General features: G+C 32.9%; 2 protein-coding genes across 3 annotated transcripts; one reads left to right on the top strand and one right to left on the bottom strand.

Annotated features, from left to right (window-relative positions):
* Positions 1 to 26,978: 26,978 nt before the first annotated feature.
* LOC139489153 (peptidoglycan-recognition protein SC2-like) lies at positions 26,979 to 33,667 on the top strand. 2 transcript variants are annotated; one of them, XM_071275316.1, is made up of 4 exons: positions 26,979 to 27,270; positions 27,903 to 28,028; positions 31,743 to 31,943; positions 33,025 to 33,667. In XM_071275316.1, exons 1-4 carry the CDS (start codon positions 27,066 to 27,068, stop codon positions 33,348 to 33,350), a joined length of 858 nt encoding a protein of 285 aa, XP_071131417.1. In that variant the 5' UTR covers positions 26,979 to 27,065; the 3' UTR covers positions 33,351 to 33,667. The 2 variants fall into 2 exon arrangements, with proteins under 2 accessions (XP_071131417.1, XP_071131416.1); XM_071275315.1 differs by having other exon boundaries at positions 26,980 to 27,270; positions 27,900 to 28,028.
* Positions 33,668 to 48,584: 14,917 nt separating this feature from the next.
* Positions 48,585 to 56,036, bottom strand: LOC139489152 (FMRFamide receptor-like). Its single transcript, XM_071275314.1, has 2 exons — positions 55,924 to 56,036; positions 48,585 to 50,622 (listed from the first exon to the last, which is right to left on the bottom strand). The coding sequence occupies exon 2, from the start codon at positions 50,616 to 50,618 to the stop codon at positions 49,554 to 49,556; it is 1,065 nt and encodes a 354-aa protein (XP_071131415.1). The 5' UTR covers positions 50,619 to 50,622; positions 55,924 to 56,036; the 3' UTR covers positions 48,585 to 49,553.
* Positions 56,037 to 72,089: the final 16,053 nt, after the last annotated feature.

Below are 72,089 nucleotides of genomic sequence, written 5' to 3'. Positions count from 1 at the left end.
CATTTATGTCCCCTGTAACCTCTATATTGGTCATTGCGGCACATATCAATTATACTGAGTTTATTTCTCCATCCATAAGCTTCAATTTGGTGTATATATTTTTTCGTTTAAAAGGAGCTGACGGGTTGAAACAGTCCATTCCTTTATTCAAAATAAGTTATTTCTCAATGTTCACGCGTATTTCGATATTTAAGTCCTTCGTTACCCCTGTAATATCCGTTGCGGAACATATTGACTATATATCTTTTGTTCCTCTCGTAATAAGCTTTCGATCGAGGTAAATCATAGATCTTTAATTAGGGGCTAAAGGCTCCTGCCAGTCCATTCCATTATTCAAAACATCCATTACATTATTCAAAATTGGCTATTTCTCAATGTTCACGCGTAATTCGATATTTAAGTCCTTCGTTACTCCTGTAATATGCGTTGTGGAACATACTGGCTATATATCTTTTGTTCCTCTCTTAATAAGCTTTCGATCGAGGTATAATATAATATATCTGTAATTAGGGGCTGAAGGGTCCTGCCAGTCCATTCCATTATTCAAAATATCCATTTCATTATTCAAAATTGGCTATTTCTGATCAATGTTCACGCGTAATTCGATATTCAAGTACTTTGTTACTCATCAATATCCGTTGCGGAACATATTGACTATATACCTTTTGTTCCTCTCTTGATCAGCTTTCGATTGAAGTAAATATAAATCTGTTATTAGGGACTGAAGGGTCCAGCCAGTCTATTCCATTATTCAAAATATCCATTTCATCATTCAAAATAAGTTATTTCTCAAAGTTCACGCTTATTTCAATATTTATGTCCTTCGTTTCTACTGTAATATCCGTTGCGGAGCATATTGACTATATACCTTTTGTTCCTCTCTTGATAAGCTTTCGATCGAGGTATAATATATATCTGTAATTAGGGGCTGAAGGGTTCTGCTAGTCCATTCCATTATTCAAAATATCCATTTCATTATTCAAAATTGACTATTTCTCAATGTTCAGGCGTATTTTTGATATTTAAGTCATTTTTTACTCCTCTAATATGCGTTGCGGAACATATTGACTATACACTTTGTGTTCCTCTCTTGATAAGCTTTCGATTGACGTATAATATATATCTATAGTTAGGGGCTGAAGGGTCATAACAGTCCATTCCATTATTCAAAATATCCATTTCAGTATTCAATATTGGCTATTTCTCAATGTTCATGCGTATTTCGATATTTAAGTTCTTCTTTACCCCTGTAATATGCGTTGCGGAACATATTGACTATATACCTGTTGTTTCTGTTATAGATAATGCATATTTAAAGGTTTTTCTTGTCGTAGAACACACCGAGGGGTGTCAGGATTGATCAAATGAAAGACCGACCGGAGGGAGGTCTTTCTTTGAACAATCCTGACACCCTGAGGTGTGTTCTACGACAAGAAAAACCTTGAAATATGCATTATCTGACTTATATACCGTAAAAAAATATTAATTTTATACAGATTTGTAATTTAGTATCCTATTTTACCGACAACACTACGGTGGGATATTCCTTTATAATGCGTTCAGGTTTTAATACGCCCTGCGGCTCATTTAGAATGTGAAATAAAACTCACTAAATGATTTAGATATAAACCTTTTTAAAATTATTATTCATACACAATAAAAATATTACTTTAACTGCATGAAGTAAGACACAAATGTATTGTTACCATCCGATAACGGTGTATGACAAATACAAGACACATTTTAAGTACTTTATTGTACCACTTAGCTTATGGAAAAGGGGGAGGGGTATATATATTTTTTTTCTATTTGTTATATTATTTCTATCGCGGAAAAGTGTTTTTTTTTAACAATTTTACTTGAATCGAATGAAAAATTCCGAAAGATTGTCTTTTGAATAGCAATACATTTTATTAAAAGATAATCAGGATATAATTATATACCCTCCGCGTCCGACCCTTTTGTGAGTTACAAAAATGTACGTTAATGTTATTCAATAGAATATAAGATTATCTTATTAGTTGATCATTTGATAGAGTAAAAGGTATACATAAATTTTAAAAAAGTTAAGAACTGACACGAAGACGATTATAAATACATGTAGGTCACAGTATGATTTTCTATTCAGTGTGTATCGTTCTGAACATGCATGAAATATTTGCCACTGGACGTTAAGCAAGCAATCAAAAATCAAACAACCTATTCAGTTTGACTCAGTAAGATTTTCAAAATCTTACACACGAATATGTTAAATCTGGATTTATTTTATGAAAGTCTACATTAAAATCAATCTGATATATATGATAATGTTTCTTTATTGTAGCGATAAATTAGCAAAACTTCACGTTATTTGTCTCTAAAAATAAAATGCGGGACTACAATGACGGTTTCTTTTACACCTATCATAGATTGAACTTTAAAAAATAAATTTCCAAATCGGCAACAAAAGCTATTAAATAAATTTCCAAATCGGCAACAAAAAACTATTAGACGAATAAAGTTTTGAAGTAAATCATAGATTGCAGTTTTATCAAAGAAAATAATGACCTCACACAGGTCATTATTTTATGCCTTGGAGCATATATCATTGAAACATGGTATCGTCCGGGTTGATTCTGAAAAAGAATGACCTGTCGTTCTGAAAGAAAATAACTTCATATAGGTATATAACTCTTGATAAGCTTTCGATTGAGGTATAATATATATTTGTAATGAGGGGCTGAAGGGTCATAGCAGTGCATTCTATTATTCAAAATATCCATTTTATTATTCAAAATTGGCTATTTTTCAATGTTCAGGCGTATTTCGATATTTAAGTCATTCTTTACTCCTCTAATATGCGTTGCGGAACATATTGACTATATACCTTTTGTTCCTCTCTTAATAAGCTTTCGATCGAGGTATAAAATATATCTGTAATTAGGGGCTGAAGGGTCCTACCAGTCCATTCCATTATTCAAAATATCGATTTCATTATTCAAAATTGGCTATTTCCTCATTTTTTCGCATATTGTGGCGTTTAGGTGCCTCGTAAACCGTCTTATGGTCATTGCGAATCAGAATGAATTAGAAGAAGTGGAATGAATGGCTATGGCTCTATCCAAGTCACAATTTGTAAAAGTTAAACATAAGAGGTCAAAGTACGGTCTTCAACACGAAGCCGGGACTCACACTAACAGTAAGGTATAAAGGGCCGCAAAAATGGCTATTCTAAAACCATTTAAACGGGGAAAATCAACATTCTAATCTATATATATGTAATTTTGGGCCCTTTATAACTTGCAATTCGGTGTGAGCCAAGGCTCTATGTTGAAAGTCGTACATTAACCTATATTGGTTTACTTTAATTTATAATAACACTTATGACCTTCATCAACAAACGACTTCTATTAAACATCAGATTCCTGACGTAGGACAGGTGCAAACAAAAGCAACGGGTTTGAACGTTTTAATAGGTACCAACTCTTACTTTTATTTGAACCAATAGTGTAACATCACACCATAGAACGACGCAGTATACAATATCAATTGAAACGACTTAACTCAATCAAAAGACTTATTAACACAAGTGAACATACATTGAACGAATCAATTTGATCTATGATACAATATGAATACAACAACAATAAAAAAGGATGAAACCACAAAGGTAAGAGTAGTAAACCTCATTCATATATTAAAGAGTTTCAATGAAAATAAATAAACATGAGCAAAAAAGCCGCCAAATATAAAATATACACAGCTAAATGAAAATAATAGTGTTGTAAGGTTTACCGTTAAAATAGAGAAAGGACATTTTATAGCCGTCAGATTTACGAACATATGAAGAAATACTTCAAAGTTCAAGATCATTAAATAAAGCCAACAGCAATATATACTGTTAATCTCTGTTCAAAATTCATAAATCGATTGAGAGAAAACAAATCCTAGTAACAAACTAAAACCAAGGGAAAAGTTTAAGATGAAAACAACGGAAAAACAGAAACACTGACGCGCAAAAAAACATGCCTATTATAGCTGTTTGATAACAAATGAGTTGATCAAACACGCATCAACAATCTGCACAGAACACAATCTTCTATTATTATAAATATAGAAATTTCACTTGTCATTTTATATACCCTCCCTGAAACTATTGCTGCCAAAATGTGCCATCCATAAGAAAGTTTTGAAGGTGTTTATCCTAAGAAATGTTTATTACAGACAGGGCCGTAACTAGCCTCGTTTAATAGTGAGGCAAAATAAATTCGCAGAGCGTAGCAAGTCGAAATTTTTTTGACGAGGGGTCTTGGGGCCTTGAGCAAAAGGCTCTGATGAAAATAACGAAAAATCGTGCATTCTGAGCGTTTCCCGGACTTCTTACATAGAAACATAATTAATTTTTAGCTATTTTTTTCGACAATATTCTGGTCTCAAAGCAAGAACATATTTCATTGTAATTTAAGACTTTTAGGTTTTAGGGACAACATTAAAAGACATATATGTTGGATGAAGCAAAAATCATAATCATTAATACCGGATCTGTCTGTCTGTCGGTTCTTGTCTTGTATTGTCCTTAGACTTTGCTGCTTTTTTAATGACAAGATTAAAATATAGCGTCAGTGCAGTATTATACTTTCAATACTAGTTCTGCTTAAGTCGACACTAGGGACCATCTTAACCGTGTTTTACGGTATTACTGGTTATTTTATTGTTAAAGACCCTCCAACAACTATCAAGATGAAGAACAGGAATAAAAACTTTGACAATTGATCATTTGTATTTTTTCTATGCATTGACTTTATATGTGATTAGGCCCCGTGTGCGTTTACTCAATTTTCCTTTATTTTCTGTTAAAGGGTTTGAACACGACTTAATGCAAGTGTAACCCTTCAATGTAAAAGCTCATATGGCAATACATTGTTTTTTTTTCAAATTATTTGATACTGGGAAATTGGTCATCTTATTTTAAACCATGTCAGCTATCTAGTTTTATCCACAAAAAAAGCCAGTTTTATATACCTGGAAATCAAGTTCTATTCTCCATGCAGAAACGACAATTTTGTTCTGTGTCTAGTCGTCCAGTCCAGTGTCCAGTATCATCGTATAGTCTTTAAATATTTTCTCGCACAATTTCTGAGGGCGGGGTTGGAGGCCCGGGTCCTGATCCCCGACATCCCAGAAATTGTGCGAGAAAATATTTTAAAACTATACTTCATGATTATAGTCTAAATGTTGATTTTCATTTGTAAACGTCAGGGTTTGCAATGTTTCATGTCCACCGATGTCCAGAAATGAGAAGGGGCAGGACATTTAGACTATAGTCATAACGTATTGGACAATAAATGAACAAAAGACAAACCTGGGACACAGAAGTACAAAGAATAGACCATCATCTCTGCAAACTAGAAACATGGATCACAAAAAACATGTAGGTGCGACACCAGAAAGTGAAAAGAACTTGCTTCTTGTATGACAATTTGATATGAAGACAATCTTTTGTTTCATTTTCTTTTTTTTTAATTTCTAACATGAGATATTTGCCTCATTTTCCTCAATGTAGTTACGGCCCTGACAAACCTTTACTTTGCTTGTATGTATCGTTCCAAACGCTGGTCATCGTAAACTAGAGATCCTGGCATCGTTAAAATACACATCTAAGAGAGTGGTTACCCAAAAACCAGAACTTTTGAACTTTTCAGGTTACTGTAAGACTCAGGTGAGAGCATAAGATGCGTAAAGAATCAGTTAAGTAAATCAAAACTGAAAATTTTATTATACATGGAGTAAATCTGTTCTTTTATGTATCCAATAGCGTATTAATAAATGTAGAATGAGCTCACGGGTTTTTAGTATGGAACACCAAAACCGTCTTGTTATGACCATTTTAATTAGATGATGTGAATTTACTTTTAGATGATGTGCATTTTTTTTAGATGATGTGCATTTACTTTTATATGATGTACATTTACTTTTATATGATTTGCATTTACTTTTATATGATTTGCATTTACTTTTATATGATGTGCACTTGTCATATGATGTGCACACACCTTTATATAATGTGCAATTATCCTTATATGATTAACACATATCCTTTTATGATGTGCAATTACCATTATATAATGTGCAAACCTCACTGTATTATGTACAAATATCATTATATGATGAGCAAGCATACTTATATAATGTGCATATATCTCTTTAAGATGTAAAAATATACTTATATATGATATGCAAACATTCTTATATGATGTGCAGATATACTTATTTGATGTGCAAATGTACTTTTATCTTACCTCTTATACATTTCTAGGAATTCGATTGGTTAAAAGCGTCCGCGTGGAGACCGTGTATATTCCATATTAGGTTAGTATGAGGCGGGGCTTAACTCAATACACGGTTAGTAGTGGAGTTACGACTTCTGCACTATTTGAATATTTAAATATATTGAAAGTTCTTTTGAATATAGTTATATCAAGGTTGTTGATATGAAATTGTTATTATTGACATTAGTTTTAGTGCAGACTAATGGAAGTAGCCGAGTGAACACTTGAACACTTTGAAATAAAATAAGAAGATGTGATATGATTCCAAATGAGACTACTGTGGTCCTAATTCAACTGATAAAAATATATAGTCGGTAAGATAAATTTGTTACAGTGTGCTAGTGACCTAATACGATATATACGGGGTCGCTCTTATCCCATATGGAATTTATTGACCCTTTATATATCACTATGCCCTAACTTTATGCATTTGATTCCTAGCCAAAAACTGATATGGCTTCTTAATGTAGAGAATCTTGATATCATAATATCTGTCTGTGAATTAGTTGATGAAGACAAAATATAACTTGAAAGATAAATATTTAAATCAGGCTTTCTGCACTAGGCACGAGGTTGGCAATGTGGGGTATAGGACACATCGTATAAGTTCGATTACCTTTCTGTTTGTGATATTTTTTTTATTAAACTGGTAATATTTTATCCTTTTCGTAATATGTGCACTTTGGCATGTCAATTAGCATTGTCCCTTGGTGCCTCTTGCAGTTGTGTCACTTTAATTGTACTGACTCCTCTGCACCAGGCACGAGGATGACATACCAGTTATGTGCAACTTCTTACAATATCTTACCATATCATTAGTGTCCCGATACACATTTCAATATGCATCCCCCCATGCCATATAGCACCGTCCCTTGGTGCCTACTGCAGTTCAGCTAGGTATAGTCAGCCTACTCACAGTATTCTTTTTTGTTACTTTCTAGAGGTGTGCCTGAGACGAAGGTTTTATGTATACTTCTATACATGGCGAGGGAAGAACCAAAAAATTTGCGAAAGCAAATTTACAGATCTAACATTGTTGGGTTGATGTTTAGACGAGTTGTATATATATATATATATAATTTCATATCAACAACCTTAAGGGAAGAACCAAAAATTTGCGAAAGCAAATTTACAGATCTAACATTGTTGGTCTAACGAGTTGTATATATATATATATATATACAACTCGTCTAAACATCAACCCAACAATGTTAGATGGGTTGATGTTTAGACGAGTTGTATATATATATATATACAACTCGTCTAAACATCAACCCAACAATGTTAGATCTGTAAATTTGCTTTCGCAAATTTTTGGTTCTTCCCTCGCCGGGATTCGAACCCATGCTACTGTGATATCGTGACACCAAATCGCCTGCACTCCAGCCGTCCCGCTAGACCACACGACCACCTGGGCTCTCAAAAAAAGAGCTTTCACTGGCCGTGTGTTACCTTTCCTCGTCAGTTTTAATCTAGCGGCGTACTACAGTGCATGATATATAAGGCATGAAGATGTTATGGTTACAGATCAGTTAAATTACCTGTAGTAAAGGATCCTACAAATTCATGTTATATACAGTCAAAGAAAATAATTATATTTATAAGTACGTCTGAGTCAGTGACAACTCTACAACAGATGTATCCATCGGATCGCCATCAATGGTGGTGATACATGGCTGTGTACATAATTTATATACAACTCGTCTTAACATCAACCCAACAATGTTAGATCTGTAAATTTGCTTTCGCAAATTTTTGGTTCTTCCTTTGCCGGGATTCGAACCCATGCTACTGTGATATCGTGACACCAAATCGCCTGCACTGCAGCCGTCCCGCTAGACCACACGACCACCTGGGCTCTCAAAAAAAAAAGCTTTCGCTGGCCGTGTGTTACCTTTCCTCGTCAGTTTTAATCTAGCAGCGTACTACAGTACATGATATATAAGGCATGAAGATGTTATATATATATATATATCAAGGTAATTAAAAACCGATCTCTCATCGCTCCCGTTTTGCTGATATGTCGCGTGGGAGATCTAACGAAACCGGCATTGAGGTCACATGTGAGTGAACTAAAAGTTATTAATTTACAATGATATGCAAATGAGTTGACGACCTATTAATAAGCCAATCAAAAAAGTTTATGAATTATTTTGACTGACGATTTCGTCGTAAATAAAATGAGTTACATCCCTTTACCTTACGTTAAACTTTCAAGATCATGGAAGACTCAATTTCATGGGTCGAAAAATATTATAATGATTTCTTCTTCTTCTTCTTCTTCTTCTTCTTCTTCTTCTTCTTCTTCTTCTTCTTCTTCTTCTTCTTCTTCTTCTTCTTCTTCTTCTTCTTCTTCTTCTTCTTCTTCTTCTTCTTCTTCTTCTTCTTCTTCTTCTTCTTCTTCTTCCTCTTCCATATCGGATTAGGTCACTAACACACTATGCAACTAATAGTAAACCATGATGAGCAAATGTACTGTTAGTCCTGTATGATTTTTAATTTTAGTTTAGATTTTCAATTTTTAAACTAGGCTAAAAAGGAAACGTTACATACTTGTCAGATCATTTATATTTTGTAACAAAAAAATGATAATAAGTAATTAATTGAATTGTTGGCTGACATCATGTTAAAGGGGAACAAAAACAAGTTTTCTTTATTTAAATCAATATTGCACTTTGTAGGGCAATTTTAATAGGACAGTACAGAATTCAGGTTAACATCTCAATACATTATAGCACCTGACATCTCCGTCACATAGAATCAATAAGACGTTAAAAAAAGTCTTGGTGATGTTAATCCAACTCCCTGAAAATTGCTGTTCGGTGCTGGGCAAGCGTTTCCGGATGATTTTAGCTATTTTTTCTACGTCGTCCAAGTTGGTCTCAAAGATGTTCAATTGGCGACATATCTTGAGACATTGCTGGTCATAGCAACACGCAATTTTATTTATTCTCAAGAAAGGTCATCGAAATGTGTGCCTCGTGTTGTCTGGCTGGAAAACGTGGTTAAAACGATGTCTTATGAGGAACGGGAGAACAACTTGAGCCAGAATTTCGTCCCTATACCTTGTTATATGAAGTTTACCAACGATGATTTTGAGCTCTATACGCTTATGGTAGGACATTCCGCCCAATACCATAATTCGGCCAACACCTAACCGATCTGTTTCCTATATGCACGCATCAGTAAATCGTTAATTGCGCCTCCGGTAGACCCTAGGTCTGCTTTCGCTAAATTTCAAGTTGAATTTAGATTCATCGGTTAAAAGAATCTGTCTCTATATTTGCCTCTTCAATCAAATCCGTATCTGAGTCCATTGAAGTCGCGCCGTCCTGTGACGTTGCGTAAGGATAGGTCCCATCAACGGACGACGAGCTCTTAGACATACTTGATCCAATCGGCTACGAACAATTTGAGCAGATAGTGTTTTGTTATGACTTCTCTGGGTTTGTCGTGCAGTTTGCATTTGACGCGTTTACAAATCGATTCTGAAGATGAATGATGCGGATGTGTCTGTCGTGGCGTAACATCGTTTAACGTGGCCAGCCACTACTGGGACGATTATTTGTCGTTCCAGTATCTCTTAGACTTAGTCGTTATAGTGACATTAAAATGATTTGCAACCTGCATTTGAGTCTTTCCTACGGGCAACATTCAAATAGCTCGTTCCCTCTTATATTGGCGTAAACGAGACTTTGACTTACGTGTTACTTTTTCATTTTTTGATGCGGTCTTTTGTTAACAATCGTGTTCGACACAATAACTGACCCAAAGAACAACCCGATTAAATCTCTATACAGGTAATTAAAAAAAAATGGTCACTTCATTTCCAATATTTTCACAATTAAGTTTTGATACATAAATCATTCAGGCTATAAGTTTTAATCTTGAAAATATTTGAAATTAATATACTGTGAAAGTACTTTAATTCGTGGGTATCAATTTTCGTGGTTTGAGCAATATTTACATGTTCGTGGGTTTTTAAATTCGTGGATTTTAGTTTTCTAAAAAAAAAAATTAAAAAAATTGAAGCCTTTAGACAAGAAGGTTACAAATAGTCTGGATTGAAGGAAATTGACCCGTGTAAATCCTAGTGACAACACTTATTAACCCAAGTTAAAGTGATCAACAGATTAAAGACCATCAAAGGTGTTAATTAGGCCATACACATGTCACCTAAAGAAAAAAGCAACATAAACAAATACTTTAAACGTATCTTAAATTGTCAAAAGATTTTTATCATAATCAAGCCCAGCATGAAATAATTATTTCCCATATGTACGAAAACTATGAGGATATAAAATGAACACTTTATCATACTAGCATACCAATACCGGAAATCTGACTTTCATCGTCAAAAATATTTTTTTATGAGAATTAAAAGATCAAAAGTTGTACAGTTTAGATTATTAAAGATTAAATGAGTATTATCTTGCATGCAGGTATAGTTCTGTGACTGCTATTAAAGTATTCTCCGATAAGGCGTCATTCAATACATTCTTTCAATCATATCAGTAGTCAAACCTAAATGGGGATCTTTCTTGTCTTGATTTGGACAATGGTTGTTTCACTTAAATTCGTGGATAGAGTCATCCACGAAAACCACGAAAATTGGTACCCCACGAATAAAAGTACTTTTACAGTATGATTTTTTTTCAAATTAAAAACCACTGTAACAATTCTTTTTATGCTTAGTATATATTATTGACGTAAAACAGGTAAAAACTAATAATGAACTACACAGATATAGATTTGCAAAAGAGTAAAGTTTCAAAAGAATTCGATAACAAAGTATATTTTCTAGGTCGAATAATTTCTTTTGTATTTGTAATGTCTTTTTGAAGATTACAAATACAAATGTTTTAATTGCATACATACATTTGAAAAGCTTTTTGTCTACTTTTTTTTTGGTGAATACCGTTCCGGTTTTTAAAAGTCTTTGTAAACATATAATTATTCGATTTATAAAATAGAAACAAGCACCCTTCAAAACGTTGGCCGCATTTCTTTCTAACCAAAAGTTTGAAAACTTTGTGTCGCGTTTGTTGTTTTTTTCAAAACGCTTCAAAAGTAGAAACAAATACATCGTTTATTAAGTCTTTACTGATCTTGTTTGAACTTTCAAAAATGCACGCACATGTTGTTGGTAAACAGACTGTTTATCGTTTAATCAGGTTGAAGTAAGAAACAAATGTAGCGTTTGTAATAACAAACGACAAACGACAAACTGCAGACGCATTTTTATCGTTTGCATAGGCTGCATTTCTTTCTAACTAAATTTTGTAAACGTTGTGTGGCGTTTGTTGTTGTTTTCCAACCAGGCAGAAGCTAGCGAACAATAAGCCAGCGAACAATAAGGCGTTATTTCGAGAAACCAAAAAAAATGAATAAGACAGCAACGGCCGTTAAATAAAAAAATATTCAAAAAGGCAGAAAATCAGTCCAAATATTGCAATTTCAACTCAATCTTGTAATTGTTTTTATACCAGTTATTGATTAAAGCCTCGGTCACACCTTACCGGATAGCTCGAACGGACGCCTAACGGATAACTTTTTTCAATCCGTTCATGTCCGTTAGACGTCCGTTCTTATCCGTTAGACGTCCGGCCATATCCGTTGCATGTCCGTTAAGCGTACGTTTTATCCGTCGGAGTCTGTTCTGTCCGGTGGAAAATTTTGAGCATGTTCAAAACTTTGAACGGACGTCCAGCGGATAAAATGTCCGTTGAACGTCCGTTAGGCGTCCGTTTTTTACGGTACTCGTCCGTTTCGTTTCCGTTTTGTATCCGTTACGTGTCCATTATACATCCGTTGGAGGTCTGGAAGATAAATTCACCAACGGACTTCTACCGGACGTTTAACGGATAAAACGAATGTTGAACGGATGAGAAACGGACTTCTACCGGACGTATAACGGATAAAACGGATAATGAACGGATAAATGCAAATTGAAAATTTCGCGTCAGAAATGCCAATTATTGGCATGTCAGATTTCTTAAGGTTTATGAATTCTTATTATTCATAATCGATCTTAGAGTATAGGCACGTCTAGACTGGTTCCTAATCGCAATATTCAGTATGTTACACATATACCAATATAAGAGAGTATTGCCAATAGCTAATACCTGGAACGTAGTACCGGGAACCAGGATAATGCACGTCTTCACAATCAAGCAGTTCTTATTCAGGCCAGACACTGCCCTTTGGCGGAATTTTGATGAATGAAAAAAACCAGTTACACAGAAACATTTTTAATATATATGCAATTTACATGTATTATTATTGTCGCCTTTGGTTTTTCCGTGTATCTTGTTCATCCGTTTTATCCGGTACGTTCCCGTTAGGTGTCCGTTTTATGTGGTACTCGTTCTTTGGATGTACGTTCGACATCCGTTCTGTCCGGTACGTGTCCGTTTCTCGTACGTTGCATATCCGGTGTGTGTCCTTATGCATCCGTTACACGTCCGTTTTATTGGTCAGTACATCAACGGACTCCCAACGGATAACAATTTTGCCAACGGACATCTTTTATTTTCATCCGTTAGGCGTCCGTTCGTGCTATCCGGTTAGGTGTGACCGAGGCTTAAACAAGTCACATCTCTTTTAAGGCTAATATTCAGTACTACAGTAAATCTGCATCTTTCAACGGATAATTTGTAGGGGGTCGGCCTATTCCAGGGCTCCTATAGAAAAATAATGAGGGGTGTCACGGGGTATGACTATATAGGTCTTGTAAAGGAGAAACAGGCGCTTCTTTGCGCAAGGTATCAAAGGGCACTATGTTCAAAAATCTTAAACTAGAGCTCAAAATGTGAAAACAATTGGTAAAAAACAGGGGGGTCGGCCTATTCCAGGGCTTCGAGAGAAAAGTAATGAGGGGTGTCACGGGGTATATGACTATATAGGTCTTGTAGAAAAGAAACAGGCTCTTCTTTTGCGCAAGGTATCGAAGGGCGCTATGTTCAATAATCTGAAACTAGAGCTCAATATTTGAAAAAAAATGGTAAAAATTAGGTGGGGTTGGCCTATTCCAGGTCTTCTAGAGAAAAATAATGAGGAGTGTCACGGAGTAAGACTATATAAGTCTTGTAGAGGAGAAACAGGCGCTTCTTTTGCGCACGGTATTGAAGGGTGCTATGTTCAAAAATTTGAAACTAGACCTCAAAATTTGAAAACAATTTGTGAAAAACAGGGGAGTCGGCCTATTGCAGGGCTTCTAAAGAAAAGTAACGAGGGGTGTCACGGGGTATGATTAGGTATCGAAGGGCGCTATCGAAGGGCGCTATGTTCAATAATCTGAAACTAGAGCTCAATATTTGAAAAAAAATGGTAAAAATTAGGTGGGGTTGGCCTATTCCAGGTCTTCTAGAGAAAAATAATGAGGGGTGTCACGTTGTATGACTATATAAGTCTTGTAGAGAAGAAACAGGCACTTCTTTTGCGCAAGGTATCGAAGGGCGCTATGTTCAAAAATCTGAAACTAGATCCCAAAATTTGAAAAAATGATAAAAAATAGAGGGGTCGGCCTATTCCCGGGCTCATAGAGAAAAATAATGAGGGATGTCACGGGGTATGATTATATAGGTCTTGTAGAGGAGAAACGAAACAGGCGCTTTTTTTTTGCGGAAGGCAAAACTAGAGCTCAAAACTTGAAAAAAATGGTAAAAAAAGGGGGAAAGGCATACCAGGGATTCTAGAGAAAAATAATGAGGGGTGTCACGGTTATGACTATATAGGTCTTGTAGAGGAGAAACAGGCGCTTCTTTTTCGCAAAGTGTCAAAGGGCGCTATGTTAAAAAATCTGAAACTAGAGCCCAAAATTATAAAAAATTTATAAAAAGATAGGGAAGTCGACCTATTTCAGGGCTCCTAGAGACAAATAGGGAGGGGTGTCACGGGGTTATATACGGCGCTATATTTAAACTAGCATTTTAAAATTTTTACATGATTTACATTCTCAGAATGATATGAAAAATAATCCATTGAAGCCTAGGGACACATGCCCTTGGCAAAATAATTAACAACGTTATAGGTAAAATAGCGATAAATTAACAACTCTGAATGATTCTGTTCTGTCAGTTCCACCCCACACTCTTGCGCAAGTCGATCCAACTTTGTGTGTCAATAAAGCTTTTAAGAAGACAACACGAATATCCAACACATTCACCATGATCATTGTTCGGACATAGCCTTCAAAGAGTTCAAAACCTTATGCAATAGCTGCTTTTGTTAGCCTTGTGGATTGCCACCTTCAATATTTAATTTATCAGCACCAATGAGATTTAGATATACAAAAAAAGTCGAACCAGATGTTATCTTTTATAAAGAAGGTATCTATACAAATACTTCTTTGTAGAAAACCAGTAATGGTTGAACAATAGGTGGTCCTCCAAATGTATGTTCGTGCGTGAGTAGGATCCCTTCATGGGGTTGTCCCAGGTTTTAAATTTGTAGCATAAACTACAATGCTGGAAAGATCACACGGGAAGTCTTTAATAGCCAAATTATGTGTAAAAATGAAAAGCATTGGGGGCCCGAAATTCAGAAAGATTTACCAAATACAGATAGGGTAATTCATTTCTAAGGTATTAATTTCTTAGTAATTTGAAAACTTCGTAAGTTAATCGAAAGTTAAGCAACCATTCTGTAGCGATACAAGGACATCAATGCAATCATCGGTGTGAACCGGGTAAAAACAAATGCCCAAGACACATGAAACCTGTAAATTTCTTCGATAAATCATATAAACTATAGATGATAGTTAAGGTAATGTGTTCTGCAACAACTGTTCAGCCATTATATTTAATATACAAGTACGTATTTCAGGCGAAGGCGGCGTAACTGACAATACGACATCGACCAAGGACAAGTACAATAGTTTGAAAGTTATTTTTCCAATGATAATCTCAACACACTGGGGCCGCGGAAAGTTAAAAATTATCACATTTTTAGAAATAATATCAATCGTCCTTCAATAAATAATAATATTTTGAAAGTGTCCCTCGCGTTGTGTTTCTCGTTGAAATACTGGGCACATGAAATCATTAGAAAACGGAAATTTCGTTTAGCAATCAAATTCAATAAAAGTCACTCATGAAATAAAAATAACATTCAACTTTGCAAAAAATGAGTACGTCTCTTACATCACTGGTGTATCCATTTCTGTGTGGTCTCACGGGCCATCGTTTGTGTAACTTCCAACAGATATATATACGTAAAGACGAAAGGTATTCGGATTTCAATCTTTTCTAGAAATGTTGAATCAATTGCGTTTGTCTGTGTACACTTTTATTAAGATAGTAAGACGGGTCTGGGATATTATAAATTTCTGATTGCGGGTACGGTAATGTTTAAATGCGCCTTCATATAATAGATGCAACGGTTTTAAAGTTTCACAGTCTTTGATATCGGATGATAGTTTAAACATATTTTATTTGCATAAGTAGCAAAAGGGATTGGACACAAGTTATAACAACATTAGAGACGTCCTCTCCCAATATAAATATAAACACAAAGTACATTAGATAATGGCGCAAAAAAGGAAAAAAAAACATAGTAGTAATGCATGTAATACATACTTCAAACAAAAATTAGAAATAAAAAGAAGAAAAAAATACAATATAATAAGGAATAATAATGAAACAACTGGACTGGAGTGAAAGGTTGTAAAGTAGAAATTTAGAACGTTAATTGATTGTTTTAAATCTTTGTGTTATTCTGATATAAGATTGTACGGACTCAAAAATGTCTTTGTTTTGCTGAAAAGAAAGGTCACCGTCACCAGCTAACAGAAGCTCAATGGATATAGCATAACGTTCTAATTTAGAAAACAGTATTTCTCTTGCTTCGTTGTGAAAAGCGCACTCTAAAAAATAGTGTATACTATCCTCAACAGGGTGGCCACAGCTGCATGCCGGATTTGCTTTAATATTAACACGATGTAAATCTGAATTTAAAGAACTGCACATATTTCTCAAACGTGTATGAATGATATTAAGTTTTCTATCCCCACAACTAAAATAGGAAGGTGGCTGTATCAATTTGGACTTCATCTTTCGTTTAAAAATATTTATATTTTTGGACGTACGTATGTCGGGGGTAAGTCTATTCCATTCAATAGTAGTGGATGGGAAAAAGGATTTTCTAGTTATGTCTAGTCTATAACCGGGTACTACATAATTATTACTGTTTCGCAAATCGTAGTTAGATACTTTTGATCTTAGGGCTTCATTTTCTAGCTGTGCTTTCAAGTACATTTTTTGTACATTTGCAAGTGACATGCATATATGTTAAGATGTACAGCCGACTCATATGAGTCCAAGAAGGTTGCCATTCTAAAATGTTACCTGAGAATGTTGGAAGCGAAAGTTTTGGTAGGCGGTGACTCTTATTACTAGCTGACGAAAACGTACTTTGCTGCATGTTAAATGTGTAGCTGGCTTGTGCAGATGGGTTTTTAAACGACTATGCGGTGTTTTTGTTGGCTATGTTGTGCGTTGGAACAAAGATTACAGTTTCTGGATTAAATGTGTTAATTGTTGTATGTGATTCAATATGACGGGACTGCTAGGTTTGGACATTTTTTTTATGAACACGTATGTGTCAAATTTTCGTTTCCATAGTCACTGAATATTCATCTGTCAGAATCTATTACCTCATTTTCCACATTTTCCGGTTCTGATAACTTTAGAATTTGTTCTGAAACAATGTTTGTTTTTGCATCAGTTTTGTGAGCGTTGCAATGATTTCTTTTTAATTGAAATTCGAATTCTCCTTTGCTTCATCTAATTTACTGAATAATCTGGTAACAACACTTCTGTTCCCCGATATGAATGATTTCTATTTTTCGTGATTCATCGTCACGGCACGATAAATATTGATGATAGTTAAGTCAATGTGTACTACACCAACTGTTTAGTCATTACATTAAATCTACAAGTACTTATTTCCGCCAAAAGCGACGTCACTGATAAAACGACGTCGATCATAGGCAAGTACAATAGTTTAGACGGTATGTTCCCGCGATAATTTCAACATTAACATTGTATACATATCATCATGTAGGCCGATCTGTAGAGTACAAGAAATCCACAGACTACCACAGCAACCGAAATAGTGAAAATGGAACTTTGAATTACCTTCACTTATATTCAACTACACTGGGGCATGCGTTGAAAAGCTATCAAATTATAAAGATGAAACAGTTTTAGCATTTGACATGAAACAGAGACAGTCAGTTGCATCGAATGTTTTTTTCAAACACTATCAAACACTAAGGGATGTTTTTTAAAACATTTTCAAAGGGAGTTTTTACAAACGATTTAAAATGATGTTTGTAATACTAGTAATTGCCGATCCCAAATACCATGAAGCTCTTTAATTGCAAGAGGTCCCGTATAAATGCACACCATCAAATCTAGTAACTTACAAAAAATACTTAGCCAGCAAGGTTGAGTAAAGAACTCAACTAGTCTTCCAACAATTCGTAGCTTGTCCAGAGAAAAAACTGCTTTTCAAACCACCAATACGAATGACGACTTACTTGCGATTTAACCGCTACAAGCATTGCCTTCTCCAGCTACTGATTTGCAAATGCAGAACCTATCGAATCAATTGAACGTGCTATCCTCAGAAATCGTGAACAGGAGTATCTACATTTAAATATAACTAATGATGTAGACTTCACCTTCGGACAACGATCTGAAAACAATGATAAATACATCGGATATGCACCCTTTAACTGTAAACACAACATAGAGAACTAATTACTAACCAACATGAATACCACCAAAATATCGGGGTGATCTTAGGTGATTCGGAAGGGTAAGCAGATATGCTCCTCATGCGACACCCGTCGTGTTGATAGTGTTATTACAAACCACGTAAATAGTCTAATTCGGTAGGTGACATTCGTGGTTAATTGTGGAATGGTTGTAGTTACGACATAAGGAACATATCCGATTGCATCTGTGAAACGGTTATTTCATAACTGTCAACCAGTAACTGGCATCCGATAACTTTACGATAGGATGATTTCAACTTTACGTTTTCGAACTCTTGATTTAATAGCTTCCTTGTGAGCAGCAACACTCTTTCAAGGAAATCATGATAGGAAATACAAGCCTGCGAAAATAGTATCGATTTGGAGATGTGTACTCAATATGTAGGCGCTTCTGGAATGTTGCTACATAGAAATGGAAAGTTCTACATTGGGCAGCTGAAATCATCTCTTTTGTCGGAAAGTTTTTCAGCCGACCCTCATTGTCGAATTCTAGACGAAAGTCAAGATATGAGGCAGACTTAACTATCTAATGTATCTTTTATCATGTCTATATATAGTTTTCGAATTTTGAGCAATTAAAATTTAGATTTTCGAATATAGTGCCACTAGAATACTTGGGCAAAAGATGCGCCTGTTCTATTCTACATGACTTATATATAGTCATACCTCATGACATCCCTTATTTTCTTTCTTCACAAGCCCTGGATTGAGCCGACCGCCACTATTTTTTACCATTTTTTTTCAAAATTTGGGCTCTAGTTTCAGATTTTTTAACATAGCACCCTTCAATACCTTGCGCATCAAAAGCGCCTGTATCTCCTCTACAAGACCTATATAGTCATACCCCGTGAGACCCCTCATTTTTTTTTCTCTAGAAGCCCTGGAATAGGCCGACCCCCCTATTTTTTACCAATTATTTTCAAATTTTTAGCACTAGTTTCAGATTTTTGAACGGAGCGCCCCTTGATACCTTGCGCAAAAAGCGCCTGTTTCTCTCCTACAAGACCTATATAGTCATACCCCGTGACACCCTTTATTATTTTCTCTAGGAGCCCTGGAGTAGGCCGATCCCCCTGTTTTTTTACCATTTTTTTCAAATTTTGAGCTGTAGTTTCAGATTTTTTAACATAGCGCCCTTTGATACCTTGCGCAAAAGAAGCGCCTGTTTCTCCTCTACAAAACCTATTTAGTCATACCCCGTAACACCCCTCATTATTTTTCTCTAGAAGCCCTGGCATAGGCCGACCCACTGTTTTTTACCAATTTTGTTCAAATTTGAGCTCTAGTTTCAGATTTTTGAATATAGCGCCCTTTGATACCTTGCGCAAAAAGCGCCTGTTTCTCTACTACAAGACCTATATAGTCATACCCCGTGACCCCTTTTATCTTTTTCCTCTAGGAGCCCTGGAGTTGACCGACACCCCTGTTTATTACCATTTTTTTCAAACTTTGGGCTCTAGTTTAAGATTTTTGAACATAGCGCCCTTTGATAACTTGCGAAAAAGAATTGCCTGTTTCAGATTTTTAAGCATAGATCCCTTTGATACCTTGCGCAAAAGAAGCGCCTGTTTATCCTCTACAAGACCTATATAGTCATACCCTATGACACCTTTCATTATTTTTCTCAAGAAGCCCTGGAATAGGTCGACTCACCTATTTTTTTACCATTTTTTTCAAATTTTTGGCTCTAGTTTCAGATGTTTGAACATAGCACCCTTTGATAACTTGGGCAAAAGAAGCGCCTGTTCCTCCTCTACCAGACCTATATAGTCATACCCCATGACACCTCTCATTATTTTGCTCTAGAAGCCCTGGAATAGGCCGACCCCCTGTTTTTACCATTTTTTCAAATTTTGAGCTCTAGTTACAGATTTTTGAACGGAGTGCCCTTGTATACCTTGCGCAAAAAAGCGCCTGTTTCTCTCCTATAAGATCTATATAGTCATACCCCGTGACACCCCTCATTTTTTTTTCTCTAGGAGCCCCGGAGTAGGCCGACCCCCTGTTTTTTTACCGTTTTTTTTTTCAAACTTTCGGCTCTAGTTTAAGGTTTTTGAACATAGCTCCCTTTGATAACTTGCGAAAAAGAATTGCCTGTTTCTCCTCTACAAGACCTATATAGTCATACCCCATGACACCCCTCATTATTTTTCTCTAGAAACCCTGGAATAGGCTGACCCCCCAATTTTTTTACCATTTGTTTTCAAATTTTGAGTTCTTGTTTTAGATTTTTAAACATACCGCCCTTTGATACTTTGCGCAAAGGAAGCGTCTGTTTCTCCTCTACAGGACCTATATAGTCATACCCCGTAAAAACCATCATCATTTTTCTCTATGAACCCTGGAGTAGTCCGACCCACCAGTTTTTTACCATTTTTTTCAAATTTTGAGTCTCTATTTTTAGATTTTTGAACATAGCGCCCTTTGATATCTTGCGCAAAAGAAGCGCCTGTTTCTCCTCTACAAGACCTATATAGTCATACCCCGTAAAATCCCTCATTATTTTTCTCTACTATCCCAAGAATAGACCGACACCCCTGTTTTTACCAATTGTTTTCAAATTTTAAGCTGTAATTTCAGATTTTTGAACATAACGCCCTTTGATATCTTGCGCAAAAGAAGGGCCTGTTTCTCCTCTACAAGACCTATATAGTAATACCCCGTGACATCCCTCATTATTTTTTCTCTAGGAGCCCTGTACTAGGCCGCCCCCCTTTATTTTTTTACCATTTTTTTCAAATTTTGGGCTCTAGTTTCAGATTTTTGAACATAGCGCTCTTCGATACCTTGCGCAACAAAAGCGCCTGTGCTCCCCTACAAGACATATATAGTCATACCCCGTGACACCCCACATTATTTTTCTCTAGAAGCCTTTGAATAGGCCCACCCCTTTTTTTTACCATTTTTTTCCCAAATTTTGAGTTCCAGTTTCAGATTTTTGAAAATAGCGCCTTTCCATAAGCCGACCCCCTGTTTTTTACCATTTTGTTTCGAATTTTGAGGTCTAGTTTCAGATTTTTGAACATAGCGCCCTTCCATATATACAATGCGCAAAAGAAGCGCCTGTTTCTCCTCATTAAGACGTACAAATGTATATAGTCATACCCTAGGACACCCCTCATTATTTTTGTCTAGAAGCCTTTGAATAGGCCGACCCCCTAGTCACTTTACAAATGTTGTAACTACGGCGCGAACACATCGCGGGAACGTCACTTAGGTTTTATATTGTAACGTCAAGACTTTGTGACGTGTCACTTGTATACATGGGCATTATATAGATCGATTACATTATTAGAACATGCATCGTTTTATTCCTTAACACTTTCGCTGCCAAATAAATTTTAAACAAAACCCCGTCAGTGCCAATGCTTTTTTTTTTATTGTCTTTACGATAACGCAAAAACGGCGACGTCATAAGTATGATAGCGCCAAAAAGATTGTAACTGAAAATGGCGGGAATAATAATCCTTTTTTAATAAAAGTCCATTTTCTTACAAATATTGATTATATCTTTTCGTATTACCGAAGTTTTGACGCGTGAGTATATTTATTTGACAGCAAAAGGGTTAAACTTCAACTATGCATGGTCCGTGTAACACTTATCAATTCAAAGTTTTAAAAAGTTTTGAAATTTTAGATTTTTGGAATTTTGATCAAACGGCTCTGATAATGACCATTTTACATGATGGTTTACCAAGCACCTATATTTTAGGAGTAACAGTAAAAACTGACCAACTCGTAGTAGGTCAACTATATAGTATGGTTAGGTTGAGTATAAGGTTTTCGATATCGTTTTACGCCGAAATTAATAGTAAGATCAATTATTGGTAGCCTGGAGTCAGGAAATTTTTATAAGGTATCTACATAAACTCTTCATAGATAGTTAGTTACCCGGGTGTAAATTTTGTATTTGCGCCTGATGCGCGTTTCGTCTACAAAAGACTAATCAAAGAAGCTCGAATCAAATCAAGTTTAAAAAAAAGCCAATAAAGTCAAATTAAGTTAAAAAGGCAAAAAAAAAAAAAAAAAAAAAAAAATAAGAAACGTTAACATCCAACTTATCTTTCTGGTTTTGTAAAAGCTGAACACATTCATCATATTTATCATAAACGTATACCATACACATTATTTCCAGCCTTCATATTTATGTAAAAGTTGCAGCTGTACATTATGCCCCCATCTATCCATTTGTAGGCGTCGGCATTTTGAAAATTAAAAAAAAAATATTTTGAATAGTTTATATCAGAGATAAATGATAATCTTATTTGGGAATCTGATATATAAATATTGTCACTAAGGTGGCACTTTTATTTTTATTTTACTTGGATACTTCCACGAGGGGCTTCAATAATGGTACATACAAATATCCTGAACCCCAGTTTGATGGGAAAAAAATCTGTGCAAGCAGAGGACAAAACAAATATCTGAATCCAGATTTCCCCCATACCTTAAATTTTGAACCAAATAATTTGATCAATAGCGATAAAAAACTTAATAAATTAAATTTGAAGCGCTTAGCGCGATTTTTTTTCACTTCAATAAAACAACTTTTAAAGTTAAATGGTTTCTCCCTTAGACAACGTTTGGACTGATGCTTGTAAAAAGTATATGCATTTATCATATATACGTAGCTCCATTAGGGGCTCTAAATCAACCTCTGTTTTTAAGTACAGCTCTTTGAAAGAACCAGACAGAGTGTGATACATGAGGGTTTTAGATTTTCTCTATAATTTGCTTGGTAGAAGCAATAAATGAATAAAACTCAAAAATTAAATTTGGGTAAACAAATATGAATGGTTGCCATGGTAACAGATACTCTATTTTTTTGGTGTTTAAGACTGGTAAAATCTTTCAAAAAATAGCAAAATCACTACAATTCAGAGCCTGATTTTGAATAAATTCAAACATTTTAAACAAATTTTCATATATAGTATTGAAATAACTTTGTTTAAACTTCATTTTAGTGAAGATTGCATGTAAACTAAATTTGTAGATTTTTAAAAAAAATTGCCAAAAATGCATATTTTCAATATTTCTTTGGGACTGTCTGTTAATACTAAGACATTAAATAGCAGTTTCTTTTTATAATTCTTTTTTTTCATATTTAAAGCTGCACATTTCCATTCATATTGACCAAAAGAAAGAATCATATCTCAAAATACAATAGCAAGGCAGTCAAAACACAATATTATAACAAGTGTATAATCATGCAATGATGTAAGATTGTAATAAATACATTTTACCTATAGCTAATATCCAAACATGTATACCAGAACTCACTGAATTGTAAACATTGTAATTATGGATGCCTAACTGTAAAATGTAGGTTAGAGTGATACAAGTGTTGTTCAACTGTGTTGTTATATAGAAACATACTGTAGTGGTCAAATACCTTTAATATATTACAAAGGTAACTGTCAAATGCATTTGTGTAATTGCAAATTCTACATGTATCTTAAATTTGTTATATTAATATATGTTTTGTTTTAATGACATTATTACCTGACATTCAACATCACTGGCTGGAAATGTATTATAGTAGACACCACGACATTTCTTGCATATTCCTGAAAGACATTGGACATTATCATTTAAACTAGAGGCTCTAAAGAGCATGTGTCGCTCACCTTGGTCAACACAGGAAACAGATGGATTAATGACAAAATTGTGTTTTGGTGATGGTGATGTGTTTTTAGATCTTACTTTACTTAACATTCTTGCTGCTTACAATTATCTCTATCTATAATGAACTTGGCCCAGTAGTTTCAGTGGAAAATGTTAGTGAAAATCTACAAATTTTATGAAAATTGTTAAAAATTAACTACATGTATGAAGGGCAATAACTCCTTAGGGGGTCAATTGACCATTCTACGTTTTTTTTTCTTGAAAGGTGCGAGTCAAGATATGTATGATATGGGTGCCGAAAGAACGAATGAACGGAGGAAATAACTCAGGGGAGAAGAAGACAATCTAGAACTCTCTGATGACTAAAAACATGTCTTCAGTGTTGCAAGTGTTTTATTCGGTCTATGTGTTACACTGGTCCTCCGAGAAAGGACGCATCCCTGTATTTTCATTGTATTATTGTAATTTGTGCACTTTTGAAAAGTAAAATATTGTTTAAAATAAAACACGTTCTTCGCATCTACTGAGTCAGACAATGGTTCTCGATCAAAATATTTTGATTGTAACCAAAACAATTAAGGTCGACAAATTATGTAAAGACAAGAGTAGTTTTTCGATGTTCGAATCTCTTATATCGATTATGAAGGAACAATACAAGGTATGAAAACAAAAAGTGAAGAAATCAAAGGAGACCCACGTTTGTTTAAAAACGTTACCATCCTCATATATATGAAAACTTGTATCAATGTATATTACGAAGGTAAATCTAGAAAAGCGCATTTGACGATTAAAACTATAACGTGCTGTTTTCATTTTGTATGCTTTTTAGTAGTTTTACATGTATTTCATACAACACTATATTTCCGTTTCTGAAGTTGGCGTTATTATATTTTACACGCCAAGAGGGCTTTTTGGTTTGTTTACGTACAAATATTTATTTCGTCAACCAAAATCCATTGATGAGACATATAATTTAGTATTTTGAACAAACATAAAAGAAAGACGAAAGATACCAAAGGTTCATAATATTAAGTTCTAGGAATTAACCATTTTCTCATTTAAGACGTTTCCTATTTATACATTTTTAAAGACAGACCGACAGATACCATACACATACAAATGTAGATATATGCCCTAGTCTGAACTTATTTTCCTATACGATTAAAAAATATTGACGAAAAAATGTCACTTATTCAAAATAATAAAACGCCAAACATGTTTCTAAATTAATAATATCTATTTGGAGCTAATTAGACCATGCATGTTTCCTTGTGAGCAGATATTCTCTATGAAGGAACTAATAAGAGGAAAGCTCTGGAATAACTAACGTGTTTCGTATCTTCTAGGGTTGGTTGGGTTATATTTTTTATACTCCATTTGCAGGCACTTATATTATGTGCGTTTTTCCTTTTTAGCCATGGCGTTGTCAGTTTGTATTCGACTTATGACATTGAATATACATCTGGTATCTTTCGACTTGGCTATACCTGATTTATCACTTATTTATGGTTCGATGGGATAAATGCGTTAAAACGGTCACCAAGCTTTGTGTTAGTTAGGAAGAGGACATAATCTATGAAGCGGAATGGTATAGAAGCTTTAAATTAGTTAGGGGGACATTACCAATATTGCAGAACGAGAAATTAAGGGATGATAATGATACTAAGAAGCTCCTGTATAAAGTCAGTGTCATATTATAAGGAGTCTAGCTGAAAGGTTTTGTGGAAAATAGTACATTTTGACATACTGATCATTCGCGATAGTGCACATTTTGTATGATTTACTGTCATGGTTTTAAAACATTAGTCATTAAACGCATTTCACATATTCACGGACAGACACAAATTACAAAGGAGAAGATTTTTGTAAAAAGTCTACGATGACAACTTACAACGACTGTTGGCATTAAGCGATGGTAAACACGCAAATGGTTCACAGGGCGAAATTAGCAGAAAATTTACAGATCAGATGACAATTGTGATATAAAACATAGTCATGTTTTATGCCTTCCTTGTCCTATAATATCCTTGAGATCATGCGGTAAACTTTTTTTGGACAATTTGCATGTTCTATATGCGCAAATTACTAAATTCAATACAAAAAAAAGTTAATTTATATAGAAACTAGTTATGATTTGATTGTAACGAATTGGTGAAAATAAAAAAAATAAAAACTTTCATGCTTAAACATTCATACATGATTCTATAAAAATAATTTGATTTTCAATTGGAATAGTAAATACAGTTGGCCATGGGCTTAAGGAATACTATGAAGGTCTGTAAGAGAAATTAACTGAATTAATAATATAGAACTTCAAGATTTAGTATAAGCAGAAGCGATTGAATTCCTACAATTTCATTTGTGGAAAAGACTTTATAATTAGTTCATGTATATTTTCAAAGAGGAAGTTGTTTAATTTATAACACTAAAAATCTAATTTAAACCTGTTTTGCATGAATAAAGATGTGCAATATAATACATTTTTTAAATGACATTTAAATCAATATTGATTTTTTTGACACGAACAGTTTCTTTTGTGCTGTATATACGTATTGTTTTTTTGTAGATACTACTTCAAATAACTTTATCAGTATTGTATACATACATTTTTTAAAGCTTTTAGTCCACTCTACTTTAACATTTGAACAATGTCTGTCTTTGTACCGTCAAAGTTTGTAAAATCTTTGTAATTATACAAATCAAATTAAAAACAATTGAGGAAAACTTGAACCCTCCAAAATTTGATTTCGAATTCTTGACTCGATATGTCTATCTTAGCATCACAAAATATTGTACATATAGAATGCGACGGATAGGCTGATTTTTGAAAACAAAATATATCTTATCGTAAAACTACATTAAACAAAATACATGTAAGAGTTACTGGTCTCCTTCTAAACGTGTTACATGTACAGACATATTTTGATAAAAAATATAAATTCTGTTTAAGGAATTCGAAATAAATAGATATGATACTCATTTTGTAGCACAGTAAGCATTGGTCCTGGTTATTTTTAACCTTAAGCTTAATCTTTTTGCGTTATAAAGTTTAAACAATTTGATTTGCTAAAATAATGTTGAAAAAATGCCACATATAAACATTTTCGTAAAGAAAACCAAGACATCAACTTCCTCATCAGATCTGCTTATCATTGCACACGTATCGATTAAAAAATATTTGCTTAACAAATTAAATCAAGTCAATAAACAACATATGCCTCAATGATTTTGAATGGTATCATATTTTTGACGTGTGTAAATTATATTTATAAATCCAATTTTTTGAAACAGGTAAAGTGCTTTTAACTGTTTAGTAGATATTCGACTTCGAGTGAATTTTACTTAGCAACATGGTTTTAAGAAATCCATGTATGCTTTTACTAATAATGATTTTTCTTGGAATATACACGGGGACTATAGATATGTGCGTGAGAAGTGGAGGCGGTGGCAGTAGAATTAGTGGAAGCGGTGGTTCAAATAGCGGAAGTGGGGGTTCAGATAGCGAAAGTGGAGGATCAAATAGCGGACCCGGAAGTAGTGGTGGAAGTACAGGAGGTAGTATGAAACAGATAAATAAAAAGATAAGATAAAAATAAGATGTGATTGCTACTGAGACAACTCTCTATCAGAGAACAAAATGACACAGTAATTAAAAGCTATATGCTTTCATTATACCGGTATTGAAAAAATTATAATTGCAAAACATGTTTTCAAATATTTGATAACAAATGGATAGTTTATTATTTTAATTACGAAAAATTATTTAATGTCGAAATCATTAATGTGGCAATAATATTACTGTTCTATATCTTCCATTATGATTACAAAATGTATTGATTTTTTTTAACTTGAACTGGCGTACTCTGTTAATACGCATTCTGTCAAATATTTTATTCACGCTTTGATTCATTCATTTCTTGAATAAAAAGAGACATTTCAGCAAAAAAAAAAAAAAAAAAAACCCCAGTTTTTCTTTCACAACATATGCAGGTTTTTTTTTATTAAACAATTTTGATAAATATATTAACAAAAACGTTCATTTGTTATCCTCAATCAGCGTTCTCATTAAATTATTTGTAAAATAAAGTCTTGAAGTTCCCCCTTCAACAAATTTACACTTACGGGGAAAATAAAACCTTATCTATCAATATATAATCCAAATTTATTGAAATACAAATATTTAGAAGGCGATCAGAGGTGTACAGATATTGGTGGTGTTTGTCAAGATGACAATGGCAAATGTGGTGGTTCATATTACTCTGGAAAGTGTTCTGGTGGCGCTAACAATCGATGTTGTACAACCAGCGCAGAAGGTAATTAACATGTTGAAGTATACAAAGTTGAATGTAGATTTTTGTTGTTAAGGATGTTTGTTACTCTTTATAGTTAACTTTTGGATTTATGGTTGAAACCCTCTAGTTTCGATCATTTAATGGAACTAAACAAATATTGCCCGCTAACCCCTACTATTCTGTTGGAATTTTATGACGAATAGTTTTGAAAGCCATTTTTGAATATCTTAAGAGTCCTTGTTAATTTTCATTCTGATTGAAAGAAAAGGATAAATTTATGGAAAATCTAGCGAGAATCACTTCCCTTCAAATTGTTCATTGCTCCTATTCGAAAAACCAGGTCATTTACATTTTATTTTTTCTGATTTTTCAGTTCCGTTATTTATATACTGTCAATTTATTATAGTCTTTTTAAAAGGTTGTTATTCAAAACAGAGCAAACACATCATTGAGAACAAATGTCTGCAAAGACTGTTCTAAAAGAGTCATTCTTCACTGCATTTTACGGAGTATATATCTCCCAATTGATACGATAGTCACGGGATTGTATTTCCTATCATGATTTCCTTGGTAGAGACTTGCTGCTCACAAGGAAGCTATTAAACAAAGAGTTCGAAATGGTGAGGTTGAAATTATTAGTTCGTAAATTTTACGGACACTATCAAGAGTTGGTTGACCGTTATAGAATAACCGTTTCACATGTGATATCGAATATGTTCCGTATGTCGTAACTACAATAACCTTCCCTTTTCACGAATGTGACCTACCGAATTAGACTATTTACCGAATCTGTAATAACATACGCAACACGACGGCTACCACATGTGGAGCAGGATCTGCTTACCCTTCCTGGAGCACCTTAAATCACCCTTAGTTTATGGTGGGGTTCGTGTTGCTTAGTCTGTGTGTTCTGTACTTTGATTTGTCTGTTTGTCATTTTTTATAAACCATGGCGTTATGAGTTTATTTTCAATCTATGAGTTTGACTGTCCCTCTGATATCTTTCATCCATATATATACAGGAATGTTATCAACCTCATAACACATATATACAGGAATATGGTCATTGTTATACTATAGATAGTTTCTGTGTGTGTTATATTTTAGCGTTGTGTCGTTTGTTTTCTCTTATTTTTGAGTGTGAATTCACATTACAATAAGACGTGTCACATTACTTATCTATCCCAAATGTATGTATTTGGTTTTGATGTTATATTTGTTGTTCTCATAGGATTCCGTTTCTGTGTGTGTTACATTTTAATGTTGTGTCGTTGTACTCCTCTTATATTTAATGCGTTTCCCTCAGTTTTAGTTTGTTACCCCGATTTTGTTTTTTGTCCATGGATTTATGAGTTTTGAACAGCGGTATACTACTGTTGCCTTTATTCATCCCTCTTTGACATGTGCTCATGTTGAAAGGTAAATAATTAATGGGACAATTCGGGGTTTACCCGACTGGACAACTCATGTTTAACATACACTGTTTAGTGATGAATGATTTTTTGAATGATATTTGTGTACATTGTAACGTTAGATATTTCATACATGTTCAGTTAATAATACACGCAATAAACATAATAAGAGTTCATAGAATAAAGGGTCAGCATGTACACCGAGAAGGTAAAATGGGATATCACTGAAAAATGAGGATAAATAATATTGGATAGGAACATTTATTCAATATTAAAACTGGTCATTTATGGGCCCCTCAAAGAGTTGTTGCAATGGTTAATAAATGGCAAAAAAGGGTGGTGCTTTCTCGAAACCATGAATGGTATAACTGTACACATTTTGTTTTTAAAGAAATCGTTATATATATAGTTACAAGGATAAAGACTGACATAAACACGAAATATACAAAATATTCAATTATTGGGATTAGGAAACAAAAGCAGTGCTCTTATATAAATACGTCTCCCTGAATGGTATGTATTGTCCCATTCCGATAAGACGTGCCTGCGTATACACACATTCCGCAAAACTTTGGCAAGGGTTTTACTGCCGTTCGGAACAGTACCAACCGTAACCATATTTATTTTCCAATCGCCCATGGGGGTCTGTATTCTTAAGACAATGTTACAATTCGAAAGGTACACACCGTTATTTAGTACATGCTTTCTAACTGGAAAACTAACGCTCTGTAAAGCTAGACAGCTTATCACATAGAAAACACTATTACAATAGAGTGTACAAATATGTATGTTAGCAACCTCATATCATATTTTGAACTGAAATTTCTAAGTATCTTGTTGAATAATATGATGTGTATACAGAAGCTGTTCCAAAGAGGTTTGCGTCATGCTCTCGAAAGGCTGAATTTGAAAAAAAGTTAAAATTTAAAAATATCAGTACATATCTGGGAATATGAACATGATGAAATATAAATATTACATATAGTTTCATATTTTTCCTTTGTTAAAGTTCAATTTCAAGGACAAATGAAAAAAAAAAGATTATGAAATAAAATATGTTTCATCCTTGGTTTAGTCAATTTTTGGAAATATCCTATTGCAATGGCTCGGTATTTATAAAGTCTGCCATATGATTAACTTATTTTTCATTTTGGCCTTTGTGCTTTGTCTATTTAAAGAGTGTACATGCCATTTTGTTTTTCTTTGTTGACATAGTTGTTCCTTTTTTTTTTATAGTGATTAAGATGAAAACACAACGTTGACTGCTGTACCCATTTTTGTTTACATTCTTCCTATTGTGTCATAAGGACATGTCTGTTCTAAGTCTGAAATATGACAGTTGTGTTCCATTATTAAGTGGTCGATGTGTGTGAGCTTTTAAGTGTCTTTTCGTATAGAACTTTACCTTGACTTTTGTATTTTCATTATTTTATCTTCTGGTATGCTTAAAGATATCTGCAATGTAGCTTCCTTATTCTGGACGAATTTTATTCGATACAATACAAGTAATACTTTGGGTAGAAATGAATTTAGTAATATGACCTTGAATGTGTGTAGTGTTTTTCGAGATTGAATCGATATCCGGGCTTTGTAATTCTGGTATTCTAGAGACCTTACTTTTTCATACGGAGCTCTTTTCAGAATCGTGATTTCATTCGAACTTGCAAATGCTATTGTTTAATTGTGAATTGGCCGTTTCAGAATCCAGAAAATTAGGAATAATGTCACTGTTCGTATATGTTGGATCTCAAAACTAAAAACAATGTGGTAAAATTTCATTTGATTAAACTGTTGTTTACCAAAATTGCTCTTTGGAGTACACTTTTGAAAATATTACCCCAATTGTATTCTGAGTCGGTGAATAACCGTATTGCAGCATTCCGTTAATAAAAGTATTTTACTTAATAACAAGAATGTGTCCCCAGTACATGGATACCCCATCCGCACTATCATTTTCTATGTTCAGTTGACCGTGAAAAATGGGGGAAATCTCTAATTTGGCATTAAAACTAGAAAGATCATATCATAGGGAACATGTGTACCAAGATTCAAGTTGGTTGGACCTCAACTTCGTCAAAAACTAACTCGACCAAAAACTTTTAACTGAAGCGGGACTCACGGACGGACGCACACACGTACGCACGGACGGACGCACAGACCAGAAAACATAATGCCCATAAATGTGGCATAAAAAATGGGATCAAGAGTGACTGGTTTCACTAGATTTTTAAAAACAATTGTATTTATTTTCAAAGACTTTTATTCCTAGTTTATCTAAATCTATAAGATGAAAAGTGTAATGATTTGTTTCATTGTGTTTTAGAAAAAGATACAAATGATTGTAGTGGTGTGACGATTATCTCCCGTGATAGTTGGGGAGCCAGGAGAACTAAAAGCAGTTCAATCATTAGGGTACCAGTTCCTAAGATGTTCATTCATCACACCGTCACAAATCCATGTTCATCGTTCTCTGAATGTATCTCAAGAATGAAACAAATACAAAACTACCACATGGATAATAGAGGTAACTTATAAACACCGTAACAAATCCATGTTCATCGTTATCTGAATGCATCTCAAGAATGAAACAAATACAAAACTACCACATGGATAATAGAGGTAACATATAAACACAAATCCATGTTCATCGTTCTCTGAATGTATCTCAAGAATGAAACAAATACAAAACTACCACATGGATAAAAGAGGTGATATATAAACACCGTCACAAATCCATGCTCATCGTTCTCTGAATGCATCTCAAGAATGAAACAAATACAAAACTACCATATGGATAATAGAGGTAACTTATAAACACCGTAAAAAATCCATGCTCATCGTTCTCTGAATGCATCTCAAGAATGAAACAAATACAAAACTACCACATGGATAATAGAGGTAACTTATAAACACCGTAAAAAATCCAAGTTCATCGTTCTCTGAATGTATCTCAAGAATGAAACAAATACAAAACTACCACATGGATAATAGAGGTAACTTATAAACACCGTAACAAATCCATGTTCATCGTTCTCTGAATGCATCTCAAGAATGAAACAAATACAAAACTACCACATGGATAATAGAGGTAATTTGAACACTTAGATTATATGTTTTTGTCATAATTGGTTCATAGATCTTCATCTTTTTAATAAGATTTGAATTTCCAATAGGTTTGTCTCGAGAGACATTGAGTGTGGTAATGTGCACATATTGCAGACGAATTAGAACCGTTTATGTCATTATGATAATTGTTGGGAAAAATCAAATGACTAATAATTTACTATAGACCATGATTAATTTTTAAAACATGTAAAAGCCGATGCTAAGCACATTTTATTATACGACTTTTGTAATTGAATGTTTCGTTCTGAAAATGAATGCAGATAAGGCCACGTATTCCTCTAAGAAGGCCGTCATACAAAATGCAGTTTAACAAACAATTAAGAATTCGAGTTTTGTAAGATTGGCAGTTACAAGAAGTAAGTATACACAACAACCAGAAGGAAACTAGTCACTCACGAAGAGAATTAAAGTTTATGAAACTTCTTAAAGCTAGATATAACTCATAATAATAGAAATTTCTCGTCTTTATCATCTTACAGGGTATGCTGACGTTGGATACAGTTTCCTAGTTGGAGAAGATGGGAAAGTATACGAGGGAAGAGGTTGGAGTCGTGTTGGAGCTCATACAGAGGGTTACAATAGTGTTGGATTTGGTATATCATTCATTGGAAATTTTATGACTCTGGAACCTAACACCGTCGCTTTAAATGCAGCCAAGGCTTTGATTCAATGTGGAATCAATAATGGCAAGATATCCACCTCCTATAAATTGTATGGACATCGCGATACAAAATCCACAGACTGTCCTGGTGATAAATTGTACGACATTATCAAATCATGGCCTCAATATCATCATGATCCATAAGTCCATTTTGTTTGTTACATTTTGACAAATGATGGTGTGGACGATTTTGTCAAAATAGAAAATATTTTTTTATAAAGGGGGAAAGGGGAGGGGAGTTATTTACTGGAAAATGGGAGCAGAAAATTAAAAAACATTTATAGAGATGATAATGGTGGCTTTTCATTTATTGAAAACTGATAAATTTTGAACCCTATCTATCCACACCCTCTTGAATGTCTTATGCGTTCCTCAAACATGTATTTATCTGTTACATTGTGTATATCACAACTTTTGATGATAAATAGTGTATGTTTTTTTTCTAATAAAATATGTGTCAATAAAACGTTTCATATTATTAAACAAACTGCTTTGCCACGGTTCATTTCAAAGTTTTTTTTATAAGATATAAATGGCTCTAAAAATGACTAGTGTTAACCCATTCAAACGGTTAAACCAACTGTATAATCTTTATAAAAGATGGAAAACGAGAAACGTAAAACACTTATCAACCTTATCAACAAACGACAACTACTGAACATCAGATTCCTGACTTAGGACAGGTGCAAACAATTACAGCGGGTTTTAAGGTACCAAACATTCATCCTTACCCGAAACAATAGTGTTACATCACAACATAGAAAGACACGAAACAATAGTGTAACATCACAACATAGAAAGACATATAATAAAATAGTAATTGAAATGGTTAGACTCAATCAATGACAATACCACTATACCAATCAGAATGAAACTATTTACTTTTAAAGTTTTTGTGCTCCTTGAAAATACAAATAACATGCATTGTAAGCGATGTCAAACTTAAATCCCAGTAGGACTGTTTATTCTTTCTATATGAATGTTTTATTTAAGAATGAATAAATAATAATTATAATGAATCATCGTCCGGATCAAATTTAAAAGGCAAATTTAGAAGAACTGTTTCTTGTCTTTCGTTTAGGTGCTTTTATATAATGTCAAGTATTCCGATTATCTACCAAAGGGCAATAACTGCAACACATTTTTGTTAACTTTTTCAAAAATGTCTCACTAGAAATGTTAGCGTCACATTGGTATCAATGTACTTTTCAATATAACTTTTATTTCTAAGTGGAAATATTTTAACACACATATGACATTGACCATGTTGATCAAACTTGTCCAAAATGTAAGGCATATAAACTTTTGATAAAAATTCATAAAAATCAACAGGAAGTGGAGGTATGAGACGCATTGTAGCAGTCATTGCATTTACCAAAAATATATAATAAAATTCCTGTAAAAACAATCGATTGGCACTAGCTCTCAAAGACATTGCTTAACTCAATCATGGATATTTTGTAAAGTCAAGTTATTGATAATCGCTAATGTTTTAAACTCGCCTTGAACATTACTTATATAAAAACTCTCATATGAAAAAAATAAACAGTTCTAAAGGAGATTTAAGTTTGACATCGCTCACAATGCATGTTATTTATATTTTCGATAGTTTTTTGGCTTTGATAATCATTCTGGTTCATAGAGATTTTTCTAATTAAACCCATTCATTTTAATTTCACAAATCCTGGCATCTGTGACAGGGCAAACAATACCTGATGGCAGGATGAACCAATATTTCAATGAATTAAAAATGTCGATCAACACGAATTTTGAAAGCCATCCGACACGTTGCTGATATAAATCGTTGATTAAAATTTTCAAACAATCTGCAAACAATAATGTATGTGTGAGAGCACGAACAAGTCCGGGTGGACAGACGCCGTATATCGATATGTCCCTCGTACCACGTTAAGGCTGGGAAAATTAACAATAAGAACTCCAACGACTAGATACATGTAGCATGAATTTAACACAAGGAAGTTATACTTCAGGTCATGAATGTAGCTCGGCATACATTGTCCTTACCCTAGGCCTAGTTTGATTAACCCATGCAATATTTGCAACTATATCTTCTTGTATGCATACATTTTGTATGTTGAAGTATACATATTAAGTACTATTATCAAAAGAGAAAAGATACATAATGAGATTTTTTCAAATTTGAATGAAATCAAAAGACAAATAATCTCTTCAAAAACATAAAACATTCAAAATGAATAATCATTTACCGAAAAATGAAATTTAACCAAATCAAATATCACTTCATGCTGTTTCACAACTATATTTTTACAAAGCAAACAATTTTAGAAGGATAAGATTTGACTTTTCAATATTTATCTTGAATATATAGGAATCCTGATAAAGGTCTTTTAATTAAACTTGAATTGTTATATAAAAAGCAACTGCGCGTTTTTTAAATCCAATTACAAAAATGTTTTTTTTTTGTGGTTCTGCAATTCCAGTGTAAAACAACGAAACACGAACATCAATCATTTGCTTTTTAAAAAAAGAAGAGGGCAATATCCACTCTTTGACCTCTTTTTCTTCTTATGATTGAACATTTTTCATCGATATGCGACAGAATTAAACTTATAACTGGGTTTGTGCGAAATTGAACAACACGGCGGGTGTCACAAGTGTAGCAGGATAATTATGTATATCCTTGAAAAGAACTTTCGAGGACACCAAGTTTTTTTTAACTTACCTCGCCCGAAGGGCCAAGTGAGCTTTTCCCATCACTTTGCGTCCGTCGTCCGTCGTCTGTCGTCGTCCGTCGTCGTCGTCCGTCGTCTGTCGTCGTCCGTCGTCGTCGTCCGTCGTCGTCCGTCGTCGTTAACTTTTACAAAAGTCTTCTCCTCTGAAACTACTGGGCTAGATTAAACCAAACTTGCCCACAATCATCATTGGGGTATCTAGTTTAAAAATGTGTCCGGTGACCCGGCCAACCAACCAAGATGGCCGCCATGGCTAGAAATAGAACATAGGGGTAAAATGCAGTTTTTGGCGTATAACTCAAAAACCAAAGCATTTAGAGCAAATCTGACGGGTGGTAAAATTGTTTATCAGGTCAAGATCTATTTGAACTGAAATTTTCAGATGAATCGGACAACCTGCTGTTGGGTTGCTGTCCCTGAATTGGTAATTTTAAGGGAATTTGCTGTTTTTGGTTATTATATTGGTTATTATTATAGATATGCTGTAAACAGCAATAATGGTCAGCAAAGTAAGATCTACAAATAAGTCAACATAGCCGAAATGGTCAGTTGACCCCTTTAGGCGTAATTGCCCTTTATAGTCAATTTTTAACCTTTTTTCGTAAATCTTAGTAATCTTTTACAAAAATCTTCTCCTCTGAAACTACTGGGCCAAATTAATCCAATCTTGGCCACAATCATCTTTGGAGTATCTAGTTTAAAAAATGTGTCCAGTGACCCAGCCATCGAATCAAGATGGCCGCCATGGCTAAAAATAGAACATAGGGGTAAAATGCAGTTTTGGCTTATAACTCAAAAACCAAAGCATTTAGAGCAAATCTGACATGGGGTAAAATTGTTTAATTGGTAATTTTAAGGAAATTTTGCTGTTTTTCGTTATTATCTTGAATATGATTATAGATAGAGATAAACTGTAAACAGCAAGAATATTCAGTAAAGTTAGATGTACAAACACATCACCATCACCAAAACACAATTTTGTCATGAATTCATCTGCTTCCTTTGTTTAATATTCACATAGACCAAGGTGAGCGACACAGGCTCTTTAGAGCCTCTACTTTGGTGTTCGTGTTGCTTAGTTTTTAGTTTTCTATGTTGTGTTTTGTGCCATAACGTTGTCAGTTTATGTCCTTTTGGTATCTTTTGTCTCTCTTTTACATACATAAGTTTATAGTCGTTAGAATCACGACGCTTGTTATAATGCACTCATTGAACATGAACATGAACTACTGAATAATGGTTTTTTTTATCTTTAAGATTTTATGTACAGAATCTGTGGTGTCCTGTTTGTCTTTTTAATTAATTTTCAACTATAATTGTGTTACTGTAAAAATTAAAGATTTTGTATGATTGCCAAAGAGCTACAGTAACTCTGTATTAGAGACCAAATGACGTAGAAGGTCGCCAACTACAGTTCATCGTAAATAAAGACAACAGATGTATACCGTTTGTTCGAAGGTTATAAATCGATAGAGAGAAAACAAATCCGGGTAACAAACTAAAACCGAGGAAAACGCATCAACTATAAGAGGACAACCACCAAAACAACAGAAACACTGAAGTGCAAAAAACAACAAACGACAATGCAACACACACAGAAACGAACTATAAGATAACAACTGCCATTTCCTGACTTGGTGAAGGACATTCTAAGATAAATGGTGGGTTGAACCTTGTTGTGTGGCTAGCCAAACCTCGCGCTTTTATGGCGAAGTTAAATGTAACACTAAAATGACAACCTTACATGATAGGAATACAGTACAAATAAATGCAAGAATAATCAGGAAAGAAAAACGCACAAATAAACATTACAATCATAGTACATTTCGACATGCTTACCACAGAATAAAAACGAACGCGTAAAACAACCTAGAACAGCACACAAAAACAGCACAACAGAACCACGAACTGTCTGTCACAAGACTGTATCAATTCCACAAAAGTGACGTCACAAAACTGTATCAATGCCACAAACTTACGTTATATTATTCAAGACGAGGTTTGTCATTATGTTATCTGATGTATTTCATAACAATTACAAGAATGTCAATATAGAATTGTGTTTTCTGAGTAATAAGATAATTAATTTGTATTATCTAGCTATGTCGGTATCTCTTCTAAATCAAACTAAAACAAATAAATCGTGTACTTATAGTTGCTAAATGGACTGGGTAACTAATTGTCTTACTATAACATACAAATAGATAATAAAAATAATTAAAAAAATAAAATTACACCTACAAATGAAAAGTCATTTAACAATATGCGATAAAAATTACAATTTCAACATCATAGATAAATACATGTTCGACAAACAAATACCGTAACACGTCTTACAGAAATGCAAATTCACACTCAAAATAACAGTCATATTCAGGAATCGGTAACCTTGTTTAGAAAAAAGTAAAACCACAAAAATACCGACCTCCGAATAAAATTCAATATGAAAAGTCCCGAATCATATGGAAACAGGCATTTTCAAATGTAGAAAATAGTGGATTGAACCTGGTTTTATAGCGCTAAACCTTTCTCTTGTATGTCAGTCGCATCAAATAACATTATATTTATAATGATGCGTGAACAAAACAGACATACAAAGTAAATTTGTCAAAATATGGGTACAACAATCATCACCGTGTCACAATCTATTAGAATAATGATATAGATGGATCCCTGTAGCCGAATTTGGATATAAACAAATAACAAGTGTAACTGTGAGCTACTGCTCACTGATGATACCCCCGCCGCAAGTGGATAATGTTAATAGTGTAAAAATATGTAAGTGTTCGGTAAACAGAAAGTTGCCGAGTGATGAATCTGAAAACGCATCACACAGTATATCAAGCCTGAAACCAAATTTCAGAAATCCTGGTAGTGTAGTTCCTGAGAAAAATGTGACGAAAAATATTCATGGGACGGACGGACTGACTGACAGACTGACGGACTGACGGAAGGACAGACAAAGGTAAAACAGTATACCCCTTTTTTTTCAAAGCGGGGGTATAATTAGGAACTATTTTAAAAGTTGTCATAGAAAGGTCCACAGTATGCCGCTGGTGGACTTTTGAAAAATCAAGCAGATATTGCCGTTATACGCGGACAATTTCGGATACGTCCGGCTGTAGAATTGTTAACGATTAACAACACCACGGTCATATGCGTGTAATCGAAGAATTTTTAAATATGTAGAAGAAATTTCTAGAAATAGAAAATTGTTTAAACAAATAAAGGGAATACGGACTATACATCGAGTAGAAACAAAAAATCTACAAACGGTACTAGTTCGAACCGTGTCATACTATTGTTGCGGGTGCTTTGAGCGTGACCATTGTCTGTTTACTGATCTAGTGGGCATTTCGTTGGAAGTCAAAGTAAAGCGAGAGCTAGGATTCCAATTCAGAGGACAAAACATTAGAAGATGACAGTTATGAGACATTCGTTGATATGATATACCGGTCAAATTTTTTTCAATTTATGTGATGATGAGGAAAATTGTCTCTTCCTCCTTAAAGCTACATCGGGGAGTCATAATTATGTTAACAGCAGAAGAAACTGAAGATAAGGGGTCGACTTTCCCTGATGGAACATCTGTAATTAATGGACATTATTTCATACAGAAAAAAACATCACGTTTTACAGTACAGTCTTTTGAAAAATTAAAAAAACAATTGTCTCAAGCGCTTCCGTGTTGTATGTATGTCAAGACAATGTTTTGAAAAGAAATAAGCTCATTTTAGGTTGCACTTTGTAAATACAGCTGTTTCTCAAACCACGCCTCCCAATATTGTATCAATATTGTCCGAAGCAATAATATCTATTACTTTGAAGATTGTTTTTATTATTTTTTTATTTCTCCAATTGATATTAAAAGAAGTGATTTAGAAATGTATGACGCGTTATTTATCTTTTCTCTCACGTTTGATAGCTCTTGCATTAAACAATGAGTATTTTGTTTGTGATATTTTAGAGAAATGCAAAATTAAAAAAAAATTACTCGGGAGAAAACCACATACAACTTTACTTAAATTGTATTCTAAGGGACAGAACATCAAGAATGTGCCATATAAGAACAATTAAATAAGATACCATCAACGACAAAAACAGGTAAATGAGAGAGAGAGAGAGAGAGAAAAAAATCCAGAACAAAGTAAAACATAAAATATAAAATTGAGAATTGAAACGCGGAATATGTCAAAGAGACAAAAACCCGACCAAATTAAAGAGAAGACGGCAGCCAAAGGCCACCAATGCAGCGAGAATATCCTGCACCCGGAGGCGCGCCTTTTATAACCATCCCATTCCCCTAAAAATCAAACTTGACAATCAAATATTGTTATCGTAGAATTTTGACAGACTTTAAAATCTTACAATCATTGAAAATACGCAGAAGTTAATTTGTTAAAGGTTGATATAAAAAGATTATACTCCCTACAGCCATATTTAAAGTTAAAAACAAAAAGAACAAGTATTAAAAATTGTAAGGGTTTCTCCTCTTCAGTGCGATTTTCATAATAAAAAAAATCTTGTTTTTTCGACCGGTAAACATTATTTTAAAACAAATTGTGCATGAATGCATACGCGTGGACTTGAATGTAGCGTAAATCCCACAATTTCTGTTTTTACACCATACGTATTCCTTATATATATTTCCATTTGTCTAGAGGTCCTCTTGCATACACCCGTATCTCCTTTTATTAACAGAAAACCAAGTGTTAAACTTGTGGTTAAGTTGTAAAAATATAAATGGACGTCAATATTACAAAACGTCAATCATATAACATGATTTTGACGTTAACATACGACGTTACCAAAAGTGACACCAACATTGAGCGTAACGTCATACTATTAAACGAGAAGACCTTATTTTGGGTGTCGCTTCTTTTCTTTCCACAATAAATTAATCAACACGCCTCTGTGTCCTATAGTTACAGTGCATAGTCGAATTTGTCATCCATTCATATGATTATTCAGATTGAGTTATTTTGGGAGAAAAACGAGAAAAAGGGCATCCGGATATTGTCCCGTCAATGGACAAAATTTTAAGTCAGATTATACTTCCGGTTTGCGTATTTCTGTATATATATACTACGAATAAAGTGTATTTTCAGAATTCTATCTGCTATCATTTTCAAGTTTACTATCCACGGTGGTCACCGAGTTTATTAAATAAAGAGGGTCTGTATACTATATCATAATCAATGACCACCATGGATCGATTGGAAAACTTAGAATTGAAAGTAAATACACGTTTAGAGTTTATTAAATAGAGAGGGTCTGTATACTATATCAATGACCACCATGGATCGACTAGAAAACTTAGAATTGAAAGTAAATACACTTTATATATGTAGTGAATGTTCATAATATACAGATAAGCGCTAAAATTATTCATGTGCACTTTTCATACCTTTTCTGAAATTCTCCAGTCATTAAATCTTTTACAAAATTCATTGATTACAAAAAAAAAGAAGATGTGGTATGATTGCCATGTTGACAACTCTCCACAAGAGACCAAACTGACACAGAAATTAACAACTATAGGTCATCGTACGGCCTTCAACAACGAGCAAAGACCATACCGCATACTCAGCTTTAAAAGGCACCGAAATGACAATGTAAAACAATTCAAACGAGAAAACTAGCGGCCTTATTTATGTACAAAAAATTAACGAAAAACAAATATGTAACACATAAACAAACGACAACCACTCAAGTACAGGCTCCTTACTTAAATGTTCATAACATACTGAATGTATATTCATATTGAAATTGATAGAAAACCACAAATTGGGAATTTTGTAAATAAAGGAGGAGGGATTAAAAAACTGAACATTTTCCTGTCCCCAATAACCTATGATTTATGATACTGAAATTCTCCAGTCATTCAATATTTCACAAAATTCTTCCAACAACACTTTACATACTTTAAACTGCGCTCTGAATGCCCGCGATTTCGCGGGTGTGTTCTAGTTATTTATTGATTTTTTAATCCGGCGACGGCAAAAGCTTAAGCTTAATAATTGGAGGGTATAAACTTTCGATACTTCATATCTTGCATATTGAAATCTTATATTCTGAAACTTTCGCCCGTTTAATGTCCATTTAATTTACATGTGTACGGTTAACTGACTACTTAAAAACTGTATCACTTAAAATGAGTTATAATTCTAGGCTGATTATATGTAGTAAAGAGAATAGTCCAATTTTCAATAAAGTATTTACAATTGAAGAAATGTTTACAAAGGGAAGCAACATTAGGTATATCAAGCAAGTTAAAAGAGCATGATGCAATGTGTGGGTCAGGTCATAGTTTATACTTTGTAAGTACAAGTAAAATGATTAGCACAATAGTGATAACGCAATGGAATTCCTTAATGATTACGTACTTTGAAACCACCAAACCGTGCTCTTTTCCTACGGTTTGTATTAACAGGTCGGACCTACCTAGATTTTGTTCCAATCTAACATGTAAAAACAAACGCAACCTTATTTAGAAGCAGCTGTGGATCATCTCATCAATCTCCAATACTAGGTAAAATATAGACTCTTTTGTATGAAGCTAAGAAACTGAGGAAGGGCGAGGTTTTATCGCACCGTTCCCCAGTTTTGTGCCGAGTACAAACAGTTTATATGTTTTCTGACATAGACCTAATATTGTTTTTATACTGCAACTTTAATTAATACATTGATAGCTTTTTAAATTGTAACACACATTTCAAACTTATTTCTACCCTACATAAGCCCCCGTTGATAGAAAAAGCGTGCCATGATGAAATTGACATTGCACAAAATATAGCTGTGTTACTATATTTAGGAAATAAACACAACTAGTTGCAGTGTAAATAAAAACCTAATTGATATGACTGAAGCAATTTATTTGAACTAGACTGTTCTCAGTCAAGTTAATAATTATTTCTAATTTATAAATGCTACAAACTGATTCAAAGCAGTGCATTTTCATGTGTAGATCTGTGTACAGTCATAAAGGATAATATATAGAACGGCTAACGCATTTGCAAAGTAATACACCGATGCACAATATATGTGCATCAGATAGTAAACAAGAGGCTCATGAAAGCCTGATATCGCTCATCTTTAATTTCAGTTTCTGTCATTTTACCTATTTTATAGATCTTTCTTTGCTACTGCACAAATTTGTCACATACCCTTTTTCTATTTCTATAATAATATTAAAGATGATAGTTATACATAACAAAAACTGTAAATTTCTATATTTAATCATATTTATTTTTATTTGTTATTGCTTCAGTTTTCATTATTTCTCTTATCACAGAATTTTAATAGACCATTACTTGGTTTTATATGTATGGAAGCATTACCATTCTTTTTATTACATTTACAATGTTGTTTAAAGACGCAGACCTTACAGAAGACTCAAAGTAGATTAAGTAAACGCGGACCTCGAAGAAGACACCCATTGACATGCCTGTTTGAAGCAATATCAAATATATTATTTAATCATAATGATCGTTCATAGTTTCTAACAACACTTCTTCGAACGCAAGTCATCTCATGAATATTATTGGAGGCTGCTATCGACGGCTAGCTTCACACTAGTTTGCAGAAGACATCTATTGGCTTAATATTTCTTAATTATTTTATATTGCTATAAATAGCATTACCATATTGGATATTAACAGCAAAATATAATTTTATTGACACAATCTAATAACTACCCACAACACTTCATCGAATGCGGTTTCATCTCATGAATATTATTGACGGCTAGCCTCATGAAAATTAACGACGGCTAGCTTCACACTAGTGAAGAAAATCTATGAACAAATATTGACACTCACAGAAAATGTATATATAAAAAAAAGTTTTAAGAACAATAACTCCTGAAGGAGTCAATTTGCTATTTTGATCATTTGACCTATAATTTGTATATCTTTTCTAGCTGAACATTCATTGCCATAAATACTTTCTTTTTATCTATTATAATATCAAAGAAAATAACAGTTAAATTAATAAAATAAACGAGAATGTGTCCGTAGTACACGGATGCGCCATCTGCACTATCATTTCCTATGTTCAGAGGACCGTGAAATTGGGAAAAAATCTCTAATTTTGGCATAAGAATTAGAAAGATCATAATCATACGGAACATGTGTTCTAAGTTTCAAGTTGATTGGACTTTAACTTCATCAAAAACTAACTCGGTCAAAAACTTTCACCGGAAAAGAGTACAGACGCACGGACGGACATACGAATGGACTGACGAACAAACGCAAGACCAGAAAACATAATGCCCATAAGTGGGACATGAAAATAAACTATTTCCAACAGTAACTGAAACGATTCGTTGTCGAGCTTGTCTGAAAATTTCACAACAGATAGATCATGACCTATTCTCACTTTCACTCCTTTCAATTTTGCTCTAACTACTGAAGTGTTTTAGCTATAAGCTTTTGTCCCCTATGTTCTTCATTATCCATGGCGGCCATGTCTGTTGATAGATCAAAACCTAGGGAAAAAATTATAAACTAGACACATGTATCTTCAGGAACATTCAGTTACGGTTTGGAAGAATTTGGCTTAGTAGTTTCAGTGAAGAAGATTTTTGAAAAAGTAATAGACTTGCTCGTACAAAATAAACGTTCAAAGGGCGATAACTCCTGAAGGAGTTAATTGAATATTTTCATCATTTGACTTATTTGTAGATCCTTCTTAGCTGAACCTGTTTACTGTCTACACTTTTTCTCTGTCTATTACACAATCAAAGATAATAAAAAAAAACCAGTAACATTTCATAAAAATAAACTCTGGGTGGTCCAACCCGTCTGAAAATGTCATAGCAGATAAATCTTGATTGATTCATCACTTTTACTCCTTTCCCTTTTACTCCTACTGCTATACTAGTTTTTGAGATATAAGCCAAAACCTGCATTTGACCTATATGTTCTATTTTAGCCTTGGCGGACATGTTTGTCTATGGATCAAAACTTCAGATACAATTGATAAACTTGATACCGCAAGGAGCATTTAGTTACAGTTTGAAGGTATTTGTAGTTTCAGAGGATAAGATTCTTGGAATAGTTTACGACGACGACAGACGACGACAATCGACAAATGATGGCATAAACTCGTATTGGGCCCTTCGGGTAGCCGCGAGCTAAATACACTTCAAAACAATTATTTAAACAACTTTTAATTTTATTTTGAACACATCACACATGTCATTCCTCTGCCTTTGACATATGGTGAAGACAGAATGACAATAACTTTATTTTAATAAATTACTAAATGACATACCTAACACGGGAAGCACTTGCTAGTTATGAGACAGACCAGTTTGAGATGTATACGTACATGCGTATTGTAGTTGTTGTGGAACTCAATCAATCAAAGATACATGTATATGGTAGGAGTTCATTATTCTCTTGATAGGGGGGAGTAAAGAAATGAATGAATAAATTCATGTTATGAAATGCTAGCATCAATCCTAATCCGTATCTGCTTTTATCTTATTTTTTATCTACTTGAAATAATTTCATTGTATTAAATAGGCAGACAATCAGAACTCATTTATAAACTATTTTCTCATGGCTGACTCCGCATTTTTTTCGTGTGGTTGTATACTTTATTATTGGCAACTATAGAAAGTTCACTATACTTATAATCTACAAATGAACGAGAAACTATTCAGGTATAATATTAAATTATTATTGTGTAAATCCATTAATTTGATAAGTACTAATTATAATAAAAAAATGTCCAATATTACATCAAAAGGATGATTACCAGTTCTGTGATTAGTCTTTATAGAAGTGTCATCGGTATTTTGCTATAGAAGGCGTGATGCGTGTACTTAAAGACCTACGCTTGTTTTCCAGTGCAAACCAATAAATAAGAAATACTCATTTCGAAATACTTAAGATTTAACAAGTGTGTACATATACACGTTTTTGAAAAGAATAAAAACATGCTGTATGTACACAGACCAAAATCTCTACACGATTTACAACTACAGAAGCATAAGAAAGTGTTAATGTCCTCATTTGAATTTTTTCTACAAGTGTCATTTCCGGACCTGTTACATAATTTACTGTCCGGTATATGGGTTTAGCTCATTTTTGAAGGGAATCTTACCACATCTTTTTTACACTACGTTGTGAAAAGGAACAGTGCTCGTAACTTCATACTGAATAAATCAAGTTGCAGTTGTTTCATCGGTGTTTTCAATCAAACATATTTACCTTTACATATTAAATTAGTGGTAATACATGGATTCTCCTTCCTTGAAAACACAAAGTTAGGAAATTCTAAAGATTTACTAGACAATTACTTCGTTGCCCTAGCCTGTGCGAATCTACAGCAACACGTTACTGTAGCGAATATGTCAGCATTTCATTGTGACCAGATTGCCATTTCATACAGAAATTTCATGGGAGAATTCCTTATTTTAATGAATATTCGAGATATCATATGTTGTGCAATGTCTTGTTTCATGTTTCGAAATATGCAAACGTCATTTTTGATTATTTTTTTAATATGAAAATAGATTACCATTCCCAATTTTAAAAAAATCTTAATCTCAAATGTTATTCAAGCTTGACACGACATGGACATTAAGTTTCTGACAAATTTAGAAGATTGAGGTATCAAATTAGATATTCTTATATAATTTCAAAACTTTGATGTCATGTGTAATTTGATTAATAGCTTAATCAGTTCTAAGTTTTGATGTACGTTTACAGTTTTCTGTGGGAAAGGATTATCGATTTTCTGTTTTAATTTAATTTTTGTCCAGACAGTCCTTTTACCTGTTAAGATTAAGATATTAAACTTTGAGAATTATTTAGAATTTCCTAGTAAAAAGTATTAACAAAAGTACTGAACTTTAAGGAGGTTCAATATAACATGATGACACGTTAGTCTATATCCCAAATAACGGAACGAATGAAAAACAACTGTCAGTTTTCTGACTTACTGCCATCAACAACTTTTAGTTGACGTCTTTTCCGGGTTTATTTATTTATGTGTTTGTTTAATGTTTTATGTTTTATGTTGTTTGTCTATGATGTGACATGGTTTGAAAATAAGACTTAAATTAAACGGGGTTTTGCAGCTATCTAAACCTCACACTTGTAAGACGGCTGTTTATAGTTCTTCTAAACTGACATTGCGATCTGTCAGCCAAATCAGTGTAAATATACATCACAGACATACGATACAAATGTTGTAAAATTTCAAGTAAGACTAATGAAGACACAATTTGTTATTTATTTTTTAGAAAGACCTAGAACGCATTTCTTGTCCTCTTCATAGAAGATAACGAAATATATTACTTTAATTCTTTGTGTATCGGTTGTTGTTTGTTTATGTTGTTGTTACTTTTATGTTGTTGTTTAGTTGCTGTCTCATGTAATTGTGTACGCATACCTACCATCATCATATATTCATAGTATCCTCTAATTACCTCTATTTTGACATCTTTTTCAAGAATAATAAATGATAAACTCATGATAGATACCAGGTTGAATGAACGTTTGGTGTTGTCACTTTAACATTGGTTAGGAAGATTTTGAATTAATCTAAGGCTCGATTTTATATGATAGGATCTTAAAAAAAAAATTTCTTCAATTATGTTAAAAAATATTTTCATTTATCTTTATTTAGTTAGTTACAATAGATATAGGAAGATGTGGTGTGAGTGCCAATGAGACAACTCTCCATCCAAATAACAATTTATAAAAGTAAACCATTATAGATATGTACATATATTCGTCTTCAATTTCTTACTCTAACCACAATATAGTGGAAGGAATATTTACATATAGTAGAGAAAAACATAAAGGATAGATGACACTCATTCACGACACAAAATCTGTTCATTCCCAGCAAAAACACAAAAAGGAAACGATAAAATTTGTTAGTGTTGTCTTCCATCTCAAAGTCAGAGTGAAGTTTTCAAAACACAGCAAACCAAAACAAAAAACACTCTCTTACCTGTGTAAAAGGAAAAGACGGCCTCATTAGCACCGGTTTGAGAGACATTCTTTTCAAAATGATAGACTTTGTAAGATGTTGCACGAACAAATCTGACTCGTTCAAAAAAGAGCATACTAACATAAAATAGTTCCTGCTCATAGGTGTTTATTTAACGCACACCCTTTCGTCTACAAGTTAAGCAATCGATATGTACAAATGCTATAGGCTTAGTGCACTAGAACACCTCCTAATTAGTGCAAAAATGAGTAATGGAATTCAAATTGACCGTTAATTTTTACCATATTATTTCTCTTACGGTTGGTTGCGTGCAACTATCATTTTACTCGGGACTTCTTGAGTGTATACTATACTGATGAAGGTAAACCCAGATAGGGGCGTTGGGCGGAAGAAATTTATAAAACGTTTTATGTTACAAAAAAAAGTTCATGACATTTTATTTTGAAAATGTATATTAAAAAATATGTAAATGTAATGGAGGAGAAATACCGAGGTAGAAATTACGTTTGTAGCTCAAAGTAAAATTTCCACAAAGGAATCGTTATGAAAAAAAAATGGTTAAATTCACAAGATTATCGCGACAACGTCTGCAGATTTGTGATGAGACATGTGCTTGCATCGGAAGAAATGAAAGTTATTCTGCTGAAAGTCTTTATTACAATTAAAAAAAAAATACAAAGACATTTTTACAAAAACTAGACAATAGTTTAGAATTCTAGTATCTAATAAAAACTGAGAAATACAATGGTTGCTTAAAAAGATTTGAATTGGAAGTTCTGAAGAAAAAAATCTGAGGGTTGGCAGAAATTATGAAAACTGTAACGGAAACAATAAATAATTACGATGATAATTTATTTCGTTTTCTAGCACTGTGCGTATGCTGCTTTTTCAAATGGTTTTGGCTATTCTGTGTACACCCCTGCTTTATTTAATCAAAACATTATAAGATGCATACCAAATGAAGGTAAAGTCAATAGAACGTTTCGAATATACTGTAAATTCAGAAATTATTGCAATGTTCACGTGGTTATTATTACAAAAAATGCGACAGGGTTATTATTGCAGGAATTTAAACTTGCGTTTTGAATTTTTTTATATCAATTAAATAGGGTTTTTCTCAATAGCGCAGACTTTTAAAATTGCATTTTAATTCAAAATGACAAAATCGCAGTAACAGGCAGTATACGTGTTTTATTTTTCTTCTCAAGGTACTGAGATCTCATTCTGTGTAATGTCCATCAGTATAATGCTCCTATATCTTTCGAACTTACGTCATTTTTGTTCGATAAATCACGAGGCAGTACGACACTGAAGGCAGTGTTTATTTATCATAGCGAATTTTCAAGTCGGATGTTTAGCGATAGATATATAATATATTTACAAAATTTCTGTCATAAAAAAAAAATCACGCAACTATCTGTGTTAATTAACACCTAAAATATCAACCAATAACATTTCCTAACTTCTCGTTGTAAAGCAACATAAACAGTAAATATCCAACTTAATATTACTGTTCGTGTTTGCTTAGTGTTTCTTCTATTAAAATGTCATAAAAATATTATATACATGCTATGTACAAATATAACACTGATTCCTTTTCGGATCAGAGTTTCTTATCACTGCTAACAAAACAATATATATATATATATACAAATGACTGTTACATGTACATGTTAGTTTCAGTACGGGAATACCTGCTGGATTTCGTCCTACGTATTGACAGTTTCACCTTTATTAAACCACCTCCGAACATCGATTTCATTACGCGCACAAATCGTTTGTTAAATGCGCAATACAACAGGAAGTTGACAGAAAGGTTAAGAAGAAGCAACATGTTACTTATATGTCGTAATTTATGATAGTGTGAGAACGGAATATGTAACAGCCGAGTAAAATCTCCAATCGTTGATGGTAAGATGGCAATTATAGACAAAAGTACAATAGAAATAAGTGTAATTGTAAATCTCCTTTGGTCCAGCTGCCAATCCTTTTCTTTGTTGTTTCTTATATCATATTCCTTTCGAATAGACCTTGCTTTATGCACAGCGTATATCAAATACGAATTGCAGAATGCAAATATGACCAATGGCGCGACGTGAAATAGTGCAATGCAAACTATGTCATAAACGCGGTAATTATGTGAAGCTCTGAACGATGTTGGGTATAGATGGTATTGGTTAGTAGCTCCTACTAGACTGAAACACAGGAATCTTGGAACTGTGATAAAAATTGTTGCAACTAAAATAATTGCTATTCTTACTTTGGCTCTGTTTAACGAAAATTGAGCTCGAGCCCACAATGGCGCTTTAACATATAAAAATCTGTCAATTGTTACCCCAACTGTCAGCCAGACACTGGAAGCAGTGAAAAAATTTACAAGTGGAAAAAACAGGTAAGCGTCAAAGAACTTCCATTCGTATAATGTTGATCTGCTCGAGACCATCAGGTGGAGGAATGATAGCATCAATGCACACATATCTGTGACAGCGAGTGCTTTAAGGTAGAAGTATGGAGGATTATTCAAACGTCCTCTAATTAAAATGATTAAATTGAGTATATTTCCGAAAACACCAGCGACACAAAGAATTGGTCCAATATACTTATTACAAATAACAGCAACCATATCAACCTCATCCCGTACTTGATTCGAGCTAGGATATGTTTCTGATGACACATCGGAATCATTGAAAGTTGTCATGGTAACTATTGTGGAATTCATGATCATTTTCCTAGAAAATAAAAGAAACAAAATAAAACAAAGACAGATATGTTTTGTGTCTTGTTGATTATCATTTTAGGTCATTAGGACAACAATATTGAAGATCCCAACGGTACTAGACTCGTTTCTCTAGATTTATATATAACATTTTTTTTTGTACAATATGAATTATTTAAACAATAAGATAAGGCTTCACGCCTATGTAACAGTAAATAACAACATAATTTTAAAGGAGACATTAAATGGCCAACATTATTTCTTTAACAATACGCAACTGTCTATACCATATGTCATCAAACTCCTACTCATCCCCGGAGCTAGACAAGTTAGGAATAATATAATCGGAAAGAATATCCAAAACAACTACAAGACTAACAATTTCAATGTCTATATATAAAAAGACACCCATTAAATTATAATCGACAAAATCATTCACACGTTTTTTCGACAGACAAAATATCATATTACAGGAATAATAAAACTAATTTAGGATTTTTGTAAATTCAGAAATGTTTGCGTGCATCTTTTATATGGGTTGTTGAACAGAACAAATATATATATATGAAATTGAATGGTGTTTTGTTATAAATTAGGCTGTTAGTTTTCTCAATTGAATTTTCTAGATGTCCATGTTGGGGTCTTGTATAGCCGTACAGACGGTTTAGGTTTTTCTCATAGTTGAAGGCCGTACGGTTGCGTTTAGTTGCTTTCATCCAATTAGTATTTACTTCTGTATGTTAGTTGTCTTATTGGCAATCATACCACAATTTCTTTATTTTCATATTGGAATTACGGGGATTGTTGAATGAAATTAAACGCATTTCAAATTAAACTAGAAAGTTTTTATTTTTGGCAAATCTGCATGTATTCTATAAAAATATCGCAATAATAAAAAAAAACACTTAAAGAAAAATCATACATTTAAAGTACATATGGCTAGGGTTAAATGTGTTAATTGGTTTAAAGGACAGTTTTACGTTTCAAACACTACTATACTTAGACTTAAACATGATTGTGCAAACTACGCAGAATTTGCTGTATATAGATATTGTGTTAATTAACAGAAGATATAGCTAAGGTGGTATTACTGATAATTATCTATTACAATTATGTAATGGATCTTCTTCCAAGAAACAGACATTCAGACAATTTAATTATCCGTCTTTCAATTTCATGCATTGTTAAATGTCCACGAGAGAAACCGAGTTTGTGTACTACATGTACTACATACAAATCTTAATGTGGCATCGTAACTGATTTGATGGAAATACAATGATTTGATATAATCAGTTGTACTATGTTACAATGTAATGTTTTTTTTTTGGTTTTTTTTTATCTTACCTCCTTTACATTACTAGGAATGTGATTGGTTAAAAGCGTCCACGTGGAGATCGTGTATATTACATGTTCGATAATTAGGGAGACGGATCTTATTTCAATACGCGGTTAGTAGTAGAGTTACGACTTTGGCACTATTTGGTTATTTAAATGTATTGAAAGTTCCGTTTAATATTGTTAGATCAAGGTTGTTGATGTTAAATTGTTATTGTTAGACATTAGTTTTTTTGTGCTGACCAATGAAAGTAGGTTCTTAAAATTGAACACTTGAACACTTTAATAGAGAAAGAAGAAGATGTGGTATTACAACAAATGAGACAACTCTAGTCTAAATTCAACAAATAAAGATAGTCGGTAAGATAAATTCGTTACATATATTGTGCAAGTGACCTAATACGATATATACGGGGTCAGTAAATTCCATATGTGGTTCGAACTTCGCTCTCACCTCATATGGAATTTACTGACCCCGTATACATGTATATCGTACTAGGTCACTAAAAAATTGAAAACAACACGTTTTATTATTTCTTGCGTTCGAAGCGCCTTTCTGGATTACCCTTCATCAGGAACGCTCAAAGCCAAACATTTGAAATTCGAAGATGTATAAGTACCGAAAATCGTTGTGAAGAGAAACGACACTAACATACTATTAACGAATAATACGACAAGTTACTTTTAAATATCAGATCGAGATTGTTCTGGTTTGGACAAGGCTGTAACGGGTCTTGAACGGACACTACTCATTATACTAGGGGGCGATTTCATATAAAAATTCAGAAAGATTTTCAATTTCTGTTAACTATTCACACAAAAAGTTCAAATAGGCTTTTGCCATAATACTTAAGGGCTGTTTATATTATATTATATACATGTATATTAGAACGACAGACACATTCTATTCTATATTTTATCTATTCATATACATTTAGTTCAAATAAGCTTTTATTGCCTTTATATCATAACACTAGAGGGTTTTTTGTATTATAAATCAGAATAAAAGACAAGATATATTCGATTTGTTTTAACTATTCATTCTAATAGTTCAAATAAGCTATTAACTTTTTATGAGGTGATAATTGCATGTAATACACTGTACATGATGATCGCTTTGTTAAATGATACAGATAAATCGACGTTAAATGTAACTTATATTTGTACAACAAAAAATATAATTGCAATTTTTCACAAGATTTTATCCCGTTCAAATACGTTTTAAACATGAACTTAAGGCAAAGCAACGAGTTTTAACCGACAAACCTAAATTTTCAACATGAGTTCCGGAATAACAATGAATAATGTTATGGTGTGTTTTTTTTCAATTCGTATTTTTGATTCTGAATTTCAGGGTGGCACTAACGCAATTTGTAATATTTCATACATGTAATAAAAAAAAGTTTGGAAACGTCTTTGGAACTCGAGCACTATTCATTTTACGTGAGGGCTATTTATATAGTATATAATAGTCATAATAACAGTTATTAAATTTCTTTAAACTATTTCTACAAATACTTTCATCACTTTGATTAGGTGATACGTGTTTGTTATACCTGATGATTGCTCTATTAAAAAATAGAAATGCATCGTTGTACACTGTATCTTCTCTTCATTGAATGGTTTTAACATTTTTTTTTATGTGGTTCCGATCCGTATTAAACAGTGACGTCGGGATTTCTTATCCCAGGCATAGATTACCTTAGCCGTATTTGGCATAAGATTTTGGAATTTTGGATCCTCAATGCTTCAACTTTGTATTTGTTTGGTTTATAACTATTTTGATATGAACGTCACTGATGAGTCTTATGTAGACGAAACGCGCTTCTGGCGTACTTAATTATAATCCTGGAACCTTTGATAACTAATTCATGACGAATTCCAACTAACAAACATCAGCGATGGTTTTGATGAGTCCGGGAAAATGTTTTGGTGCGTCTTCATTTCTTAGTTGTGATTCTGACTTAAAGTCCCAGATTGCACTTACATGAAGTATATGTCGTATGTGTGTCAGTAAGACAACTCTATATCCAAGTCACAATGTGTTAAACATTATACGTGAAAGTACGGACTTCAACAAAAAGCATTGGCTCACACTGAAAATCAAGTAATAACGGGCACCAAAAGTTTTAGAGGAAAACAATTTGAACAGGGGAACCAACGGTCTAATCTATATAAAAATAAGAGAAACGAAATATATTCATCAGCAATAGCACCAGTTTTTAAAACTGATCTTCAAGCTTAAGTACAAATGTATCATGCATGCGAGTACAGATGGTCGAACGGTTCTTCTTTAAATAATTTTTGAACTTTAAATGTGTAACAAAAATCATTATAATTCCAGGCTTAAAATTGTACATGCATAAACCAGACGAAACGATGAGCTTCTTAATTATTTCATAACATCAAAGTACAGAACCTTAGGTAATTTTAAACTTATACAATTCGTTCCTGCAATTATTTTTAGCCACCAAAAAGATATTTTGTGCAGATAGACCTTTATGGATACAGACATACTGAGACACATGTGGTTTACAGAGAACGTTGACTGTAGGAAAACACGAGAATTAATGAACAGCTTTATTGATAAACTATAGGAGTGTCGTCTATTCAGAAACAGAAATGACAGCATTCCTTCAGGAAATATTTTTAGTCATTACCGTATAATTAGTTTCTCCAACTCCTGCTTTTGTTCTTAAGGGGAAACAAATGATGACGTAAGCGTTGAAATAAGCTTCGCTGAAAACTTATATATTGGGTCTAGACTGGTCTTTTAAAGTACAAATTCATTATTGTGGTTAAAATAATAATAGAATTAAGTCATGTAATTAAGTCAGTGGTGAAAACAAGAATCATATTTTTTTTAAAAGAAAACTATACAAAAATGAATTTAGAGAGGAAATTAAATAATTGAAAAGTAAAATAACAAGATTACGGAACTCCGAGGAAAATTCAAAAAATAAAGTTCCTAATCAAATGACAATATCAAAAGCCCAAATACATCAAACGAGTGGATTACAACTGTCATATTCTTTACTTTGTACAGGCATTTTCTTATGTAGACAATTGTGGATTAAACCTGAGTTAATAGCTAGCTAAACCTCTCACTTGTATGACAGTCACCCCTGAATATCATTATTTCATCAAATCATTTTCATATTATTTACCTTATAATTAACGTTCGGTTCTTATAATATTTTTCAAAGTCATATATTTCTTTTGTTTCCTCTTTTGAATTGTTTGCTCCTCAGTGCTACAAGTCGTACGGTTTGTATGGTCTTTGGTGAACAAGTATCTCATTTGCAATCATAAATACATATTTGGTATTTGCCATGAAGACGGCGTGTCATGTATTTATGTATTTATGTATTTTGTTATTTATGATGAGGTTGCAGTCTTTTTGACGTATATTACAATAAGTCTTCCTCATTTATTCATAATAAGTGCTGGTAATATTTTCTCAACGAAGATATAGTTTGGATCGTCCGTTTTAAAATCTGCTATTTAAAATGCATACAAGCTTTGTATGTGCTTGACTGTATGCTTACTGTTTTATGTTCTGTTATGTATGTTTGACTAAATATGAAAGTTTGTTTGCATCTTATTTTGTTTGTGTGTAATGAATTATTGTTTTACATTGTCATTTCGGGGTCTTTTATAGCTGACTATGCGGTATTGGCTTTGGTTATTGTTGAAGGCCGTACGGTGACATATAGTTTTTAATTTCTGTGTCATTTTGCTCTCTTGTGGAGAGTTGTCTCATTGGCAATCATACCACCTCTTCTTTTTTTTTATGTAAGTAGAATTTTTAAAGCTCACTATAATACATATATTTAAAACGTGTGTTACTGTGTTTGCAATGTATCGACAATAAGTAAAACTTTGATTTGACAAAGTATTTATATCGCAGTTTGATCACAGTAAACAAGTTGAACAAATATTTTTTAAATATTCAAATTGAGTAGTTAAATTTATTTACCTTTTAGAAATCTATTCCAAGAATTTTGTATACTTTCCATTCCATTTGATATTGAAATTCACTATAAACGTATGTAATGCTAACATACAAGTCCCATCTATGTTATTCCCAAGAAAGAAAGGATTGGGTAATACTATGCATACATTTGTAATTATAAATTAGATTTTATGAAAATTACCATTATTAGTATTATAAAATGCAATCATTCGAAAGACTTTTTAATGAGGTTTTGATTGTGTAAAAGCAATAAAAGATAAAATTTACAATAGTTGTTATGCAATCAATTGAGCGTAAATGTCAAATATAATTACAATTATTCGATGTTTAATAAATTAAAAACTTAAAAGGCTCGTACATTGTTTTTGTTAGAGCGGTGACATTAATAGGTGTAAATGTTTGATCGTTTAACAAAATAGGTCAACCGTTGGTAGTTCAAACGAACGGTGAATTTATTTACATATCGTGCATTAAAAAAAAAGTTGGAGACAGAAAGCACCAAAAACAAAGAAAAAATTATCTATTTTACAAAAAAAGATAAAATTGAATAGCACAGAAAACAACTTAGTGTGCATCTCGTTGATTCAGAATCAAATATCACATCTTTGGTGTATTTGTTGTGCTTCATTCGTAAAACATAATTTTCCTTTTTGTATCCCATGAGTAGGTTGATCTTTATGACCTTTGATAAATTGGAACATAGTTACAAAACAACAACACGGCGTCCAAAATGAGCAAAAGAATTACATTATAACATTTCAAATATAATACTTTTAGATTAAACAAGATAAAAAAAATTGATATATATATATCTAAAATCAAAATAAACGAAATTGTATTAATAATAATGAAAATATAAATGATACATTGTGGTTTTCTGAACCCTGTACTGGACTACTTGTATTATCATCATCATACTAATTAAATAATGGATAATAATTTGTATAGATTTAAGAAGATGCAGTATGAGTGCCAATGAGACAACCGCAACTTGTAAGGGAAACCATGATAATGAAACATTTAAAAACTCTCTCACAGGCACATATATGATAATATATATCAAATAGCTCTAAACACACAGCAGAAATATAATAATATTGGAGTGAAAATAGTCATTTTAAACCTCTTATGTTTGATAAATCATAATTGTGAAGACAAAATGTCGTTGTTTTCATTTCCCATTTGACATATGAAAAGAAATGTGTTATCAAATTTTGGATTATTTTAAAATTTTTTACAAAATGTTTTTATTAAAGTAATGGATTTCTTACATTATACAAAGATTTACATATTAAAAGAAAATGCATCTAGTTCCTCATTACAGAGTTTGCATATTCTTTTTTCTTTTTTCTCAAGTGTATTCTAAATCTTGTTAAAACACTTCTTTAAATGTATAATAAGTAAAGCTGGAAACTAAAGTTTGATTTGATTAATCGATGAGTATTTAAAAAGAAGATATGGTATGATTGCCCACGAGACATCTCTTCACAAGAGACCAAATGAATTTTTTTCACAAATATAGGTCATCCATTATCACTAGAACATATATTTGTTTACGGGCCAGCTGAAGGACGCCTCCGGGAGCGGTAATTTTCTCGCTGCATTGAAGACCTATTGGTTGCCTTCTGTTGTTGTCTGTTCTGTGGTCGGGTTGTTGTCTCTTTGACACATTCCCTATTTCCATTCTCAATTTTACATCATACGGCCTTCAATAATGAGCTTACCTCATAAGTTTATTTCAAATGTACTATTTTGTTTTATCATAAGCCAACTCTTTCCTACATATGTTACAATATTTTGAGTAGGACTTCGATTTCATCATATTTTGTTATGTTCGATTAAGATGAGTATACTTGCTTCTCTTGAACATTTTTGGAAAGATTGCATAATAATAGTCAACGAATATTTCTTTTCAATGTTATATGTCGAACTCTTTTTCCACTATTTTATCATATTTGTTAAAATGTTTTACACTAGGCTATAACGAACTAATTAATCAAATATGTCAAAATGTTTTGCGTGCTTATTCACTCCTTATGCAAATCTACAGTATTTTTAAATAGATTTTTACAAACTCTATAGAAATAATTGAAATCTGTGTCATTGTTCAACTTCTGTGAATTAAACAACCTCTAATTCTGAACCTAATAACATTACGGGTTTCAAAAACCTGGTTTATTCCACCATGTTCTACACAAGAAATGCGTGTACCAAGTCAGGAATATGACAGTTGTTATACCTTTGTTTGATGTGTCTGAGCTTTTGATTTTATCATTTAATGAATTTACCTTGGAGTACTGTATTTCTATTATTCAACTCAAATATATACATAGTATGTTATAATGATACATACGTTTGACAATATTATAGAAACTACAAATGTTTTCAAGTTTATGGTAAACAGTACCAAAAATTCATCGTAAATTCACAAAACATGAATACAATGGTTTTGAAACTTGTCGTGTGTATCTGTATATTCGAGTTTTCAAATTAAAAGATGATGACTTGTCATTTAACATTGATAGAAACCAATTAGTTCTTGGAATATAATCCGATGTTTTCTACATAATTCAAAGTATGTTATAAAATATGTTAGTAAACAACTTACCAATATTACTACTGATAACACATCCACTGTACTTACAATGCTCTTTTATGTCATCTGACTTATTAAAATCTTAATATTTACGTGCGCATAGCACATAAGTTTTGGAAAAACCTTAATCAAAACTAATAGTCTGGAAAGACAATACCATATAACGTTTAAGAGCATACACCCAAATAACCTAAACGAAACAACACAAACGATCTAGTGTCAACTTTGACTAAACAGTTTGGAAGTTACGATCTAAGTTTTAATGTAGCATACTTTGACAGCATGTAAACTTAAACAGTTCAAAGAAATATAACGAAATTATTTATAAACAGTCATGTAAGGAAATCAGGTAAAAAATGAGAACAGAAATTTTCAAAAGAACTAATGATGTGTGCATTGTATTTGTTTAATAATTGTATTCACTTGAGGCTCATAACAGTAGTAGCAAAAGGTTAAATACCAGGTTTCACTTCAGTAAAATATACATTTCTAGTATTTATGACATTAACTTCGATTTCCAATATTTTCCTATAAACCAAACATAGATCATCTACTTTGTTCTTAAAACATGGTTTTATCAAGCATGATACGTTATACGTCATGCCTTCGGGTTTCTTATTGCTTATGAACATTATTACCTAGGACATTTTAAAAATAATAACTTACAATACACAAATTAATTACTTTGACGATGTTATATACATCCAAGCTTTACAATTTATGTCCATGACTTCAAATAAAAAAGATTTCTTTTTGTTGCATAAAAGTTCTTCCAATTCCTTAAGGGTTCATGGTAATATTAACACGTTAGTCATCCAGAATATATTTGAGAACAAAAACATTTTTCAAGTGCACAAAACAGAGCATGAAACTAAATTGTAATATCATCGATCTTTAAGAATTTTTGTGTTATTTCGTTGCTGTCAGTTGTTTTTGGAGGAGGTAGCCAGAAAAATGTGAAATATAAAAAAACACCAAACTTCAAGGAGATCAAAAATGGCAAAGTCATAATCCCAAACACAGCAAACGAATGGATAAAAACTGTCATATTTCTGACTTGGTACAAACATTACCTTATTTAGAAAATTGAGGATTAAACCTAGTTTAATATTTAGCTAAACCTCTCACTTGTATAACTGTCGCTTACAATTCCATTACATTGGAAGCAATGTGTGAACAAAAGAAACAGACATAATAGAAAAAAGTATAAGAAAGGTTTACAGCAGCTAACATTGTGTAGTAACCTTAATCCCTATAAAAACAAACAAAAATGTAAGCAAAGACAAACTAAAAGGCATACAGTAAAACACTCATGCAAAAATGAAAGACAATAGAGTGAGCCATCGATTTTAGTGAGACAGCTATGACAACTCTAGTCAATCAAATTGGAGTCGCACCTACCACGTTCGGGATTCGAAGTCACAACATGTGTTTTCTGTTGTTTTAGATTTACTAAAATATCAAAGTAACCATACATAAAAGAGCAAACGATTCCTCTATATATTTCGCTTGTTGTTACCATCTTTCGTATGTACAATTCGGTGTAATTGGCAAACATTCATATTAAAGTTTGCACAACTTTAGGCATGGTCTTGAGGGGACTTAAAGTTTAAATAGTTAACTGTAGCCTTAAATGTACTTCAAGAAATGTTACGAAACATCATTTGGAATTTTTTTCCAATTGGTTTTATTATAGGTTTGTTGCATGTGCATATCATAGGGTACACTAGAAAAAACGAATGGAAGGTACAATAAACAAGGGTCGTAGAGTTTATTTCTTATTGATTCGTAGTATCTGTTGCATATTTGATGATATAATACTCTCGACCGGTAAATTATAGTGCTAGCCTACGCATGTGTCAGATTTGTAAGAATGAATCCTCTTTTTCCCTACGACTGATTATTATGCACTCAGCCGTTATCAATAGCGTTCTAATACTGCTATTAACCACACATTTAATTAGGAATTAATTATAGGGTCGATAGATTCCTTGTTTTTACGATTGACTGTAATAAAGTGTGCCTTTACAATCTACTATAAGATGATTAACTTGCATCTTATGTTCTACATTAGTACATACCAATTGATTGTTATGGATTGAAAAAAATAAGGTCAAGATTAACATTCACAAGCTTTTTTGTTTGGAAACTATCTCAATCTGTATTTATCCATAGAATTTTATCAGTATAAACATAATAAAGGATGACATTTCAGATGCAAAGAAAGCAGACGAATTTTACATTAAATGCTATTTCATTGTTTGAAACATCTATAACAGAATACCATAGACATATAAGTAATGAAAGGTATTTGTCTTCATCGCCATCATTTTACCTTTTAAAGTAATAACATTCCTATAAGTTATAGGTGATAAAAAAGACTACTACACCAGGATACAACACTTAACCAAGAGACGGTATGATTTCAGATAATTGAGTAATTATAGAAAGTAAAGGAAACAACTCATTGGTAAAGGTAACTTTGTTGCCTTGAAGCAATAGATAAAAAAGCACAACTTACACAAAAGGAAAAATAACAATGAAATCTGGAACTTAAAATGAAATTAATGCGCTCACTACCCTTAATTCAAAATTTATAAACTACATTCCGAGTAAAAGTTATATTAAAGAAATTGTTAAAATAGAAGCCGTTATATTGTGGTTTGACGTAACGACAGTCATTGAGCATATTTTTTTTTATTATTTTGGATAGTGTCACATTTGAGACGAAAAGAAATGCTCTGTATCTTCATTTACATAACACAATTATGTTAATTGTCAGATACCGGAAAGGTATATTTGTCAAGTTATGTTAGTAAGAAAGGTTTAAGTTGTTATAAATTTGTTTGTTCGTTAGTCAGACAATAAAAATCACCGTGTAAAGAGTTATATCGAATCAGACTCATTGCACTAATGTTCAACGAAACCATGGCTGTTTATATACATTGTATACAGTTATTTTGAAGACAACAACACACCGCTCAATATCACGTTTATCATTGTGAACCAAAGAAATGACGGTTCTCTGGAATGAAATATTTGAGCAATCAACATTTTTTTTTTTAGCAAATTACAATTAGAATATGGGACCGTAACTTTAGGGAAGTTCAAGTTTACTGCTGCACCGTTTGTTGTTGGTGATATGAAAAATATCGACGAAAAGTTACAGTCCTGCCTGCGGCGTTTTGTTTGTCGTCTAAAAAACACAAGACATAGTTCCAATAAGAATTTTCTGTTTTGATAAATTATTATCAAACATGTGGAAGCCGGGCTTGATAATTTTCAATGGGGTATATTTTTCGAGATTATAATTAAACTTACAAATTATGTATCACATTGCTGATGGTGTCATGTATATGTGCTTTCGGCATGAATTTATAAAAAAAGATGTGGTAAGATCGCTAATGAAACAATTCTTCACAAGAAACCAAGTTACACAGAAACGGCAGCTATAGGTCAACGTATGACCTACTAGGGTAAAACCTATATCGCATAGTTAGCTATAAAAGATATCAAAATGATTTCCATGTTTATGGTCAGTGGATTATTGATATCCTAGCAACAGGACATTTCGACTTAGACCTGAAAAAGGTATCGTTAAAGAGGCTGATTGAGTTAGTACGAAATTGGAAAACAATTAAAATTGTGAATACCGAATTTCATTTACAGCCAATCTTTGTTTTAAGAATTTAATTAGTAATCAGATTCTAAGTGGTGAAATGTAGCACTAGTGCAAGTTTCTCGTCGATCAGTATTAATCTGAAGTTACATCATATTCGATTAGATTAATTCAAGTCAACTCTAATATGTCAAAAACTGGATTGATAAAAAAACGAAAGTACGGTTGAATCTGATTTAGAATGTAACTTGGCAGAATAGGACTGTATTAATGTGCGCTCATCCGAAAACAATATCGAAACAGAAGATAATATAGAGGCAAATTGAAATCTGAAGCGGATCAGGATATTACATATTTGTTTAGGGGCCAGCTGAAGGGTGCCTCCGGGTGCGGGAATTTCTCGCTCCATTGAAGACCTGTTGGTGACCTTCTGTTGTTGTTCCTTCTGTGGTCGGGTTGTTGTCTCTTTGACACATTCCCCATTCCCATTCTCAATTTTACACATATCAGTGTTATATTATTAGCTTAGAAATATAGTGTATTATCATTACATTATGCCATTGTTTTATCAATATTGATTTGATACGAACAACATCTTGAAACTTTTGTGAGATGGTAATAGTTTTTGAGTTTATATTAGTTGGTGGTGCTGAATTATTATCAGTGTGTACGTATGATCTTCCGTTAACATTTTTGTGTTGTCCGATATGCCAAGATTTGATTCTCTTATTTTGTCCTTTATGCACAGTACTTATATATTTACCAAAAGACGGTCTTTTGAATGGTTTTACACTAGTAATTTTGGGGCCCTTTATAGCTTGTAGTTCGGTGTGAGTCACGGCTCCGTGTTGAAGGCCGTACATTGACCTATAATTGTTTACTTTGATAAATTGTTATTTGGATGGAGAGTGGTCTCATTGGCACTCATACCACATCTTCCTATATCTATTTGCTGATTTTTGTTTAAAATGGAAAACAAGTTTTTTCATTGAAACTTATTTAATTGTTATAAAAAAAATCCACATTTTGATAGATATTTTTTGGTACTAGGATATCAATGCGGATTGATTATGACAGATGATTAACTATCCCGGGGATGTCAAATAGGTTCCGGTATATAAAATTAAGAACAAGTATAAAACTATCAGAAGCGTCTTTATGTGCCGGACTTTAAAGATAAATATATTTATTCGGAATTTAAAGAATCAAATCTTAGGTTGAAATATTTTAATTGATAAACAATATTCATTATAAAGAATAAAAGTGGGAAAGGAAATGGGGAAGTGTCAAACCGACAACAACCCGACCATAGAGCAGACAACAGCCGACGGCCACCAATGGGTCTTAAATGTAGCGAGAAACCCCCGCACCCGGAGGCATACTTCAGCTGGCCCCTTAAAATATGTATACTAGGTTAGTGATAATGGAGGTCATACCAAAATACCGAATTATACACAAGAAACTAAAATTAAAAATCATACAAAACTAACAAAGGCCAGAGGCTCTTGACTTGGGAAAGGCGCAAGATTGTGGCGGGGTTAAACATGTTTCTCAGATCTCAACCCTCCCCCTATACCTCTAGCCAATGTAGAAAAGTAAAAGCATAATAATACGCACATTAAAATTCAGTTCAAGGGAAGTCCGAGTCTGATGTCAGAAGATTTAACAAAAGAAAATAAACAAAATGACAATAATACATAAATAACAACAGACTACTAGCAGTTAACTGACATGCAATCTCCAGACCTCAATTAAACGGATTGAAAGATTATGGCTTCATCATATGCATATCAGGCACAATCCCTCCCGTGAGGGGTTTAGTATTATACTATCATAAAATATATGAGAAGAGCATAACCCTTGACATGCCAACAACTGTTTTTTTAAAAGGTGAATACTGACATGTTTGTGCTTTGTAAAGAATATTAGCATAAAAGATTAGATGTGAAATAAACCTACCTGTGCTCCTACGGGTGTCAAATGATATTCCTATTTAGTTAGCAATGGTTTATATACTAGGGTATCAAAGACAATTGAGGTATAGGCATTAAGCGTTCTTCGACATTGAATCTCTGTGAGACGAGCGACTTGTACACCTACAAGATACAGATGACAAATCAATATAGAAAAAATGAAATGCTCTCGTGCAGATGATAAACGAAGTAAGATTTACTAGTTTTGCTGAGGGTCATAACAGAAGTAACAGTGTTTGGGTTTGTTGTCTATATTTTGGTGTGTTTTTCTCAATCAACTAACACATATAAATTTGGCATTACAAAAATTTACTTTTCACTGTTTTGTGACTTTTCAGCGTTTAAAAAACTCCCATAATAACAGATTGATTGAGTAGCGGTCGCTTTACGCATAATGATAGAAACGTGACATCCATTTAAAAAAGAACAAAAAAAGTTATTGTTTATTTGAAATTGAGATTACTTAGGAGTTAATGAGAGGATTAGTGATCTTCTCGATATTTTTTTCTTAAAAGATCAGGTTGAAACTGGTAAAATCTAGTCCTTCGTCTAGTTCATGCTGATATTATACCAACACATAAGGACAAAAGATGACGTTTAAGATGCACAAAAAGCTCACAACTTAATATTAAAATGCGATTATATGGTTTCAGAAATCCAGGGAGAATATCATGGGTGTATTGAATAAAATTGAGCTGCCTTCATCGCGATAATCTTTCACTTTAGAATATTAAAATTCATTTGGGGTGAAGGAAAATATAGGCTACATACTGAGAAAGCAAATAAGTACGATAGATCTACTGAAGATTCATTTATAGTAACAAAAAGCAAACGCACAATAAAAACTTTGTCTTTTTTGACAAAAATAGTAACACCTTTTCTTTTAAACAACAAATAAGCAAACACAACTGAACCAGTTGAAATAATAAAATTTGGAAATGAAATCTGTAACTGAAAATGAAACTAATGCGTTGTATACCCTTCCCTCAAAATTACCAAACTATTTACCTAATTCAAGTTATTATCAAAAATGTAAATGTCACATTAACCGTAGAAATACTTTAGTTGAAACATATCGCATTGTTCAAAATGACAAATGCGCCATACACACGTTTAACAACTTCGTAGCATCTTCTCCAAAGGAAGGATATGCACGAGGATGGCATATAAATACAAACTCCTATATATTATCGGAATTTAGAAAGAGTCATATGTCTAGATACATAAGAAATACGAGATTTATTTTTCAGAGCGTTTGTTAGAGAAAAACACGAGTACGTTGTCGTTGAAACATATACGGACGTTAAAAAGAAGACCTACAAAAGAGACCTTCAGAGATAACTCCTATTTTAATAACCTGTTGGTAGATTGATTGCATATGTTCACATGCGATGTTTTAATAACGAAATAATGCGACTCATTCCTGATGACTTCATACCAATATGCTAGCAGCATGCATTACTTCTTGATTGATACTTTTAGTTGACAGTGAATTAAACTGGTTACACAAAAATTTCTGCCACTTACAAAACTTCATTTTTCTACGACAAACCTCTATTAAAACTACAACTACAAAAACATATCTGGACAGAGGTTAAAAGACTGATTAAACAAGAAATCGTCAAACATCGTAAAACATTAATCGTAATTAGTAAGATTTTAAAAACTAATCGGTTACGCGAGGCACCAGTGAATACATTCTATCAACCAATATTAATAGACTGTTACATCATAATAATGATTTAAATTAAAACACATGTTGGCGGTTAAAACTTATCCATGCGAATTAGTTTCTGAGATAGATCGCAAGATTCAAATCCCCATTCTCTTTAGTTTTTTATGTTATGTTTTCTGTACTATTGTATGTCTGTTTGTCTTTTTATGTTTAGCCATGGCGTTGTCATTTTTTTTTTCAATCTATGTGTTTGACGGTCCCTCTGGTATCTTTCCCTCTTTTATACTTGTAAATAATTGAATGAATTTATAGATAAATAACTATTATTCATGTTATTACCTGCATTTACCTGAGTGCACCTGTCAAATAAATGCGCGCAAATGTAATGGTGATGCGCGCAAACGGAATGCACCGATACATTACTTATGTTTATAGACAGTGGATTATTTATTATTTTGTTGCAACATATTTCAATGGAAAACCAATTACAAAACTAAAACTCATTAACGATATTGAATACCAAATTTCATCCATAACAGTTTTCTTGAAAAAAAATTATTCAAAATCTGAGCAGTTTATCGATACAACAGTGAACCCAACCGACCAATATTAATCTACGGTTACATCATACATACGAAACAGTTCATATTTGAGAAGAACGAAGTTAACTTGTAGTTGCATAATTTGCATTAGTTAAGCAAATCACTGTCTGAAGTGTCTGAAACAGGATTGATTAATAAAGGCAACAGTAGTATACCGCTGTTCAAACTCATAAATCCATGGACAAAAAACAAAATCGGGGTAACAAACTAAAACTGAGGGAAACGCATTAAATATAAGAGGAAAACAACGACACAACACTACAATGTAACACACACAGAAACGGACCAAGCATCAGACAAAATCCCACGAGGAAAACAAATATAACCAAATACATGAATTTGGGATATACAAGTACCGTGACACGCCTTATCGCAACGTGAATTTACACTCAAAATTAAGAGAAAACAAACGACGCAACGTTAAAATGTAACAGACACAGAAACGAACTATAATATAACAATGGCCATATTCCTGACTTGGTACAGGACATTTTTAAAGAAAAAAAATGACGGGTTGAACCTGGTTTTGTGGCATGCCAAACCTCCCCTTCTATAGCCATGTGAAATATAACATTAAAATGACAACTCAACACCACAGGACTACAATATAAATAAATTGGAGAATACAATTGACAAAAAAACACACGAACAACAGCCAACAAAAGGCAACAAGTTGAACATTTTAATAAACCAGAAGTGCATTTTATCCATACAAGATATACTAGTGATGCCCAGATACAAAGTTTGAAAGCCGAAACAAGCACAAAGTCGAAAAAAAAACCGAACAGTTGTATGTAACTTGCAATCAATTTTGTTAGAATAGGAACGACTTAATGACTAATAAAATAGAAACGCACGACGATGCAGATGCAAATTAAAAAGGAAACATCTGAAGCGGAACAAATCATGCTACACTCAAATGTCAGTGAAACACTTTAGCGTTAAAATCTATGAAGTGAAAAACATGAGCCGTTTTTTTTCTCAGTGTATTTCAACATTGTATCTATCAATATTGAATCGACCCACAGCAACGTCCAGAATCATTTGACCGATGGTCATACCGTATGCAATCTGTATAGGAAAATACTGGACTTGCATGCACAGTTTTATCTCTTTTACCTTGACGATGTTCGTAAAAGATGGAAGGAAGTTGAAATTCATATTTTTAAAAGCTTCCCAAATTCTAATGATTATATGCAGATTGGTGCTGAGTGAAGCTATGTTATTCCAGGGATGTCATTTACGCGGCATGTAAAAATTGCGCACAGATGTAAAAACTTTTTTTTTAATGACAAAACAAATTGATTGTAGCATCATTATCATCTAGAATCTAAATAAATCATAATCTTACTTTAGTAGGAATTCCAAATGTATTCCTTCATTCAAATCTGCAGTTAAGATATTTTTTATCTATAGCATTAGAAATATTAAGGAACACTTCTTTGTGACTAATGAAAACATAGTATGAAATTCTGAATCGATTATATGTTTTCAATATGCGATAAAAAAAATCACAAAGTGGGAGAATTTTTTTTATATATTATGCCATTATATAAAAAATAATTGATACATAAATGATACGTGCTGTTCCAAATTGATATTTGTTGTTAAAAATTATCTGTCGTTGCAATTTTCAAATAAAGATATTAACAAAAGATCAAAGTCCAAGGTAAATTCAAAAAGGGAAAGACCATACAAACTAAAAAAAAAATTAAACTTTATCATATATCAACCAACCGAACAAATGAAAAAAAAACCAACTGTCATATAATGACCTTGTACATACATTTTCCGAGCATAGCCAAGTTAATTACTAGATATTCATTTCATGCTTAAATTATCCATCTTCAAACCTATTCTTGTTTTTGAAACATGAGAAAAATCATATGTTTACCTACCTACATTATAAATATCTTAATTAACCAAAGATTAGACAGACACTTTCAAAAACTGTAACTTAACACATTATATTGAAATTAACACAACAAGGTATAACATCTTAGATGAAATTAAAGCGCACGATATATACACTGCCTGCTGTTTCATGATTATATACATCTAAAACCGAATACCGTAGGCATTTATGCAATAAAATGCATTTATCTTCATCGTCATCATTTTACACTTTAAATTGATAAAATTCCTAGAAATTTAACGTGAAGGAATAAAAGACTTCTACAACTGGATAAAACAAAAAACCAAGACATGGTACGATTTCAGATAAATAGTAAGTAGAAGACACCAATCATTTGAAGCGGAAACTCTTTTCCCTTGAAGCAATAGATGAATACAACATGGAACATGAGTTTAAAAACTGCACTGAAGCTTGGAGCTTAGAATGAAATTAATGCACTAACTACCCTTAATTCAAAAGTAATAAACTATATCAAGAATCAAAGTTATATTGGAAATGTATAAGAAATTGTTAAAACGGAAGACATGACATTATGGTTTGACGTTAAGAAAGCCTTTGAAATTTACAACAAATAATTATCAGTTCAGCTAATATTCGATCTGGCGACGAATAAAAGTGCCCGGTGCCCGGTTTGGGTTATTTTTTTTTGAAGAAAATCAAAAGACCCCTTACTATCACGTTTATCATTATGAACAAAAGAAATACAAAGAATTTAAGAAAACTACTTTTGTTCTAATGAAATGATATACTTATTCGATTAGCGGTTTTTAATTTGCTGTAAACAGATACAATTTATTTCTTGAATTATATTATATATTATATGTAAGAATGTCAAGAAAATTGAAACATACATTGTAGGTATAACTTGTAAAAAGTCCCGGTGAGACGAGTCACTTGTTTGGCTAGAAGATGCTTTTCAACATAGAAACAATGAACTGATGAGCGTTTTAAGATTAACGAGTTCTTGTTGGGGGTCATAAGAAGTTATAGGCTTTATGTTCATTGTGTATCTGATTATTTTTTATTTTTTAAATCAAATAACAAATAAAACGTTTGCTTTACAAATTTTTGCTTGTACTGTTCCATGACATTTGTGCTTTTGAAACACTAACAAGTTATAGATTGATTTATTGTTGGTAGGTTAACACATGATACACGCAATCATAGAACATACATGCAAAATGAACCACAAAATTCTTGTATATTTGACATTGGCGTTTCAAAAGAATTCATGACGACGTGGGTACAATAAAAACGCCTTACAAAATTAAACAATAACTACAGCCAATCATGTTTAACCATACAAAGGATTTTAATGATCGTATTAACGTTTAAACGACTGTTGTGAGCCAAAATCATAAGTTAAATTTTATACTTTACATATCCATCTTGTCGTGACATGCGCCAACTTGTCTGTACTCAATAGTTTTTTTCAGCATCAAGATCAGGAAACAACTGGCAATTTATAGTCCTAAGTCTAGAACATGATGATATAAAACAAGATACGAAGGACAAAGGATGACATTTAAGATGCACAAGCAGACGATTTTATATTAAATGCTATTTTATGGTTTCAGAAATCAGAGAAGAATATTATTGGTGTATTTAATAAAGTTGAGCTGTTTTCATCGCCATGATCATGATGATGTTTCTCTTTCGAATATCAAAATTCGTTGGAAGACATTTTATGTAAAAGAAAATTAACTTTTACACTCTGACAAGTGAAAAATCAAGAGATTGGAGTTTCATTTAAAGTAAAAATAAAAAAAAAAAAAAAAACCAAAGAATTTCTAGTACTTGGTCTTTACAGAACAAAACAGTAACACGTTTTCTTTAAAAAAAATAATTAGATAAAAAACACAACCTGAAACAACTAAAAATGAAAAAAAGCAATGGAACTGACAATGATATTAATGCGTAAGCTATCCTTCATCAAAAATTACCAAACTATTTTCTTAGTCTAAATTTTGACAAAGTATTAACTTTGACCCTTTGACAAAAATATTAAAATTTTTAAAAATTTGAACCAACCATTTTATCAAAAAATTTACACTTGTTATAAAGCAGTTAGACAAACACTAATTTTGATCATTGAGAAGCTTAATATTCCCTTGACAACACAACGTAAATAAAACGTTTAGTTGATTTTACAGAGTTATCTCCCTGTAGTATTAGGTACCACCTTAGCCGAAAAAGGTGAACGATTTTCACCAAAAAAAAATATTTTAATAAAGTTCACATTAATTGTAGTAGAGAGATAATATATTCATAGTCCTTCATATAAATATTCAAAATTTCTGTATGTTTTCGGATTTCAGAAAGATACATTTGTCTAAATACTTTAGAAATGCAAGCTTTTGGTTTTAATCAAAACCTTTTTATTTGTTAGTTAGAAAACGTTAAAAAGCGTATATGTTGTCGATTTGGCACTCGATCACACTTTTTTTTAATTTGATTGATAATTTTGAATGACAGTGAATAAACATTGTAACACGCCGTTTCAACCACTTACAAAAGAATTTTTTAAGAAACACCAATACAAAAAACTATTATAACTGAAAAGTATTATCTGGAAAGAGGTTAAAAGACTGATCAAACAAGAAATCATCAAACATCTTAAGAAATTTATTATCCGTCAGTTTTCCGTTTTAAGAAATTAATTAGTTTTCAAAACTTTATTGGTCACATGAGACGCCAAAGAATGTATCCTATCAACCAATATTGATATACTGTTACATGATCCTAATGGCAAATGCTGATGATAGAGACAATTTTAATACACTTTTAGTTTCTTTATTCAAGCAAATTATTGATCATTAAATTTAAAAACACGGACTTGATTATAATCAAAGTACTGTTGTTTCTGATTTAGAACAGAGGTATATATTAATTGTCAACCGAAATTATGGCGAAACGGGTAATATCGCAGAACAAAACAAAACAAGTACAATGAAGTGATAACATACTTCAAATATTAGTGTTATACTCTTGGCTTTAAATATAATTGGCGGCAAAGAATTATACATGTTTCGCCATAATATATTATAAAAATAGATACTGCTATCGCTTCAAGATTAGGTAAGTGTTTAGACGTTTCATTGCCATACAATGTTTGAAGGTACAAACTTAATAAATGCAAAGCAGTCTCTAAGGTCAATCACAGTAAATACATATTTCACTTTTATTTATATAACATAAATGTTAAAATTAAAATTATATATTCCGATAGAATACTTTCTTAAAGGCTGTAATCCTACTCCTTTAATTATATTAATGGATCATATTGCCGATGACCTCAAATGAATGTGCTTCTAAGCGGTTTGTCGAAGCAATGATGAAGGTTTCCGTCAATCAACTTAAATCTCCGATTACATCATACTAACGAAGCAGCTCGACATATTTTATGTAGAACTAAGATAAATTATGCAAGCAAATCACTGAAATATCTTAACACAGATTGATTAAAATGAAAGTACAGTTGTATCTGGTTTACAATCAAATTTGGTAGAACATGAATGAATTAACGAGCGCTTATCTGAATATAATATAGAAACGGACTATGATACAAATGTAAATTGAAACTGAAGCGAAGCAAGTTATAACAGACATAGAGTCAGTGATATACTCTTAGCTTTAATATCCATAGCGTGAAAACAAACATAATCAGTTTTTTTCTCACTGTATTTTGACATTGTATTTATCAACATAAATTACATACTCAGCAACCTCTAGAAGCATTTGAACCAAATAAGGAATCTAAATAACCTTAACGTCTTGACTTATGTTTGA

Source organism: Mytilus edulis, chromosome 9 (assembly GCF_963676685.1).
Source record: "Mytilus edulis chromosome 9, xbMytEdul2.2, whole genome shotgun sequence".
Classification (NCBI taxonomy): domain Eukaryota; kingdom Metazoa; phylum Mollusca; class Bivalvia; order Mytilida; family Mytilidae; genus Mytilus; species Mytilus edulis.
Note: the sequence above shows the minus strand (reverse complement) of the source record. Positions and strands in the feature narration are given on the sequence as shown.

What these genes read in the sequence shown, in the direction of transcription:
- LOC139489153 (XM_071275315.1), top strand. Translation starts at nt 27,066, where the DNA reads ATGGTTTTAAGAAATCCATGTATGCTTTTACTAATAATGATTTTTCTT. An exon ending in TAGTGGTGGAAGTACAGGAG is followed by an intron (nt 27,271 to 27,899) that starts GTAGTATGAAAC and finishes ACAAATATTTAG; the next exon opens with AAGGCGATCAGAGGTGTACA. An exon ending in CTACCACATGGATAATAGAG is followed by an intron (nt 31,944 to 33,024) that starts GTAACTTATAAA and finishes ATCATCTTACAG; the next exon opens with GGTATGCTGACGTTGGATAC.
- LOC139489152 (XM_071275314.1), bottom strand. Translation starts at nt 50,618, where the DNA reads ATGATCATGAATTCCACAATAGTTACCATGACAACTTTCAATGATTCC.